General features: G+C 41.3%; 3 protein-coding genes across 3 annotated transcripts; all 3 read left to right on the top strand.

Moving 5' to 3' along the window:
- The first annotated feature begins 18,836 nt into the window (after window positions 1-18,836).
- Window positions 18,837-22,932, top strand: LOC147335298 (uncharacterized). The gene is made up of 7 exons (XM_086277732.1): window positions 18,837-18,980; window positions 19,946-20,499; window positions 20,681-20,869; window positions 21,000-21,095; window positions 21,293-21,446; window positions 21,596-21,778; window positions 21,910-22,932. The coding sequence occupies exons 2-7, from the start codon at window positions 19,948-19,950 to the stop codon at window positions 21,951-21,953; spliced, it is 1,218 nt and encodes a 405-aa protein (XP_086133858.1). The 5' UTR covers window positions 18,837-18,980; window positions 19,946-19,947; the 3' UTR covers window positions 21,954-22,932.
- A 4,463-nt stretch (window positions 22,933-27,395) lies between these two features.
- On the top strand, window positions 27,396-31,966 carry LOC147335297 (uncharacterized). Its single transcript, XM_086277719.1, has 7 exons — window positions 27,396-27,530; window positions 28,544-28,929; window positions 29,110-29,298; window positions 29,429-29,524; window positions 29,723-29,876; window positions 30,026-30,211; window positions 30,343-31,966. The coding sequence occupies exons 2-7, from the start codon at window positions 28,546-28,548 to the stop codon at window positions 30,384-30,386; spliced, it is 1,053 nt and encodes a 350-aa protein (XP_086133845.1). The 5' UTR covers window positions 27,396-27,530; window positions 28,544-28,545; the 3' UTR covers window positions 30,387-31,966.
- A 4,298-nt stretch (window positions 31,967-36,264) lies between these two features.
- Window positions 36,265-42,109, top strand: LOC147335296 (uncharacterized). The gene is made up of 9 exons (XM_086277708.1): window positions 36,265-36,284; window positions 36,390-36,526; window positions 36,774-37,068; window positions 38,184-38,335; window positions 38,423-38,714; window positions 39,692-39,837; window positions 40,105-40,360; window positions 41,502-41,680; window positions 41,760-42,109. Exons 1-9 carry the CDS (start codon window positions 36,280-36,282, stop codon window positions 41,819-41,821), a joined length of 1,524 nt encoding a protein of 507 aa, XP_086133834.1. The 5' UTR covers window positions 36,265-36,279; the 3' UTR covers window positions 41,822-42,109.
- Window positions 42,110-53,400: the final 11,291 nt, after the last annotated feature.

Here is a 53,400-nt window from a genome sequence, read left to right as displayed (position 1 = left end):
ACAAATCTGGAGTGAGCTATAGAGGTCTCTGAGATTTCTGAGGTGAAATTAAAAAAAAAGTTGTTAGCCCGCCAGTTAGTGGAGGTGGACAGTTTGAGTTTCATATTACTCGCATAATCCACCCCCGTGCCCCTTTCCTTACCTAAAAATATAGCACCAACATAACCCTTTGATTAGTCTTCCAGCCACTGACATTTTGTGACATCTATACCAAATACAGCCTGTTTGGTTATTTTAATTAGCCTTATTTGATTGCAGACAGGCAACAAAATGGAAAATCCAAGACTGGTAAAGTAGCAAAGCAGAAATATTGACCATGCAATGACCAACAGGCAGTAATTGTAACAGCTTCCATTGTACCGTACTGTGCAAAATTCTTGAGCATGTGTGTGTCGAAGTAGAGGCTAATGGTATTTAATTTGAGCTGATGTAATGAGGTGTAGAAGCGTAAGCCGCATCCCACAGAAAAGTAAAAATAACCTTGCTGTCAGAGTGTGTGCTCTTTTCGGAAAGTCCGACTAATCCTGGGGATAAAGCTGCTGACGTAGACTGGTCAATCTTACGCACACAGAGCATGACAGAAGAGCATAAAGAAGCCTGATAATTATAACGTTATCGGTAAAACTTACAGACAACATCACGGATAACTTAAGAATTAGAAAAGAGTTGCAGCTGCTTCTCAAACAGAGATTTTCATGTAATTTTCAGTTGCCATGACTAATGTTGTATGGTGTGTATTTTAAGGGCGTATGCTGCTTTCCGAGTATTATGTGCACTGTGTAAATTTGCACTCTCGTACTTTGTATGGCTGCCTCTGCCTCAATTTTATCCCACAACTTAGACATTCACATTACTCACACTCTCATTACACATACATATAGGATCTTGGGGGTGGGCACGATACACGGAATCCAAATTACCATCAGGGTGTACACCTCACCCCTGGCATCGTTGCCCACCTCTCAATTTTAAATACACGTAGACATTGAGGGCTAGCAGGAGGGACTCTGCGCTTACCTGCTGCTCTCTGGCAGGTAGCTCCAAGCCCTCCTGGGTTTTAAATGCACCTTAGAACACACATGCATCAACACTACAATGAGCGGGTAGAGGGAGGTTTGGATTCTTCTCTCACCCCCGTTCTCTGCGGCCTGCTGGAGCGGGGGGCTAGGAGGAGGAGTTGGCCGTCCGACTGCGGTCTGGAGTGTGGGGCCTCCCTGCTGCTGCGGAGTCGGGGCGGTCTGCCTCTCCCCACCGGAGGGAAAAGGGTAACACCACCTGGGTCTGGGTGCAGTTCCCCCCTCCAGGGGCAAGGGTACCTAGACCCGGTTTGTAGAGTACGCTTGGGGAGTGTGATTGTGTATACAGCGTCTCTTTATGTCTGTCTCCACGTTGGTTGAGTGTGGAGTAAGTGCATATGAGAGCATGAGGGTGGGAATGGATGTTTGTATCTGTGTGTGCCTGTATGTCTGTGTCTATATGTCAGGTTGGGTATCAGACGCCACCTCTCTGGGGACATCTCAGGCCCTCCAAGGTTTGGAGGCCTATCTCCCCCCACCACCACTTCCCCTGCCAGTGGCGGACTCCCTTAGACATCGGTGCGTTGGTGGTTCTTTGTGTCTGGGGATGGGCGTCCAGGTACACACCGGCTCACTCCTTGGCGGCCGCTTATCGGGGCCTGGAGCCTGGGGCTCGCTCGGGCCACTTCGGAGGTGGGGTGCCCCCGGCCTCTCGGCCTGGGGCTCGGTCACTCAGGCGCAGCTGGCTGCCGGCGGAGCTCACGGGCGCGTCACTGCAACTCCCCCTGGCTTCTGCTTCGCGGCTGCTGAGTGAGCCCTCATCTGGGACTCTCCTCAGCTCTTTCTGGGACAGTGGCGCAGCTGCCCCTCTGTTGGTCTTCCTTGGTCTGTTGTGTTCTGGGGGCCTCTGGATGTCTGGAGTTTTGATCTCCTCCATACCTACTTCATGCCCTGGAGGACGGGGCTGTGGCCCCCCCACACCCTCTAGCAGATCATTACATCCTACCTCAAAACACACTGTGTTCTGTCTATCTTGCGTGCTGCACAATAATGTTTAATATTTAGTATTTACTGTCATATTCCCATTTATCATTGTGATGTTGTTTATTCTATTACTCTTGTTCTCTTCTGCTTGTTTTCTTTTTTCTTTCTCGACAGGTGATCCAGGTGATCGATATATGCATTTTTTTCTCTGCATATTCTGTTGGTTTTTGTTTTTTGCCCTTCTCCCCCGTCCCTCTTCTCAGCTGCTTCTCTTTCCCTCTTTCTTTCTCCCCTTCTTTCCCCCAGTCAAGTCTGTCCCATATTCAGCAAGTGAAAATAAAATAAACAATAAAAGGTGAATCAAATGGACCATTACGGCAAGGCTGGGATGGTCAATTTGGTAAAGTAAATCCGTTGGGCATCTTTCTTTGCCTTTAGACAACAATTCTGATGGCAAAAGAGCCAAACGGGACAGGCAAAAAAACAAACAAAAAAACAAAACAAACATTTTTTACATTACATCTTTTGTTACATTGTAAAGTTCTGCAACGACCAGTAGTTAGCATCTAGAGTAGGAAGGTTTGCTCTTGCACCTGCCTCAAAGCAGACACTTAGGAATGGTCCTTTTCCTACTCTTTAAGTCACACACTCACGTTAATGCTTTAAAACCGGGCTTCTTGTCCAAATTGATGTTTAAAATTGAAGGAGAATTTCTTGTTAACTCCTTCTTTTGCACGAAAAATAATTACAAATTATAGCAAACCACATGACAACAATTCCTGCAATACACAGTGGTGTGAAAAAGTGTGTCCCTCTCTTCCCAATTTCCTGTTTTTTCTCTGTTTGTCACACTTATGTACATGGCCCTGTGTGAAACAGTGATTTTCTCTTAAAGCCATCTTTGCAGAGTTGCTGTAATTCAGCCTTGTGGGAGAGTTTTCGAGCACGCACCGCCTTTTTAAGATCATGCCACAGCATGTCAATCGGATTCAGTGGCCCAATCACATTAGTTTTAGATTTGTTTTTTGAACACTGTCACGGGTTTCCAGGGCAAGCCGTGTGTGAATGATTTAGGAACCAGGAAGCACAGAGGTAAAAAAACAAACAAACAAAACAAAACAGGAGTATCTGAAGGTCCCAAAACAAAACACAAGTCTAAAATAAAAAAAACAAAACACTGGAGCCCAAGAAAAACCAGTTCAAAGAGCCGACCAGGAGATCAGCACAGATGTCCAAAACAGACAGCTCAGGGAGCCGGCCCGGAGGCCGACAGCACAGGAGTCTGAACAGTTCAGGAGGGCAGCGACGCAGGCAAAGGAGACAACGGAGCTGGTCCGGAGGCCAATCGTGCAGAAGGCAACGGCGGCGACTCAGGCGAAGGGGGTCTGGAGGCCGGCCGCGCGGAAGGCAATGGCAACGACTCAGGCAAAGGGGGTCTGGAGGCCGGCCGCGCGGAAGGCAGCGGCGGCGATGACAGCACTGGTCTGGGGGGCGACCGCGCGGAAGGCAAAGGTGGCGACTCAGGTGAAGGGGGTCTGGAGGCCGCCCACGACGATGATGACGCCCGACCAGTAGCCTGGAAAGTGTGGACGAGGAAGTGGCAAGTTAACCGCAGAACCAGACGAGGCTGGACCAGGCGACGCTGAAGGCGAAGACATGGAGGTTGGACCAGGCGACGCTGGAGCTGAACCAGGCGACGCTGAAGGCGAAGACACGGAGGTTGGACCAGGTGAGGCAGAAGCTGATGATGTGGCTGAACCAGGCGAGGCAGAAGCTGATGATGAGGCTGGACCAGACGAGGCTGAAGACTCTGAGGCTGGATCAGACGAGGCTGAAGATTCTGAGGCTGGACCAGACGAGAATGGCGCTGCAGGCGATGGCGTGGAAGCCGGAGATGGTGGTGCTGCAGGCGACTGTGTGGAAGCCGGAGGTGGTGGCGCTACAGGGAATGGCGTGGGAGCCGCAGGTGGTGGCGCTGCAGGCTGGACGGATCCCTTGGACCCTCCAGCGGAGACATGAGACGAAGGCCGGACGGGCCCCTTGGACCCTCCAGCAGGCACGGAGTCCTCTGGCAGACACGAAGGCAATGGGTGCTGTGCTGAGCACTGGCTCTGCCCAGACAGCGCTGACACGGTATAGTTCTCTAGGGGCTGCTTAACCTTTGGGGATACAAAATTAGCTGGGGACTGAAACCTAGCTTGTGGGGAGACCCTGGAGTGCATAACTGTGCCCAAAGCAGCTAAAACGCGAGAAACATCCTGGGTGGAAATTAGATTTTCTCCCTGCATAGAAGAAACGAGTGAGACTGGGGACAGAACAAGTGACGGCGCTAGCGGGGACACTGGAGCCTGAGCTACGGGTAGCGGGGCTAGGGGGACTGGAAGCTGAACTATGGGAGACACTGGAGATACTGGAGACCGTGCTAGTGGAGACGGAGCTACAGGTAGCGAGGCTGGAGACTGAACTACAGGAGACACTAGAGGCACAGGGGACTGAACTGAAGGTGGCTGCTGGGCAGCTAACTGAGCTGAAGGTGGCTGCGCAGGTGAATAGCTGTTCACATTAGTATCTCCCACACCAAACACAGCCCCGGAATAAACAGTGCCATAGTCCAAAACAGAAAAAGAGTCCTCACTCACCACAGCCGGCGATTCAGAAGTCCCAATGTCCGGCTGTGGGGTGATGTGCCGGCGGCACGATCGTTGTTTCTTCCCCGTGGACGGCTCCGACGGGCCGGGCAAAACCACATCCAGTGGGTCGAGCAGCGAGGCAGTAGTGGCTGGGAGAAGGTGTGGTGTGTGCTGGAGAAAGGCCTGCATGGTCGGGGGAAGCGATTTCCATTACCATGGAAGGCTGGAAAAGAGCCGTTGTAGCTGGCTTTCAACGGCGCGGCGAAGCTCTTCCGGAGGGCCTTCCAACCACAGCCCGAGGAGAATCTCCACATTATAGGTAATGTCGTCCCGGAGCTCCTCAGACGGGTTTAATGCCGCTGGGTCCATGCTGACTCGTTCGTACTGTCACGGGTTGCGGGGCAAGCCGTGTGTGAATGATTTAGGACCCAGGAAGCGGCAGCTCTGCAAGTGAGTTTAATAAACAAAAGTACATACAAACAGAAATGGCGAGGGTGAACATGAAACTAAGAAAACCTAAACTGGGCAAAACTAACAAAACTAACCAGAAACCAAGATGCAGGGAGGCACGGGGAAATACACGGGATGACGACAGCCACAGACTTCAGACCATGACAAACACCTTCATTTAGAAACTGCATTTTGTTTGATTTCTATCTTCTTTGTCTGATATTTACATTTGTTTGATGCTCTGAAACGTGTGACAAACATATAAACAACAAAATTAGGAAATCAGGAAGGGGGCAAACATTTTTTCGCAGCACTGTATGTCATAAATACAGGAAACAGTACAGCTATGGTAAACACAAACGTGACCTTTAAAAGTATTCTTGTTTAAAGTACAATGCAGACCATTCTGGCCTTTTAGTTGACAAAAAAAGCTTTGTTGCTTCTATCTTTTTTATTAGTTATAGCGTATTCATAACATACCTTCATACCGTGTACATTGTAACGTACCCATAATAAACCCATATTCTGTACCCTCATACCTATAACAGACACATTTCTGTTATATATCTATATAGCTATATTATTGCTAATATATATTTTGTAATATATCTATATTACAGCTAAAGCACTTCTGGATGGATGCAAACTGCATTTCGTTGCCTTGTACTTGTGACATGTGCAATGACAATAAAGTTGAATTCTATTCTATTTTATTTTTTCATCAGTTAAGCACACGCTTCAAGGTAGTCAATAGCACCACACACTCCTAACAATAACCCTGAGCAAATGCAGTCTACAAGCATGAATTCTCAGAAATTCTTCTGGCGCCTCAATGCAGCTACTGGTCAAACTTGTTTGACGCTATAGCTGCCACCTGTTATTCAATCCATAGTTTCACTTGTATATTTACTTTTAGTTTCATGGACACATGAAATGAGATGATGAGATGAGATAGCCTTTATTTGTCAGTTGCAGGTCTTGCAGATATCAACACACCATAGCACAATAAACACAGACAGTAACATGGGAAAGAGTTCCAGTGTGTACATCTGATCTGGGACCGCTGCAATCTTTCGACTGCGCCTCCAACTGACCCGATGTCCACATCATGGGGGAGGTAAGCGTTGGAGGTGGCGTTGGATCTGGGGTAGGGAGGGTGATGCGTCAGTGAGTGCTTATCAGTATCAGTATATGTATGTGTGTGCGTTTCCATAGTTCAGCTGAGACAGTGTCCTTTGCCCTGCCAGGCTAAGTAAACAGTCTTCCAGCCAACCCAGGTGGCCTTGAATGGAATGGGAAAGAACAGACTCAACACAGTCGTTATCAGGGAGTTTTTGTTCGGCTCCAGCCTTGAGCCCACAGCTGGCGCCGAAGGGGTAGCCGCATTATGATGGTAATTTTTCTTTTGCGACAACTCATGAGAATTTCAAATCTGTTTTTAACACTCTGACACTGGTCTCTCAATCTCCCGTTGGAGAACCGCGAGCTTCCCGATGATGGTATCAAACTTGCTGGTGTTTTCATTCTTTTGCCCAAACAGCCGATTTTGAGAACTCACAACTGCAGTGAGCTGTTCTGCGATGCAATCCAACTTTCGCTCAAGGGGTTATTTTGAGCAGGCCTCTCCTTGATGTATCCCAATATACGTTCAGAGGTGTTATTCTGAGTATTTACGGCAGCTGTAAGCGTCTCCAAGGTCTTAACCATTCTGCTTTCGAGCCCGTTCTGAGAAGTCGTGCCTCGTCCCATCGTTTCAATCCCAGCGGGCAGCCTTGGGGGGGGGGGTTTGAACAGCCGGTTCCGCTCTCTTAATTCTCCGATAAGCCAGGGCCAAGCAAGCTCCGATCAGCAAGAACCCTGTTATCATGGTTCCGAATAGGTAGATATCTTCAGCGTCCTCGATGGAAAGGCACACGACCCTCCATTTCTGCCACCTGTCCATCGTGTATCCGGCAGGGAAAGTCCCTCCAGGGCTCCATAATTCTCTTTAGGTTTTAGAAACAGACTGTGAGAGAGTGTTCCAGGGAAAGTAATACAAAAAAAACGCGAGACTAGACAAGGACATAAGCAGGAAAGATAAGGGAGAAGAGAAAAAGTGTGTCTGCCTCCTCCGAGAGCCAAAGAGAAATGTAATGATAAGTCAAACTACTTTATGTTTTTGTACTAATTACTTATTACACAACATGAAGCATAACTTTAAACATGGCTGAAGATGCAGTCACTGGTGTTAAAGCCTAAATTCACAGACTTTAGAATACAAAACAGTTTTTCTTAAATATTCTCTGCCTTGACTTTGTGTCAGTTTTGACAGGGCCAATACTTCTGACCTACAAATCGAAGTGCAAAAACTGGCACGTACACACACACACACACTTACACACACACAATGATTTCATTTTTATTTTATATTAACACATCTTAGGAATAACTAACTAACATTAACCCTGCATTTTATCAATCCTTCACTATAGCTTTGGGGAAATTATCAATAAATAACTTCTGTTATCTTTAATGATGTACTGCGTAAAAAGTCATAGGCTATCTCTCACATCTTTACATTTAGCTTCCAAAGCACCAGACTTGACCCTTAGAAGTAATTCTCCAGACTTTCTGAAGGTCTGAAAAACGTTTTCTTTGGACATTGAATGATTTTTTTGTAAAACTTATTTTCAATCCATTTCTAGTACTTGACCATTTTCAGAAAAATGTTGAAATCTCTGAAAACAGAGATTTTTAAAAACTCCTGCCAAAAACTCTGTTTTTGCTTTTACGTATGGATGAGGAAAACTGAGATTTAGTCACGCAACGTCAAAGGTGTGCACTTTTTTTGATGAGACACTGTGCGCCGCGTTGTTGTTTACATGAGATGAATTTCTACAATGGTGGATATAGACAAAATATTGTTGCAGTTAATCTGACTATCTGCAGTTTTTACACGCTTACATATGCACACAAAGTTACTGTCCCTCCATTTAGAAAGACAAAGTCGTCAGAGTGAACTTCTGCATTCAACTATTCAAGATGCTCTCACAACCTAAATCCGTTGTCGTTTTGAATAAACTTAATTAAAAAAATAATAATAATAATGTATGCATGCTGTATGCTTTTTGTTCATTCTTAAGTTGTGAGTCTACACCAGGTAAAATACTGTTTTTGGTTATTAACATTTGAAATGATGAAGGCACTTGAAAATGTAACAAAACTGTACGTGTGGATGGGACTTTTTAAAAAATGAAAACGAAAAATCTCAGTTTTCAAAAATACCCATGTACGTGTGGATGTAGTCTTAATCAAGTAGAAAAAAGAGGAAAAACAAAAGAAAACTCTGGAAACTGTATTAAAAAATATTAACATGTGTCAGGGAGTAAATGTGTATTTACACTTTACACTGACAGAACAGGGAGTATCACTAGTCCAGCCAACAAATGGCAATGTAAAATGAGTTTGGCATCCCTGTTGTAGAGGTTTCTTCTAATCTGCACAGCAAATTCAAAAGTGTTAAATGTTTTGGTGTTAATAGTCTTCTTGCAAAAGTAAAGTTAATTTTACTCTAAGCAGAATCACATTCTTTTAATGTAACTCTGAAGTGTAAAATGATAGTAGTTAAAATCGAGTGTTAAAAATGAGTGTTTCTATGTCAAATCTGGAGGTGTTACAATGGAAACATTAACTCTTGACCTCTTAACTCTGAACTCCTACAGGGGCTATGACACCAATAGAGTAAATTCACAGACTCCGCCCCCAGCACGGCTCCAATTGAAGCTGAAGTGAAGCCGTTTCAGAACATTTTGCTCTACATATTTGAGTTGTTTGCCATGCTTGGTAAGTCATTTTTTCAAAGATTGTTTCAATTATTATGAGCTTTTACTTCTGTGGCTCTTTGGAGTTGAGACAAAGCTGTGTGAAAGGCATTAGCCATGTTGCTCGCTGATAGCATAATATTCTGTTTTAGCTAGCTGAAAGGTATTGTTTGCGGGCAAATACCACAGCCTTGAAAAAGCTTGCATGTGAATTTTCAGTCAAACTTTTGGTCAAATACACCTAAAACAATGTCTAGAATGTGAAATGTTGGTATAATGGTGCTACTTGAAGCCTGAAAACGATCGCCCATAAAAAAAAACGAGCAAACAGCAGTAGCAGACGTCCTGACTGGGTTCTACGTTAGCATCTAGATCCCTCCAGAGTTTTGTGCACACGGTTTAGGTAAAAATTAAAAAGGTTGAGGTTTTACATTTAGTTCAGTATTACCTGTTGCCTGTGTCTTTGTCTTTTGGGAAAATACTTTACACAAGTAATGGCTCAAAGAGGATTCCTTTTTTTTTTTTTTTTTTACTGTGCTGCAATTGTTTACTGGATTATTTGTGCCATTAATTAGTGTCAACTAATTTTTATTCAGTCTCCGCACAGGATATGCTTGTGAAGATGGAATATGGGGGAGAGCAGAAGTGTGTTGAAGTTCCACAAAGGGATGAATGAAGGACATGCATATTGTATTGAAGAAATAAGTGATGAGAATGCTGTTATTTGCATTTACCATGTCAGACCTTTTGATAAACAAAATTCTAATGAAGGTGAGAACATGTATACTGTTACATCTTTCAGAAAATGTTTTGAAATTGTGGTGCACAGTTCAGAATAAATGTTTTTCAAAAACCATTGCATCTTTTTAGTAAATGTTTATTTCCAAAAGAAATTTCTAGAAGGTCAGAACAGTAAAATTCCCGCTTTTTAGAATGAATTAGAAGATAACTCTTACGTAGTTAAACTAAAATACTCTTTGAGAGTTAATATATAAACTCTTAACACCAAGTGTTAAATTATCAACTCCAGACAGATTTGGTGTTTAACACTAAATCAGAGTTAACGTACCAACTCTCCAAAAAGAGTTAAATTAACACTCTCTGGTGTGGACCCATATAGACACTTTAATAGTGTTGAAATCAAATCCGACAGTGTTAATTTGGACATGCTGGATTTGCTGTGTGGCATGGCATATTTAGCCTTACTTTGCAATAGTTAATTTACTGTAACAGTTAATATATTTATGTAACATGCAGTGTCCACCTCCTGCATAAATATTATGTTGTAACCCTAACCCAGGAATGGTGAACTTTTTTTTTTTTTTTTTGTTCAAACAGGAAAAATGCCCATGTTTAAAGCTTTTACGGTAAAAGAAGCACTGGGAACACAGATATGGGGAAGTTTAGATATTCTATTTTAATTTCCCGTTGTCAATGCTGATTATCATGCATGATAATGCTTGATAATCTCAGCAAGAAGTTCAACAAAACCATCAGTGACAAATGGAAGAATCACAACTGTTACCAAGAAATGTAGAAAGAAACCTAAAGGTGCCATTACAGAAACTCTGAAGCCAGACTGCACATTAAAGACAATTTATTTTAAAGTATGCATACAGAGCCATCGAAAAACCCTGTGAATGGAGGAAATAAATAGAACAACACTATTCATTAATTTCATAATACAGAAGGGCTTTTGGAGCAGATGTTTTATTTTTGCTCGAGTGTGAACTGTTTTGTTTAGTCTTAATGACAAAGTCCTTCTCTCTCGCTCTCTGTTCAGAAAACTCGAATAATCGTGAAATTTATGTGTTATTTATGCTTCACTTTCTTTCTTTTTTAATGCTCCAATTTGAATGACGACAGCTCCGAAACCTTTCGTACGTCTTATGTTCCATAAACAAACACCGTCATTGTCAGCATGGATGTGGTGACGTGTTTTTTTTGTCTTCTCGCCAACTAACAGAATAGAGTAGAATAGCCCTGTATTGTCATTATACATTTACAACAAATGTAATGCTGAATAACATGTGACAAGAACTAATCCAAACTCAGGCTGTCTGAAGAAGAAATTCAGTCTACTTGTTTTTACTCTTCTGCGGGGTAGTCAGTGAAAACTAAAATAGTTCAAGAACAAGGTGTGTACTGTCTGGCAGGTTAGAAACGAAACTGGGGCAATTCATAAGCGGCTAAAGGTCTGTTTCACAGCTTACAACCCTTAAAACAAAGTAGTTCTACCAAGGATGAAGAAAGAATAAATCTGCAGGATTGACATTGAAAATAATTTGTCAGTAAATAGATAACCTTGTTCAGTACTTTAATTTAATATGCTTACATTTATTCTATTTTTTTAAAGATTTCTTTAGATTTCTAGATTTTCTCCTACCTAATACTTCATTCTCCCATCTGTAAACGAATTTCAGAAATGTGTTGTGAATGTTTTGTTGAACTAAAGGAAAACATACAACATTTTTGTGGTTTTGTTTTGCGTCAACAGCAGGTTTGCCCAGTTTTACAAAACACCAGCTTTGTTAGAATGTCCTCTGGTCTAACAAAAACAGGTAGATTACATTGGATAAAGGAAGATACATACAGGGTATGCCTGCGTGTTAAATGCAACCTACAAAGCATCTTGCACAGTTGCAATGAGTATGGTGAAGTGCTTTTCAAGATTTCCTTCAGTTTCCTTTGTGGCAGGTCAGGCACTAGATTCTATAAAGCTGTTTTATGATACTATATTTGCTGCTTGAAAGCTCAACACATGGTGCCATCAAGTGCCTTGAGGCAACTGTTGTTGTAATTTGCCTTTACAGGAGTAAGAATGAAAAATTAATTAAAGTATTATTGCAGTTGAACAAGTAGAAGAAGCGATAAACTGTTACAAACAAACCCTGTTTTCCCAGTCAGGCCACAATCCAGAGCCATGGCCACACAATAAAGTTGTTCAGTAAAGTTTTGATTGAGCAACATGCTCTTTGTAACTCTGAATAGTCTGCTGACAAGTTCAGAAATGCCGTATGTGTTAGACACATACTTAGACCAACCAAAACTAGATCATGAATGACTCTTTTTATTTTTCTGTTTCTGTGAAAGCAGAAAAATGAATTTACAACTGAAATGTCAATAATAAAGAAAGAAGCAAAAAAACATTAATCATTTACTGATCACCTCAACCGAAAAGCTCACTCTGAACGTCCACATGTTTCATATTAACTTTATGTTTATAGTATCGCCAAAGGTATTCCATTCAGTTCTACTGCCACATGTGTGTACAATCAAGCACTTAGGCCGGCAGACTGCCTGCACAAACATTTGTGAAAAAATGCATCGCTATCAGGAGTGCGACCACACTGCAATCAGTGAATTGCAGCGTGGTGGGATTCCCGCTGTGCAACAAAAACAATGCAAAATGTCGAAAGCAGTGGTGTATAGCACTTCGCCACTGGACTTTACAGGTAAACCTTGTAAGAGCTGGGCTGACATCATATAAAATAATTACCACTAGGATGTCACTCAAGTTCACATGCATGTGTATTGATTATTGCACTGTAGAGGCTGGTGAGAAACAGCAATTCATTTCAGCCTGGGTATTTCTTGAAATACCACATAAAATGACAATAAACTTCTTTTTGAACTCTTCTTGAACTTGAGCTCTTGACCTTGTGAAGGTAGATGAGTAAATACTTTGGACACTGTAGTATATTTTTATACAGACAGATCAAATGTTAAAAACAAACAAAACAAAAACCCAGTTACACAGGTTATGAAAGCAAACAGGTTACCCTGGGAAACATTCAATCTGTCACGCTGAAGGCTCAGAAGATGTTAATGTCAGCTAAGCTGTAATTTACACCTTGAAAACAGTAAGGTTGGAACATAAAACAAAAACCCTTAGACGGCTGCACATGTACAAAATGCCTCTACATGTGGCAAATTAGGGTGATCATTCACAAACAAAGAAACACAAAAACCAAAAAGCCTTGGTTAATAGCTACTTAGTTTGGGACTTTTTTAATTTTTACTGTTTTGAAAAACTGAAATTTTACTTTCAGATGTTAGTTAACGTCAGATATCAGGCAATGCTGCTGCTGCAAGTGGGGCTGTTAAAGCATAGCCAAACTAATTAAGTAAGAACAAACATAGCTCACTCAAAATTATCCATATTTCTCTCTCTACCAACATGCAACACCAATGTTTGCTTCAATTTGTCAAAACGTAGAAAAAGTTCTTTGAAATTCAAGACACACCTCTGCAGACTTGCTTGTTTAATTTCTTTATGCTATTTTAACTTAGTGTATACCTACTTCTGCATTGTAAAACCCTTTGTGAATTTTGTTCTTGTAAAGCGATATATAAATAAACATTATATGTGTGTGTGTGGCCACTACCAGCTCCACCACCATCATCAAGTTTGCTGACGACACCGTCGTGGTGGGCCTGATCTCTGATAACAACGAGACGGCCTACCTGAAGGAGATTAGGAATCTGGAGAACTGGTGCCAGAGGAACAACCTCCTTCTAAACGTCAGTAAGACAAAGGAGCTGATAGTGGACTTCAGCACTAAGCAGGAGAGGAACTACCAGACCCCCGTCATCAACGAGTGCCCAGTGGAGAGAGTGGACAGCTTCAAATACCTCGGAGTTCACATCACGCAGGACCTGTCATGGTCCTGTCACATCAACACCGTGGTGAAAAAGGCCCGACAGTGTCTCTACCACCTCAGACGCTTGAGAGACTTCCAACTGCCCTCCAAGGTGCTCAGGAACTTTTACTCGTGCACCATAGAGAGCATCCTGGCGGGAAACATCTTAACCTGGTTCGGGAACAGCACCATGCAGGACAGACGAGCTCTACAGAGGGTTGTGCGGTCAGCTGAGCGCACCATCCGCTCCGAGCTCCCTGACCTGCACTCAATCTACAGCAGGCGGTGCTGGACCAAGGCCAGGAAGATCGTGAAGGACCTCAGCCATCCCAACAACAGACTGTTCTCTCTGCTGAGGTCAGGAAAGCGATTCCGCTCCCCGAAGACCAACACAGAGAGACTGAGGAGGAGCTTCTTCCCGCAGGCGATACGGTCTCTCAATCACACCACCACACAGTACTGACCCACACATATGGTTCTTACACACACACTGGACTTTCTGGACTTTGGTTTTGCACAACACTGGTCACTATATTCTTCATTTCCGGTTAATACTTGTACAGCTGCTGTTATTGTGTATATATTTATTTAGATTTAGATTTCTTCATACATTCTTATATAGTTCTATATTGTGTATTTTGTTGTACAGTTATTTTATTTTCAACTTTAATTTATATATTTTATCTTATTCTTCCCAGTTAAATTTACCCTTCATTCTAATTTGTGTTGTACAGTTATTTCATTTTTAACCTTAATTTATATTTTATTCCTTCCTAGTTAAATTTACCTTTTTAATTTTTCATATTTATTTCCTATCTTATTCATAGCCTTTTCCTTTTTTGTTTTCTTTAGGTCACGAGCAGTTGTCCAAGCATTTCACTACATATCGTACTGTGTATGACTGTGTACGTGACAAATAAAATTTGAATTTGAATTTGAATTTGAATTACTTACTTACAAAAGTCAAGAGTAGATATTTGTGAGATCTTTGCACACAGTCTTAGAGCCAGAAATGTAAGTGAAGCATTACAGTTCGTCTGAGTGTAAGGAAAGTATACGAGCTGTGTCGGGAAACACATTACTGACATTTGTACATTTTTGTTTTGCCTGCCTCTGATCTCTGATGACTACCACATTGGATTTGATATAGAGCAATTACGATAGGATTGAAATGAAGATGTTAGTATAAACATAATTTTAAATATAGATCCCATAGTTATCCCCAGATGTTGTGTTTTCTCCTTAGCGATGCTCTGTCAGACCTTTACTGTAGCTGGTCTTCAGTTTGTTTCTGGGTCACTTTGTTTTCAGTTTATCTCTGTTGAGTTGAGACCAGGTGACTTACTTGGCCATTGAGAAATATTTTAATTTCCTTTCCTTGGGAAACTGTTAAGTTGCTTCTGCAATATTCTTTGAGATATTATCCTTATGTTCATTAAAGGTTTGTCAGATTAGTTATGCAGCATTTGATTTAATCAAGCAGAGAGTACAGCCACATAAACCTCACATTTCAATCTGCTGCTTCTATCAGCAGTCACATCATGAATAAACACTAGTGACCTGGTTCCACTGGTAGCCATAATGCCGTCTCCACCATGTCTGACAGATAACGTGATGTGCTTTAGCTCGTTAGCTTTTCTCACCTTCGTTATATTTATGGTAAAATTACTCTGGTACAAGTTAACCTTTGTTTATCTGCTTGATGAAATCTGTTTTTTATCTTCTCTTCAACAGCGTGAACTAATACTGCATGACGTGTGGCCAATGTCCACAGTCAGGCTGTTTGAACATCAAGGAAATTCCGTCTACGTATTTGTACTCTTCAAGGGAGTGGCCATGGAAAAGGAAAATACTTCTAAAACAAGGTGTGTATTGTTTTTACTGTTTGGTTGGAAAATGCAGTGATTGATAAGCAACCAAAGGTCTATGTCACAGGTAACAACCCTCAAAACAAAGTAGTTCTATCAAAAATGATTTTTGACTGGCCAAGTTAAAGACCTGACTTTTGTCTAAATAAACTAAAAGGACCTGAGGCAGGTAATAGGACTGGGCCATATCATACCGTTCACGATAATACCGGTATAATGTTGGGCAACGATAAGAAAATGAAATATCGCAATAGAATATGGATAAAACGCGCATGTGCAGTGCCTTTGTTTTCATACGCACATGGCGGTGACGGAGAATGAGAGAGGCGGAAGTGGATCGTTGAATGAAACAGATGAACCAGAATTGGTTTGTAAAAATGCTGCAACTTCAGTGGTGTGGAACTGGTTTAGCTTTTGTCCGTCAGACACACAGCAAAGCACTATTTTTGGTAGCGCATGCTAGCAGGCCGTCGTTATTACCGTGGTTTTTTGGAAAATACAGCACACTTAAAATCAATTCTTTGATTTTTCTGAAAATCGACAGTGCCCCTTATAATCCCGTGTGCCTTATGTGTGAACTCTGGTTGTGTTTACTGACCTCGAAACGATTTTATGTCGTACACGGCGCTCGAAAATCTGTCAAATGTTTTAGTACGACTTTGCTAAGCTATGAACCCGCACTGCTTGATGGATTGTCGGAGCATTACGGCTATCGTAGGCAGGAGCCTCGCGGAGTGATACGTACTGTGCTTCAACATAATATTACCGTATTGTGTGTGTATAACCTTTTTTAAGTTTTGTGGATATTATACATGGTTATGCTGAGGATATGTCGGCCAATTTCCTCTGAAAATGCCTTTTGGTTCAACTGTCAGCAAGGAATTTGCACTGTTACATTTTTATATAACTTTAATGCACATAAAAAACAGCTGCTTGCTTAAGTGAAAATACATTGATGTTTTTTTTGTTTGCACTAATAAAATTGTGGAGTTGTAAAGTATTTTGTCTAGTGTCAATTATATCATCAGTTATATCGTTATTGCAAATTTTCAAATGTATATCATGATAAATATTTTTAGTCATATCGCCCTGCAGGTGATATGACTAAGCACTTCTAGCAGGTAATTCAGGAAACACACCATCAGTGCATAGATTATTAAGTTCTGAAAAGTAGAAATTAGAAAATAACCACGATTGAAATGAGTCAGAAAGCAAGGTTATCAGAGATCACAAAATAAACATGGGTTTTATTTTATTAAGTTCAAACTACCAACAACTAGAACTCAAAACAATCTCCAACGTGAAGACGCATTCCTTCCTCGGAAAACTAAAAGGGAAGAATCTAGCTACTACCACCACATCGGTGCACACCATTTGCAAAACACATTAACTGGACACCCTCCCGACAAATCCTGCAGAGGAAGAGAACAGAGTTAACCACATACAGGAAGCACCACTGCTGTAGCATAAGTTTGTTTATTTAATTAGCTTGTTTTTTTCCTCTGCCTAATTATGGCCCCCTTCACTTGCATCCCGTTGGACCTCATATTAAGTTATCCAGTTAAAAACTATAAAATAAAGGTTAAAACCTGCAATGGACTCCAGGTGTGTGTGTTTTTCTTTATGGAATAACAAAGGAACAGACCTCTCCTGGCCAGGAAAATGCTTGTCAGTCAAATGCCCAAATACCTTTGGAAAATGTGTAGAAAAACAGCTGTAACTACTCAGTTATCACATTACTTTTTTACACCCTTTGATTTAAACCTCAAAGTCTGTACTTCAGTCTGATTGATCCGCTGATGTCATGTACAGGGTAACCAGGGTAATCTTTACTCCATTGCAATTTTTATGATGCACTGCACACCACAAGGGTATAACATATGTGATGTGATGGAGCTGGGATTGCAAGTTTGATTCCCACCTGGTATCCAGTAAGGATCCTGGCTAGACTCCCCATGGTAAAAACAAGCCCTGGAATGGCGCGGCTACGTCTGCAGCCTGTCTGCAGTTCAGGACACAAGCATTTCACTACATGTTCACTAAATGTTGTACTGTGTATGTGACAAATAAAATTTGTATTAAATTACATTTGTACTGTATTAATGTGACGTTGACAGTATTCAATTGTTTACAAAATTTACATTTCTGTTCCTTCACTCGGAACATTCTGTCGGATTCACTACAGATAAATCTGCACCCACCTGACCCCAAAAAACCCAGGGAAGCATATGACCAGTTTCATGTGCAGTAACTCAACCAGCACGACCAGTTTTGCATATTAAAGGCATGACGAAGAAATAACTTCACGCCACTGACCCTGATTAATGCCAACCATATATCCTGACTGACGTGTAAAAGGTCCACCCTCATTCTTTCTCGGAAATTCTGAAGTGGAAGTTAAGTAGCAACAATGAAGATTTGATTTGCAATTGCAAAAACCTTGAAGCACCGAATAAAACTTAAGTGAACACAGATATCAGAACTTTAGTGTCTGTGTACTTAAACACAATAAGGGAAAAGGAAACAGTGTATTTCGAAGAGCTGTGTTCATAATAAAGTAAAAAAAATTGACCAAGTCAGATTATTTATTAGTTAATAGTAAGAAAGTGCACGACAGAAGTGTTGCTGGATTTTAGTAGACATCCAAAAATTATTTTACAGTCAATACACTACACAATAAACAGAATGACATAAAGATCATATCCACAGGAAGCAACTACCCTGCTGAAAGAAAAATTAAAGGAACACTTTGAAAGCACACAGATCATATAGGCGATGGTGTCCTGATGGATCTCCTCCCAGATCTGGACCTTGATCTTAAGTCAAATCTTTTAAGTGGCCTTCTTCTCAGGAGGACACTTAAAACCCACTTTAGACAATGGAACATATTACGTTTACACAAATGGCCAAGAGGAACAAACCGAGCTTTGTGCCTTTGAGGCAGATCAATTTTCTTTCACTTTAAACGTTTCAGAATTGGTTTAAACAGTCAGTAACAATATTTTGATATTTGAAAAAAAAAAGCCCAACCAGTTCAGTCCAAGTATGTATAAACCAGAATGGCTCTGTGACCTGTTCAGTCATTCTTTCTTTCTTGTGCATTTTCAGAGTTAATAAAAATATTTGGTAATTAGTCTCATTGCTGTTCGATGGCAATATACACATTAAAGATTGAAGTAGATCCCCTGTTTTTACCTCAATATCCATGTAGGTTGCATGCATTGTCAAGGAAGTGGTGAATTTAGAAACAAAACTCTCTAAAACAAAGAGGTGGAAAGACAAAATTCAGGTTTGTTTCAACGCGACACACCCTTATTCCTCGCCCCACCCTGATCACTAGAGTGATGGCAGAGTTTCACATGTAATGCTCTTGTAATGCTTGCAATTTTCTCCCCTCCCCTCTGCTTATTTAACAGTGACAGAAAGTGAACAGGTGTCACTTGTTCATCTGGAAGCCACTGGATACATCAGAAGCTGTCCACCTCCAAGCCCTACCTGAGACTGAAACTACGTAGGCAAAATCTGAGGAACGATATATCTTTAATTCAATTTCTTTCACTATTTGCACTGGAAATAAGAAAACTTACAGGTAGGTAAAAACAATACATATGCAACATCATATCAGTTTTTAAATGAGTTTTTTTTTGTTCAATATCTGTTTAAGTTTGACATTCACTATCTAATAGTGTTTTGTGAAGAGTAGTAATTTATGATCGTAACAATGAATAAATTAGGATTGCAATTAGCTTTCAATAGTATTTCATTATATATATAACCTAAATAACTTTTTTGGAGTCTGGAGTACCTTTGTTGTAAACTGAAAGACTGTTAGGCTTACTTTCCAATTACAATATATTAGTCATTTGAAAACATGAACAAATTTATTACTTTCATTACTTTATTACTTTTTATTAATCTTAATGTTTCACTGCATTTATGGCACTCTTATGTCAGTTGCCAGTTTGGTTTGATTGTTTTTCTTATTTATTTGAGCAACTTTTCGTGTGATATTTGGTGGTGGGATTTATTAGCGTTTTATTTTGCGGTTTAATGTTTCACTTTTTTGTTAATTAACTCCATACTTATATCATCTGTAAAAACAAATTATGTGTTATCTTGCTGCACTTAATTCTAGAGCCTGTACTGTAAGTGCTACTGATTATTTTGTAAAAGTCCTCACCGTTGTTATATAAGCCAGTATTCCCTATGTTATGTTTGAATGGTATACACAGATGATGAGGTTGCTTTTTAATTCCAAACCAAACAACTCACCTTCTGCTTGTTTAGCTTTGATGTGTACACTTATGCTTGCACTGGCCTCAGTGCTAAAGATATTGTAAAATGTGAGGCAGAGTGCACTCTGGTGGACAAATATATGATGAAAAAACCACAGAGTGAGAGAGAGAGAGAGAGAGAGAGAGAGAGAGAGAGAGAGAGAGAGAGAGTAGCTGTAGTGACAGTAAATGTTATTAAATACAGTGCTGTAATAAACTTCACTTTACTTACAGTTAATAGTTAGAGTTTACTCAATCTCTGTTATTCCCTCTGTTTTAGGCATGGACAGCAGACTAGTCCTCACTCTCCTGTTTGTGATGCTGACTGGGTGTTTCATGGGCACTTGTGCTCAAAACATTACGGCAGCACCCAACAACACAATGAGTGTGACTCCAGCAACCAGCATAAATGCTACCAGCACAAACACCACCTCCAACACCAGCACCCCAATACCATCCAGCAACAACACCACTTCCAACGCCAGCACCCCAATACCATCCAGCAACAACACCACTTCCAACACCAGCACCCCAATACCATCCAACAGCAACACCACTTCCAACACCAGCTCCACAACACCATCCAGCAACAACACCACTTCCAACACCAGCTCCACAACACCATCCAGCAACAACACCACTTCCAACACCAGCTCCACAACACCATCCAGCAACAACACCACTTCCAACACCAGCTCCACAACACCATCCAGCAACAACACCACTTCCAACACCAGCTCTACAACACCATCCAGCAACAACACCACTTCCAACACGACTGCAGCTCCAACACCTGCCCCACTAGTGCCTGACAGCAATGTGACAATTGTTAATGTGAGTAATGTAGAAAAAATTTAAAATATATTAAAAAAAATATATTTTAAAAATAAATTAAATTATTTCTTAATTACTATAGCAGAAGACTGACAAAAACAAGTTGCAGTTGCATTGATCAGTACCTATTAATGTATACAACTAAACCACTCTCTAACATGGATCTTATTTATCCTTGCAGACCTCTTTTACTAGAGATAATTGTAGCAAGACACAGCTGTGCATTTCTCAGCCCTCTGGCTGCGACCCCTCCAGTGGGACATGTTTCTTCCTTGGTAGCCAAGCGCTGGGAGGTCAGAATTTTAAGTTTTCACTTTCAGGACAATCAGACGGCTACGCTGCTCTCACCCTGTCACGGAACACCACACAGGTATGTCAAATTTAATCCTTTTAGCACAGATGAAAATACAGTAAAGTTTAACAATGAGACAGTCTAGTATTTTGTTAGTCGTCATCTTTATAGAGAGGTAACATTTACAATTTCTGGTTCTTCACCACAGGGAGTCAATGACACAACCTACATCTGTGCAAATGACAACAATGTAGTCAAATACATAAGTGCTCTTCTCAACAATGGCAAGCTGAATCCCACAACGGTGAGTTCTACTAGCAGACTTTTGAAAAACAGTTTAGTAATACTTTTTTAGGGTTGGAGTGTGTGACAAATGCTCATTCTGCCTATCACTACTTATGCCCTTGTGTTGCCTTCACTTACATTGAAGTTTAATAATGAAGAAATTATTATCCTAATAAAAACTAAGCTCTTCTCTTTGTGATCTGTTTTCTTCCACAGCTTAAAGTCAACAATGTGAAGGGCAGAATCAATGGAAGGAACATCCAGTGTCAATTTGATGCCACAGTACCAGTCTCTACTAGAGCCCAAACTAAAGCAGCCGCAGACAGTACAAGTTTCTCAATGTCAGTCTCCACTGGAACTTATAATGCCAGTAAGCTAACACATCAACATCACATCAATTGCACCTTTAACAGACCTCTTTTAATGATGGTTACACAGACCATCACTGACAATATATCAATATGTTGTTATGTACTTTAAACACATCAGTGATCTTTTTTTCTCTGCTTGTTCTTTCAGCTTCAGGGGATCTGGGTAGCCCTGCTTTCCAAATAACAACTAATGTGGTAAACCTGAGTGATGTTAATGCCACCGTCACCAATTTGGTTAGTTCCAACTCCACCAACACCACCACCACCACCACCAAACCCACCACCACCTCTGCTGCTAATGCGATTACAATCCAGCAATCAATGATGCAAGGTAAAAGTACCAGATAAGTTTTCTTCTTTCTTTTGGTTTAATACTTACCTGAGAAAAGAATATGTGCTTCAAACATGAAACACGTAGAGTACTTAATACTTGTTCTTCTATTCTTCCTTCCTCGCCTCTAGCTTTGCTGATCACTGTGGGCATCCTGACTCTGAGGTGGCTATAAGGAAACTGAAACCTGCCCTACATAACAGATTAAAACTTCCCTATCCAACCATGCTACTATTTTTAAACTCACAGGTTTACTATCAACAGTATGTCCCAGACTCCTATGATTAATTTTGTGGGAAAAGGTCACATTACAAATCAGGACTGGTGGAGGGCAATCACTTTCGAGAAGCTTTTTTTATACTGCTTTTACATGCAGTTAGAGATTTGGTTGGAATCATTTGCAGAACTCTTTAAAACGGTGTGGTAAGATGGGGCACAACTGCATTATTAAGAGTAACCGAACACATAGTTTGAATTAAGTGAACCAGAATCACAGCTTTTACCAGTGTGTGCAATTTATGCAAATTTTGGGTAAAGGGTCTGGTACCCTTTAAAGCCCACATTTTTATTGCTAAGCAAAAACATTCGGTAAGTTTATGGTTACTTTGATTATTAAACTGCTAAACCGTGTAAACAGAAACTGCTAGTAAACCATTGTTTGCCTTTGTCTACCCTTAGAACACCAAAAGCAAAATTCATTTGCTGATGATGACAATGATGCCAGCAAATGGCAGAGGTGGATTTAAAAACAATTATGTTCTGATAGTATATTTCTATTATATGTTGTTTATATGAATGCTGTTTGTTCAGCAGTACCTTTACAATGACGCCTTCAGTGGCTGATGTTCACATGCGTTGCTTGCTTTTTAGCAGGTGTTCACAAATAATGCTATATGTGGTACTACTGAAGATGCTCGTGTAATGATTTTGTATTACATGTTTATAATTAAATATTTATCAAAAAAATATTTTGTGTGTTTTCTGATGGATGTTGCTAGATTTGAATTGGAACTTTTAACATTTAGTCAATTTTGGGTGTTCTCAAATGAAAATACTTAAAACTACAATATTTTCACTACATGCACTTTTCATGCGGTGCAGTTGTGTCTTGCCGTATATTAAAGAGTCAGCCAGATAAGTCACTGCCCAGAGCTTGTGACCATAAGGATACGAATGCTGATCAATATGAAGTGACACCTTCACTATCAAGATCAGATTTCTCTCCACCCAAACAGAGCAGCACAGCAGCCACATCAGTGTCAGGAGCCTGAGATCCTCAACATATCCTAGAAACTTGCTCCCAACCTGGAGCAGGTGAAAACCATGACATTGAACTTGAGGATGTTAATTCTTATCCCAACGCTCACCCGGGAAAACCCCCAGTGCGAGTTAGAGATCACGGTCTGATGAAGCCGGGAGAAAAACATCATCTGGAAAGTGCAGAAACGAGATCCTGAGACCACCACCTTGAATGCCACTAAAAATTCTGTCCATAAATATAATGAACAAAATCTGTGACAAAGGGCAGCTTTGTAGTCCAACAGCAAACAAGTGCAAACAAACATGTATGACATGTCAACTGATCCAACATCTCCATATTTTGATTACTTTCAGCTTGGGAAGATCCTCATCCAGATGATTATTACAGCAGTGGAGTCATTCTTCTTCAACGTGACCTAAAGAGCGTTCATTTCCACCTTGAATCCTATGTGATTTTTTTTAAATTTAAGACCCATGTCAAACATTTACTAAATAAATAATTCCATTTATTAAAACTGGGTGGAACTGGATGCTTTTGACTGGTGTTCACTGAAACCATAAAACATTTGTAAAGCACTAATGAAAGTACACACAGAAAAAATTATGTGACATCACCAGGAGCAAATTTACTGGAAAATGAAAAGAATAGCAAAAAAACACAAAACCAAACCCTGTGCGAGACCTGTTGGATCTGTTCAGGTGTTACACATGTCAGTGTGGAATTTTAAATTGTTGTGGGCAATATTGCTCAAGCACATTTCTTATTACTGAGTATATTTAATCAGAATCAGAATACTTTATTGATCCCTGTGGGAAATTATTTTTTGTTACAGTGCTCCATTATAAACTAACATTAAGACAAGACAGACAATACAATAACTAAGAATAGTACAATATATACATATATATACATACATACATAAGTCACTCATAAATAAATAGCTGGAAAAGAAACATGTGTAGTTGTAGCAGTAACCAGTGTGTTAAATGGATGCGTTGTACAGGGAGATGGCCACAGGCAGGAAAGATTTCCTGTGTCGTTCAGTGGTGCTTTTCGGTAATCTCAGTCTCTCACTGAACGTGCTCCTGTGACTGACCAGCATGTCATGGAGTGGGTGGGAGGTGTTATCCAACATTGTCTTTATCTTGGACAGCATCCGCCTCTCCGACACCACCTTGAGGGAGTCCAGCTCCATCCCCACAACATTACTGGCCTTACGGATCAGTTTATTGAGTCTGTTGGCATCTGCGACCCTCAGCCTGCTCCCCCAGCATGCAACAGCATAGAGGATCGCACTGGCCACAACAGACTCATAGAAAATCCTCAGCATTTTCTGGCATATGTTGAAGGACCTCAGTCACCTCAAAAAATAGAGACGACTCTGGCCCCTCCTGTAAAGTGCTGTGGTGTTTTTAGCCCAGTCCAGTTTATTGTCAATGTGTACTCCAAGGTACAGTGGGGCAAAAAAGTATTTAGTCAGCCACCGATTGTGCAAGTTCCCCCACTTAAAATGATGACAGAGGTCAGTAATTTGCACCAGAGGTACACTTCAACTGTGAGAGACAGAATGTGAAAAAAAAATCCATGAATTCACATGGTAGGATTTGTAAAGCATTTATTCGTAAATCAGGGTGGAAAATAAGTATTTGGTCACCTCAAACATGGAAAATCTCTGGCTCTCACAGACCTGTAACGTCTTCTGTAAGATGCTTTTCTGTCCCCCACTCGTTACCTGTATGAATGGCACCTGTTTGAACTCATCATCTGTATAAAAGACACCTGTCCACAGCCTCAAACAGTCAGACTCCAAACTCCGCCATGGCCAAGACCAAAGAGCTTTCGAAGGACACCAGGAAAAGTATTGTAGACCTGCACCAGACTGGGAAGAGTGAATCTACAATAGGCAAGCAGCTTGGTGTGAAGAAATCAACTGTGGGAGCAATCATCAGAAAATGGAAGACATACAAGACCACTGATAATCTCCCTCGATCTGGGGCTCCACGCAAGATCTCATCCCGTGGGGTCAAAATGATCATGAGAACGGTGAGCAAAGATCCCAGAACCACACGGGGGGACCTGGTGAATGACCTGCAGAGAGCTGGGACCAAAGTAACAAAGGTCACCATCAGTAACACACTACAACGGCAGGGAATCAAATCCCGCAGTGCCAGACGTGTTCCGCTGCTGAAGCCAGTGCATGTCCAGGCCCGTCTGAAGTTTGCCAGAGAGCACATGGATGATACAGCAGAGGATTGGGAGAATGTCATGTGGTCAGATGAAACCAAAGTAGAACTTTTTGGTATAAACTCAACTCGTCGTGTTTGGAGGACGAAGAATACCGAGTTGCATCCCAAGAACACCATACCTACTGTGAAGCATGGGGGTGGAAACATCATGCTATGGGGCTGTTTTTCTGCCAAGGGGACAGGACGACTGATCCGAGTTAAGGACAGAATGAATGGGGCCATGTATCGTGAGATTTTGAGCCAAAACCTCCTTCCATCAGTGAGAACTTTGAAGATGAAACGCGGCTGGGTCTTCCAACATGACAATGATCCAAAACACACCGCCCGGGCAACAAAGGAGTGGCTCCGTAAGAAGCATTTGAAAGTCCTGGAGTGGCCTAGCCAGTCTCCAGACCTCAACCCCATAGAAAATCTGTGGCGGGAGTTGAAAGTCCGTGTTGCTCGGCGACAGCCCCAAAACATCACTGCTCTCGAGAAGATCTGCATGGAGGAATGGGCCAAAATACCAGCTACTGTGTGTGCAAACCTGGTAAAGACCTATAGTAAACGTTTGACCTCTGTTATTGCCAACAAAGGTTATGTTACAAAGTATTGAGTTGTATTTTTGTTATTGACCAAATACTTATTTGCCACCCTGATTTACGAATAAATTCTTTACAAATCCTACCATGTGAATTCATGGATTTTTTTCTTCACATTCTGTCTCTCACAGTTGAAGTGTACCTCTGGTGCAAATTACTGACCTCTGTCATCATTTTGGGGGGGGGGAACTTGCACAATCGGTGGCTGACTAAATACTTTTTTGCCCCACTGTAAATCTGCACCCACCTGACCCCAAAAAACCCAGGGAAGCATATGACCAGTTTCATGTGCAGTAACTCAACCAGCACGACCAGTTTTGCATATTAAAGGCATGACGAAGAAATAACTTCACGCCACTGACCCTGATTAATGCCAACCATATATCCTGACTGACGTGTAAAAGGTCCACCCTCATTCTTTCTCGGAAATTCTGAAGTGGAAGTTAAGTAGCAACAATGAAGATTTGATCTGCAATTGCAAAAACCTTGAAGCACCGAATAAAACTTAAGTGAACACAGATATCAGAACTTTAGTGTCTGTGTACTTAAACACAATAAGGGAAAAGGAAACAGTGTATTTCGAAGAGCTGTGTTCATAATAAAGTTAAAAAAAATTGAACAAGTCAGATTATTTATTAGTTAATAGTAAGAAAGTGCACGACAGAAGTGTTGCTGGATTTTAGTAGACATCCAAAAATTATTTTACAGTCAATACACTACACAATAAACAGAATAACATAAAGATCATATCCACAGGAAGCAACTACCCTGCTGAAAGAAAAATGAAAGGAACACTTTGAAAGCACACAGATCATATAGGCGATGGTGTCCTGATGGATCTCCTCCCAGATCTGGACCTTGATCTTAAGTCAAATCTTTTAAGTGGCCTTCTTCTCAGGAGGACACTTAAAACCCACTTTAGACAATGGAACATATTACGTTTACACAAATGGCCAAGAGGAACAAACCGAGCTTTGTGCCTTGTGCCTTTGAGGCAGATCAATTTTATTTCACTTTAAAAGTTTCAGAATTGGTTTATACAGTCAGTAACAATATTTTGATATTTGAAAAAAAAAAAGCCCAACCAGTTCAGTCCAAGTATGTATAAACCAGAATGGCTCTGTGACCTGCTCAATCATTCTTTCTTTCTTGTACATTTTCAGAGTTAATAAAAATATTTGGTAATTAGTCTCATTGCTGTTCGATGGTAATATACACATTAAAGATTGAAGTAGATCCCCTGTTTTTACCTCAATATCCATGTAGGTTGCATGCATTGTCAGGGAAGTGGTGCATTTAGAAACAAAATTCTCTAAAACGAAGAGGTGGAAAGACAAAATTCAGGTTTCTTTCAACGCGACACACCCTTATTCCTCGCCCCACCCTGATCACTAGAGTGATGGCAGAGTTTCACATGTAATGCTAGAGTTTCACATGTAATGCTCTTGTAATGCTTGCAATTTTCTCCCCTCCCCTCTGCTTATTTAACAGTGACAGAAAGTGAACAGGTGTCACTTGTTCATCTGGAAGCCACTGGATACATCAGAAGCTGTCCACCTCCAAGCCTTACCTGAGACTGAAACTACGTAGGCAAAATCTGAGGAACGATATATCTTTAATTCAATTTCTTTCACTATTTGCACTGGAAATAAGAAAACTTACAGGTAGGTAAAAACAATACATATGCAACATCATATCAGTTTTTAAATGAGTTTTTTTTTGTTCAATATCTGTTTAAGTTTGACATTCACTATCTAATAGTGTTTTGTGAAGAGTAGTAATTTATAATTGTAACAATAAATAAATTAAGATTGCAATTAGTTTTCAATAGTATTTATATATATATATATATATATATATATATATATATATATATATATATATATATATATATATATATAACCTAAATAACTTTTTTGGAGTCTGGAGTACCTTTATTGTAAACTGAAAGACTGTTAGGCTTACTTTCCAATTACAATATATTAATCATTTAAAAACATAAACACATTTATTACTTTCATTACTTTATTACTTTTTATTAATCTTAATGTTTCACTGCATTTATGGCACTCTTATGCCAGTTGCCAGTTTGATTTGATTGTTTTTCTTATTTATTTGAGCAACTTTTCGTGTGATATTTGGTGGTGGGATTTATTAGCGTTTTATTTTGTGGTTTAATGTTTCACTTTTTTGTTATTTAACTCCATACTTATATCATCTGTAAAAACAAATTATGTGTTATCTTGCTGCACTTAATTCTAGAGCCTGTACTGTAAGTGCTACTGATTATTTTGTAAAAGTCCTCACCGTTGTTATATAAGCCAGTATTCCCTATGTTATGTTTGAATGGTATACACAGATGATGAGGTTGCTTTTTAATTCCAAACCGAACAACTCACCTTCTGCTTGTTGAGCTTTGATGTGTACACTTATGCTTGCACTGGCCTCAGTGCTAAAGATATTGTAAAATGTGAGTCAGAGTGCACTCTGGTGGACAAATATATGATGAAAAAACCACAGAGTGAGAGAGAGAGAGAGAGAGAGAGAGAGAGAGAGAGAGAGAGAGAGTAGCTGTAGCGACAGTAAATGTTATTAAATACAGTGCTGTAATAAACTTCACTTCACTTACAGTTAATAGTTAGAGTTTACTCAATCTCTGTTATTCCCTCTGTTTTAGGCATGGACAGCAGACTAGTCCTCACTCTCCTGTTTGTGATGCTGACTGGGTGTTTCATGGGCACTTATGCTCAAAACATTACGGCAGCACCCAACAACACAATGAGTGTGACTCCAGCAACCAGCATAAATGCTACCAGCACAAACACCACCTCCAACGCCAGCACCCCAATACCATCCAGCAACAACACCACTTCCAACGCCAGCACCCCAATACCATCCAGCAACAACACCACTTCCAACACCAGCTCCACAACACCATCCAGCAACAACACCACTTCCAACACCAGCTCCACAACACCATCCAGCAACAACACCACTTCCAACACGACTGCAGCTCCAACACCTGCCCCACTAGTGCCTGACAGCAATGTGACAATTCTTAATGTGAGTAATGTAGAAAAAATTAAAAATATATTAAAAAAATATATTTTAAAAATAAATTAAATTATTTGTTAATTACTATAGCAGAAGACTGACAAAAACAAGTTGCAGTTGCATTGATCAGTACCTATTAATGTATACAACTAAACCACTCTCTAACATGGATCTTATTTATCCTTGCAGACCTCTTTTACTAGAGATAATTGTAGCAAGACACAGCTGTGCATTTCTCAGCCCTCTGGCTGCGACCCCTCCAGTGGGACATGTTTCTTCCTTGGTAGCCAAGCGCTGGGAGGTCAGAATTTTAAGTTTTCACTTTCAGGACAATCAGACGGCTACGCTGCTCTCACCCTGTCACGGAACACCACACAGGTATGTCAAATTTAATCCTTTTAGCACAGATGAAAATACAGTAAAGTTTAACAATGAGACAGTCTAGTATTTTGTTAGTCGTCATCTTTATAGAGAGGTAACATTTACAATTTCTGGTTCTTCACCACAGGGAGTCAATGACACAACCTACATCTGTGCAAATGACAACAATGTAGTCAAATACATAAGTGCTCTTCTCAACAATGGCAAGCTGAATCCCACAAAGGTGAGTTCTACTAGCAGACTTTTGAAAAACACTTTAGTAATACTTTTTTTAGGGTTGGAGTGTGTGACAAATGCTCATTCTGCCTATCACTACTTATGCCCTTGTGTTGCCTTCACTTACATTGAAGTTTAATAATGAAGAAATTATTATCCTAATAAAAACTAAGCTCTTCTCTTTGTGATCTGTTTTCTTCCGCAGCTTAAAGTCAACAATGTGAAGGGCAGAATCAATGGAAGGAACATCCAGTGTCAATTTGATGCCACAGTACCAGTCTCTACTAGAGCCCAAACTAAAGCAGCCGCAGACAGTACAAGTTTCTCAATGTCAGTCTCCACTGGAACTTATAATGCCAGTAAGCTAACACATCAACATCACATCAATTGCACCTTTAACAGACCTCTTTTAATGATGGTTACACAGACCATCACTGACAATATATCAATATGTTGTTATGTACTTTAAACACATCAGTGATCTTTTTTTCTCTGCTTGTTCTTTCAGCTTCAGGGGATCTGGGTAGCCCTGCTTTCCAAATAACAACTAATGTGGTAAACCTGAGTGATGTTAATGCCACCGTCACCAATTTGGTTAGTTCCAACTCCACCAACACCACCACCACCACCACCACCAAACCCACCACCACCTCTGCTGCTAATGCAATTACAATCCAGCAATCAATGATGCAAGGTAAAAGTACCAGATAAGTTTTCTTCTTTCTTTTGGTTTAATACTTACCTGAGAAAAGAATATGTGCTTCAAACATGAAACACGTAGAGTACTTAATACTTGTTCTTCTATTCTTCCTTCCTCGCCTCTAGCTTTGCTGATCACTGTGGGCATCCTGACTCTGAGCTGGCTATAAGGAAACTGAAACCTGCCCTACATAACAGATTAAAACTTCCCTATCCAACCATGCTACTATTTTTAAACTCACAGGTTTACTATCAACAGTATGTCCCAGACTCCTATGATTAATTTTGTGGGAAAAGGTCACATTACAAATCAGGACTGGTGGAGGGCAATCACTTTCGAGAAGCTTTTTTTATACTGCTTTTACATGCAGTTAGAGATTTGGTTGGAATCATTTGCAGAACTCTTTAAAACGGTGTGGTAAGATGGGGCACAACTGCATTATTAAGAGTAACCGAACACATAGTTTGAATTAAGTGAACCAGAATCACGGCTTTTACCAGTGTGTGCAATTTATGCAAATTTTGGGTAAAGGGTCTGGTACCCTTTAAAGCCCACATTTTTATTGCTAAGCAAAAACATTCGGTAAGTTTATGGTTACTTTGATTATTAAACTGCTAAACCGTGTAAACAGAAACTGCTGGTAAACCATTGTTTGCCTTTGTCTACCCTTAGAACACCAAAAGCAAAATTCATTTGCTGATGATGACAATGATGCCAGCAAATGGCAGAGGTGGATTTAAAAACAATTATGTTCTGATAGTATATTTCTATTATATGTTGTTTATATGAATGCTGTTTGTTCAGCAGTACCTTTACAATGACGCCTTCAGTGGCTGATGTTCACATGCGTTGCTTGCTTTTTAGCAGGTGTTCACAAATAATGCTATATGTGGTACTACTGAAGATGCTCGTGTAATGATTTTGTATTACATGTTTATAATTAAATATTTATCAAAAAAATATTTTGTGTGTTTTCTGATGGATGTTGCTAGATTTGAATTGGAACTTTTAACGTTTAGTCAATTTTGGGTGTTCTCAAATGAAATTACTTAAACCTGCAATATTTTCACTACATGCACTTTTCATGCGGTGCAGTTGTGTCTTGCCATATATTAAAGAGTCAGCCAGATAAGTCACTGCCCAGAGCTTGTGACCATAAGGATACGAATGCTGATCAATATGAAGTGACACGTTCACTATCAAGCTCAGATCTCTCTCCACCCAAACAGAGCAGCACAGCAGCCACATCAGTGTCAGGAGCCTGAGATCCTCAACATATCCTAGAAACTTGCTCCCAACCTGGAGCAGGTGAAAACCATGACATTGAACTTGAGGATGTTAATTCTTATCCCAACACTCACCCAGGAAAACCCCCAGTGCGAGTTAGAGATCACGGTCTGATGAAGCCGGGAGAAAAGCATCATCTGGAAAGTGCAGAAACGAGATCCTGAGACCACCACCTTGAATGCAACTAAAAATTCTGTCCATAAATATAATGAACAAAATCTGTGACAAAGGGCAGCTTTGTAGTCCAACAGCAAACAAGTGCATACAAACATGTATGACATGTCAACTGATCCAACATCTCCATATTTTGATTACTTTCAGCTTGGGAAGATCCTCATCCAGATGATTATTACAGCAGTGGAGTCATTCTTCTTCAGCGTGACCTAAAGAGCGTTCATTTCCACCTTGAATCCTATGTGTGTGTTTTTTTTAATTTAAGACCCATGTCAAACATTTACTAAATAAATAATTCCATTTATTAAAACTGGGTGGAACTGGATGCTTTTGACTGGTGTTCACTGCAACCACAAAACATTTGTAAAGCACTAATGAAAGTACACACATATAAATGATGTGACATCACCAGGAGCAAATTTACTAGAAAGTGAAAAGAATAGCAAAAAAACACAAAACCAAACCCTGTGCGAGACCTGTGGCGTCTGTTCAGGTGTTACACATGTCAGTGTGGAATTTTAAATTGCTGTGGGCAATATTGCTCAAGCACATTTCTTATTACTGAGTATATTTAGAGTCCATAATGAGCTGTTTGACCAAGAGTTTTGGACACAAAGAAAAACTTGGTGTGTGGAACATAAATGTGTAATGAGAAAAGGGGAATGAAACAGAGAAAAGTCTATAACAACGATGTGGACAAAACATAAGAAAACTTATGAAAACTTCAGAAGCGAGATTTGTTTAGAAGAAGCAAATGTAATATGTGGGTGTGTTGTCCTTCATGCAAACAACACTGAATAAAAATTTACATGTTTGTTTGCACCAGAATAAATGAGGTAGAAAGGTTTGTGATTTGTTATGCTCTGAAGAAAACCACAGTGGCAGTAAAGTGACAATAGCTGGGATTATTTTCCAAAGCCATGAGTGGGAGAAATTATATTTGCATCTCCATTGGTAAGTCAATTTACAGTATCTTCAGTTACACTTGATTTAATTCATTTTAAACCTTGGAAAAAACTTGGAGCTGGCCCCAGGGAGGGGTTACCTGCCCCTCCCTTCCTTCCCTCCCCATCTCCAGCTGCCTCCCTCTTCCCGCTCCTCCACAACCACCCACACATGCAGGGCCTTGGAGTGGGGGTATGTCACCAGGGTGCAGAGGAGGCTACCCCCCCCCCCCCCCCCCCCTCTGTCCCCTTCTGGCTGCCTCTGCCTCAATTTTATCCCACAACTTAGACATTCACATTATTCACACTCTCATTACACATACATATAGGATCTTGGGGGTGGGCACAATCACGGAGTCCAAATCACCATCAGGGTGTATACCTCACCCCTGACGTCGTTGCCCACCTCTCAATTTTAAATACACTTAGTCATTGAGGGTTAGCAGGAGGGACTATGCGCTTACCTGCTGCTCCTTGGCAGGTAGCTCCATGCCCTCCTGGGTTTTAATTGCACCTTAGAACACATATGCATCAACACTACAATGAGCGGGTGGAGGGAGGTTTGGAGTCTTCTCCCACCCCCATTCTCTGCGGCCTGCTGGAGCGGGAGGGCTAGTAGGAGGAGTTGGCCGTCCGACTGCGGTCTGGGGTGTGGGGCCTCCCTGCTGCTGCGGAGTCGGGGTGGTCTGCCTCTCCCCACCGCAGGGAAAAGGGTAACACCACCTGGGTCTGGGTGCAGTTCCCCCCTCCAGGGGCAAGGGTACCTAGACCCGGTTTGTAGAGTACGCTTGGGGAGTGTGATTGTGTGTACAGCGTCTCTTTATGTCTGTCTCCACGTTGGTTGAGTGTGGAGTGAGTGCATATGAGAGCATGAGGGTGGGAATGGATGTTTGTGTCTGTGTGTGCCTGTATGTCTGTGTCTATATGTCAGGTTGGGTATCAGACGCCACCTCTCTGGGGACATCTCAGGCCCTCCAAGGTTTGGAGGCCTATCTCCACCCACCACCACTTCCCCTGCCGGTGGCGGACTCCCTCAGGTGTCGGTGTGTTGGTGGTTCTTTGTGTCTGGGGGTGGGCGTCCGGGTACACACCGGCTCACTCCTTGGCGGCCGCTTGTCGGGGCCTGGGGCCTGGGGCTCGCTCGGGCCCCTTTGGAGGTGGGGTGCCCCCGGCCTCTCGGCCTAGGGCTCGGTCACTCAGGCGCAGCTGGGGGCCGGAGGAGCTCGAGGGCGCGTCACTGCAACTCCCCCTGACTTCTGCTCCGCGGCTGCTGGGCGAGCCCTCATCTGGGACTCTCCTCAGCTCTTACTGGGACAGTGGCGCGGCTGCCCCTCTGTTGGTCTTCCATGGTCTCTTGTGTTCTGGGGGCCTCTGGATGTCTGGAGTTTTGATCTCCTCCATACCCGCTTCACACCCTGGAGGACGGGGCTGTGGCCCCCCCACACTCCCTAGCAGATCATTACATGGAGAAACCTTTGGAATGCAAGCATGCTGATCCACACAGGTATGCACACATGGGTATTCACAGACGCGGACTAAAGCTTTCTTGGCTGCTGCCTCAAAGCACACTGTGCGCTGTCTATCTTGCGTGCTGCACAATATCGTTTATTACTTAGTAAATATTGATATCTATGACTAGCTAGTTTATTGTGATGGTGCTTTGTTTTCTCTATTATTATGTTGCTCTTTGTTGTTTGCTGTCTCCTCTGTTTGTTTTTGTTTGTTTGTTTGTTTGTTTTTTTTTCTCCATACAGGTGACCCAGGAGTTTTTTTTTTTTGTCTCTCTTCCCCCCCCTTCTCACCGTCTCTTCTCCCCTTTGGTTTTCTTTCTTTCTCTCCCCCTCTCTCTCTCATTCATTCCCCCTGTCCTATTTATTAAAAAAAAAAAAAAAAAAAAAAAAAAAAAATGACAAAGGATGAACTGAAGCTCTGCCATCACGTAATGTCGCATACTGCTGTTTCTGATGTCATTTAGAAAAAAAAAAAAAAAAAAAAAAAAAAAATTTAAGACCCATGTCAAACATTTACTAAATAAATAATTCCATTTATTAAAACTGGGTGGAACTGGATGCTTTTGACTGGTGTTCACTGCAACCACAAAACATTTGTAAAGCACTAATGAAAGTACACACATATAAATGATGTGACATCACCAGGAGCAAATTTACTAGAAAGTGAAAAGAATAGCAAAAAAACACAAAACCAAACCCTGTGCGAGACCTGTGGCGTCTGTTCAGGTGTTACACATGTCAGTGTGGAATTTTAAATTGCTGTGGGCAATATTGCTCAAGCACATTTCTTATTACTGAGTATATTTAGAGTCCATAATGAGCTGTTTGACCAAGAGTTTTGGACACAAAGAAAAACTTGGTGTGTGGAACATAAATGTGTAATGAGAAAAGGGGAATGAAACAGAGAAAAGTCTATAACAACGATGTGGACAAAACATAAGAAAACTTATGAAAACTTCAGAAGTGAGATTTGTTTAGAAGAAGCAAATGTAATATGTGGGTGTGTTGTCCTTCATGCAAACAACACTGAATAAAAATTTACATGTTTGTTTGCACCAGAATAAATGAGGTAGAAAGGTTTGTGATTTGTTATGCTCTGAAGAAAACCACAGTGGCAGTAAAGTGACAATAGCTGTGATTATTTTCCAAAGCCATGAGTGGGAGAAATTATATTTGCATCTCCATTGGTAAGTCAATTTACAGTATCTTCAGTTACACTTGATTTAATTCATTTTAAACCTTGGAAAAAACCCTCAAAATCATTATCATATACAAAAATGATGATAATACTTTGAGTAGTAGCATAGTGCTCTTTTACTTAAATCTTGGTCTACGCAAAGTCTTGAGGCAACATTTTGGACAGAGGTGATATAAAAATATATACAAGTCTTAAAAACAACAGTGAGATACTTGAGAAATTGCTGTCAGATCTGGAATAATAGCTATTCAAGCGAGGATTAATCGGAATTATCAATCAGTGTAGCTTCAGGTGTCTTTCAAACACATTTAGACACAACATGTTTCTGGTTTTGATGATTCCTTGTTTTTATATCCACTCCGTTAATTTAATTAAGTTGTATTGCTTGTTACATCAACAGTCACTCAGCAGAGATGTTGTTGAGTATGCTGTTCCCTTTAAAATTCCCATTTTTACACAATTTCAAACACTACAGTTAAAAATGAATATGATATAAATTATACTTTACATTTTTTAAGTCAAACTCTTTACATTAACAGTGATTTCCTTCATGATGATATCTAGAGCGCTGACAGGTAAACTTTTTCCTCACTTCCCTCAAAACAATCTTTAAAAAAATAGAGAATAATTGATAATACTAACAAATTTTTTTTATATTAAGGTTATCTTTTCCATAACCTGGCACTGAACCAAAAGGCTAGCCAGTCCTCAGTTGGTGACAGCGTGGGTATTGCTGGCAAAGCAGTTGATGGGAGAAGAGAATCAAGATATCAGTTAGGGTCCTGTACACTCACCAAGTCAGAATCTGATCCCTGGTGGAGGGTAGACCTGGTAAATGTGTATACAATTGGTGCTGTAATAATAACCAATAGAGCAGAACTGGAAAACGGACTGGATGGTGCTGAAATCTGGATTGGAAAGTCCGCAGCGATCAATGACATTGAAAGCATGAGGTGAAACAGCTTGATGCAGACAGATAAAATACATGAGCAATCATTATTTCAGTAGCATATTGTCCCTTCTTATTTTTTTCTTCTTTTTGGCTTTCTCATACACAGATGTGCCGTCATCTCTCATATTCCCAGTGGACAGACATACTACTTTCCATGTAGCTCCATGGAGGGACGCTACGTCACTGTGTTTCTACCAGGAAGTGAAAATGTCCTTAGCATCTGCGAGGTTGAAGTTTACTATGGTAATCACATTTCAGCCTGATGCCGATACACAAGTCTGAGGCCTTGATTGTTCAAGTTGTTGTTAATTTTCCAAATGGCCCACCTCCCAACACAAATTAATCATTCTTGTTGTTTTGTATAGTTAAAGGTCTTTGAGCCAGAATGACAGCCAAGTGTGGTCTTCAAAATTACTGCACTCTGCGCCTTCTGCAACAAATAATTAACTATTCACAATGATCTAATGTCTCTTTGTGGTTTTCCTTCAAGGACACCCATTACCCAATGTGGCACTGAAAGGAGAAGCTACCCAGTCATCTACACTCTCCTTTGCCACTGCGTCCAAAGCCATCGATGGCAGACGGAACTCGTTCTATAGCAATGGGTTCTGTAGCCACACGGCTGAAGACGAGACCAACCCCTGGTGGAGGGTGGACCTGCAGCGAAGCTTTACAATCACTGCTGTAAAAGTCACCAACAGAGGAGACTGCTGTGCTGAAAGACTGGATGGAGCTGAGATCAGAATAGGAAACTCACTGGAGAACAATGGAAACAATAATCCCAGGTAATTACAAGTGTTTCAATGTAAAGTGAGTTTTTAAGTATAACTGGAACAGTGATAAGTCAAAAGTTTACAAGATTCATTTTGTCCACCACATGGTGAACTAACATATAATAAGTGGATTTCCCAACCTTTTAACTGCAGTGCAACAAATTTAGGATTTTTAAGATCTATATTATCATCACAATACAGTGAGCTGCAATGTCTTTAAATTGCTGTCTTTCTCTCCAATTGTTGGTATTTTGTCTTATGTCTTCCCTTTCTTCTTTCCTCACCCCCAAACTGGTCTGGCCCATCCCCGGGTCTGATTCTGCTGAAGTTTGCACCCCACTAAAAAAACATTTCCCCCCTCTTACCATTGCAAAGTGCTTGCTCACAGGGGGTTATTTGATTGTTAGAGTGATCACCCAAATACTATAGGGTGCTTTCCTTACAGTATATATAAATAAACCTGAATGAAATTAAACGTGTATATTTGCAGATTTAAAAATCTGACATTTTATATTTTATATTTGATACTTTAATTTCCTTTTAAAAAACAACACACATTCCCTAACATGTCTTATGTGTAGTTATTTGCTTGTTTGTGCTCTGTTGTTGTGTTTGCACTGTTCCAAATGTGCTGAAACCTTGCGTTACAATAGACTAGAATAGATGGAATACAGTAGCCCTTCATTGTCATTGTACATGTACAGCAGAATAAAATATAAATAGTAGACAGCAGAAATAAATAGCAAAGGGAGAAATATATACAGTCAAGAGGGATATATACAAAACTAGAGACCTATATACAAAAATAGGAGACACATTAGAGAACAGTTGCAAATTGTTTGGATTAATTAATCACTAATTATGCAATGTGTAACATTCACAATAAGGTTAAAGGGTATTTCTTCACACTTGTTCGTTACTCTTTAAATTTTCATGTATTGGTTCTTATAAATGCCATAGAGATGTAAATAGCTTACATCGGTCAAACTAGCAAAGGAACCAATAAAAGCTTCTGTGATTTTTTGGGAAAACCTATGAAAACTTTCAAAAGGCTGTGTTCTCAGTTACATTCTCTTCTTGAGAAAGTAATTATGTCAACTTAATATTTCCCCATCCATTGGTGTCAGGTGTGCTTCCATCTCACATATCAAAGTGGGTAAAACCTACACATACCGGTGTGATGGAGGCAGCATGGAGGGTCGCTTTGTGAACGTGTTTCTTCCTGGACAAAAGAAGACTCTCACCCTGTGTGAAGTGGAGGTGTATGCTGCCCCAGCAGGTAGAGCTTTAAGTGACTGGATCTGATCTATGGAAACACATCTGCCTGATACTGATTCATACTTGTTTGTTCCTTTCAACAATTTAGTGGAGCCGCTTCAAAATGTGGCCTTAAACAAACAAACAGTACAGTCATCAACAGGGTATGCAGGGATTCCCTTCAAAGGTGTCGATGGGTGCAGAACTGAATTCTGGGGTTATTCATGTTGTACCCACACTTGGACACAGCAGAATCCCTGGTGGAGAGTAGACTTATTGGCTGTCTATAAAGTCACTGCTGTCACCATCATCAACAGACAAGACTGTTGTTCTGAAAGACTTCTTGGGGCACAGATCCTGATTGGAGACTCACTGGAGCAGAATGGCAACACAAATTCCAGGTGAGACACGAGACTGATAGTAGAAAGGATTCAAAGGATCCAAACACACATGTAGAGGATGATGTTAACCAGAGCTTGGAGATAATAAATAAACAACATTAATAAGAATAGACATCTGACTATTTTACAGGATAGACAATATAAACATATTTAAAATTAAAGGAATTTGAAATGTACATTGTGCCTGGGTTTAGAGTGTCTGGAAGAGTCCTGACTCAGTCAATTATAGATGATGTGAGAGGGCGGGTGTGTGTGTTTAGGGCCCGGATGGCTTGGGGATAGAAGCTCCTCTTTAGTCTCTCTGTCCTTGCCCGGAAGATGCGGAACCTTCTACCAGATTGCAGAAGTTGGAACAGTTTGTTGCCAGGATGGGACGGGTCCTTCAGTATCTGCGCTGCTCTAGTCCGGCATCTCCTGGTGTAGGTGTCCTGAAGCGGGGGGAGAGCAATCCTGCAGCAGCGTTCTGCTGTACGGATCACTCTCTGGAGAGCTTTTTGGTCCTTCACACAGCTGTTCCCAAACCACGATGTCATGTTCTGTGTGAGGATGCTCTCCACAGCACCTGTATAGAAAATCCTGAGGATCTTTGGAGAGACCCTGAACTTCCTCAGTTGTTGTAGGTGATACAGGCGCTGCCTAGCCTTTTTGGTCTGGACCTGAATGTGGGCAGCCCATGTCAGGTCTGAGGAGATGTGGACACCAAGATACTTGAAGGACTGAACCAACAACTACAGGATATAAACTGAAAACACTCCCAATGTGCGACTTCTGTTATTTCCACCTGAAATATACATGTCATGCATATGACTGTAAAATAGCAAACCCCAAAAAGCACTAACTATTCAAAATACAAAACCAAAGAAAGTGGCTGCAAATGTAACTGCTGGCTCAGCAGCACCCAAAATCCTAGTGAAAAGGGTCTAGAGGGAAAAAATGATGATGATGATTTCACCTTGATGTTTGTGTAACACCATCAGGTGTGGCGTTCTGGAATCATTAGTGGGTACACCAACATACACATTCCAGTGTAATGAAATGAAAGGTCGCTACATCAGTGTGATCATACCAGGATCTCCGAAAATTCTGACGCTGTGTGAAGTGGAGGTGTTTGCTTCTCTGCCTGGTAAGGCCATAAGATTTCTTTCTAGCAGATCTGTTGTGGTCATGTGTGGATATATGACTGTTGGAAAATTACTTCCAAACGTAGAAACAGCTTTAACCTTTTAGTGTTTAGTGTTTTTTCATTTTCCACTACACAGTGGACAAATTGAACTTCTTTCTGGTTTTCAGTCTTCCCTTTTTAATTGGGTGCATAATGCAACGATACAGTTTAACCAGTTAAATTTTTTTAAAAAAGAGTCAAACATAGAACAAAACTATTTCTCTCCAGCACCAGAAGCCGTCATTCCTTCACCGACACCTCCACCTCCTTCCAGCCCTCCTCCCACTGTGAGCCTGCAGCTTGGTGGCAGGAACGTGACGGTGGTGGGAGAGAGGCTCTGCTGGTCTGATGCTCTGATGCACTGTAGACGTTATTACTGGGACCTGCTCAGCCTTCACAGCCAACAGGAGCAAAGCGAGTTGGAGCAGCTGCTGGGCCTCGTTCCTTTCTCCCTCACAGACCACGTCTGGCTGGGACTGCGCAGGTACTGATGAAATGAGATAATTAGTATTTTTAACAACCAAATTAATTAGCAAGAAATAATATAAATTAGCTGATTCTGTTTTGCTAACAACTGTCTTAATGTCAAGTAATAAGTAATCCACAGCTTATGTAGGATTGTCAGCTCAGAGCAAAATGACCACAAAAGAGCCACCACTAAAAAAACAAACAGTCATTAACAGAAATTATTGAACATCACCAAAAGAAAAAAACAGAATTACTCAAAATGAACAGACAATCAACAAAATAAGAAGCAACCAGGAGAACATGAAATTCAGAAGATGAAGAAATGGTAGGCAAAACCATACTTCAATCAGGCATAACATTAGGAACACTGACAGGTGTTCTTCATCATGGCACCTGTTAGTGGGTAGGATACCTTTTAAATATATTTTTTTAATATTTTGTCTTGTGTCCTAGCATCTCAGTGTTAAATACCACAACAAACCTTCAGTGAAGTAATCCAACAGCCACCAAAACTTTAACATTAAACAAGAACCAGAACCGAGATACAAGAACCACATCTCAACATAAAACGACAGTGATATCAAAACAGGAATTGAAAACACAAACAACTGCAAGCTCACTCACAGAAACACAGAATGCTTCGATCCAATCTGCTCTATTACTCAGATCTAAGCTTGCTGTGAAATATTTCAAGGATTCAAGGAGCTTTATTGTCAAAAACATGTTAACATGATTTGGAATGAAATTATGTACACACGGTCCTGGAGTGAAAAGAAACAAAATAATGAAGAAACAGATTTTTTTTGTAAGTAAAGCTCTAAATTTAAATAGTGTTCGGTGCTCCAATTAAATGTTTGTGTGTGTATTTTACGTTTTCTGTGAAATGCGCTTCACCTATTTTGTGTAACACTAGGAATATGCTAATGTATTTTCAAATGATGGATTTGTTTCAGAGTCAGGGCCATAATTCATGTTTAAGCTCGTGCAGAATAGCTAGAGGCCAGATGCTCAAACCTGTTCTCTTTTCATACGCCGTGACAATTTGAATTTTGCAAATTCAGACATTTTCAAAAGATGAGGTCATGACGTCTCAGGCTGTGCGTCCTTGTATTTGTTTGGATTGAAAAAAACATTTCAACGAATTTCTGATTCATCAGATCCCTCAGAGCAGACGAGTGGTTCTGGATGTCTGGATATTCCATGAATTTCTTAAATTGGCCACAGGATTTTGGTCCTGACAGCTACTCCAGCACCTGTGGAGGCGTGGCCAGCACGGACCACTTCCTCTGGCAGGACCAGCCCTGTGGAGAGAACCTCAACTTCATCTGCCAATCAGGTTTTACTTACACCACGTTAAAGCTTGTGCGCTATTATCGTACATTGCCTTAATTTAACTGTAACTCATGTTCTTTCAGGTGCTGACGATGCTGTGCAGAGAGTTCATTTCTACAGCACGAAGGATCCTATAAGTCCTTAGTAAAGGAGAACAATGTACTGTCTGATGGAATGGATACAAATACATATATCTGAAACCTTTTTGCACTCCTTTAGTTCTGTAAATTATACTACAGAAAAACTATAAGACGTTTCTGCACACAATACCATGTTTGCCTTTTTTTTTTACTTTATGATGCACTGCATGTAGCTACTATAGCACTGATTTCTATTTAAAATGCTGCTGGCTATTTCATAACTCATGCTCATAGCAAATGTACCTATGGAAAATGTGTGAGCTTATTACCCTGTAATGTACTCCTCCACATTTGCAGGGGTTGTGAATTCAGCCACATAAGTAACTCTACACTTTTGTGAAAGCCGTAGTGATGAAATACAGATGACACCTGAGAAATGTAAAACTACAAATGTCATCAAAGTAATAAAAATTCATTAAAGCAACAGATACAGTTGTATGTTATGAAATTGTCTGATAGAAATGTTTCCAAAATATGCAGATAGTCTCTGTTCAACCACCCTTACTGTTTTGTTTAATCCTAATTATACTTGCTAAAGTTCATTCTGTTCATCTGGACGTAGTGTTTCCAGTAGGAAACATTTCATCACTCATTCAAGTGACTTCTTCAGTCTCAGTTCTTCTGTGTTGTGTGGATGGCACATGACAGGAGAGCTAACTCGACAGGCCAGGACTCCACACCTACAGGCCAGTGGACACTCTTTCAATGATGAGGATGTATCCCGGACAGGGAGGAGGCTGGTTTGAGAAGGGATGCAAGGAGGCCATTTACGTAAAAAGGGAAAGACCATCTCTGAATCGAGGAGGGGGCTTAAGGGTGCATCTTTCACCATCATGCAATGCTGTGATTGCAGCCATTCTCCAACTCTCTCTGAATGGTACTCATGACCATTGAGCAATGGTCAATGATCAGCCATCAGTGCTTGCTGATGATTAGTCAGGAGAATTTTGATGATCAAGGAACTGACCTCCCAGCCAATTGTTCCTTCAGTGGGCTGGTTTCAGTCATTATGAAAATGTACTGTTTATAAGATTGGGGAAACCTGCAGTCAGCTGAGACTGAAGAAGTCACTTGGATGAGTGACGAAATGTTTCTCCCACTGAAAACACTACGTCCAGATGAACAGAATTAATAACCCGGGTGATTGCACATGCATCAAGACATATACTTGTTAACACAACAAAATATTTGTGTGACTTCCTTTAAGGGGGAAATTGTCCGATTCACAAGCTAAAAACAATCTGGGGATAAAGTTAATTTAAAAAGGAATAGAAAAAACAAACAAAAAACATGTTTTCAAATTGTTTGTGTATTAGTGTGAACACACATTTGTAAGTTCTCAACATTACAAGTACAATGATATATATACATCAAAATCTTAGTTTTCAATTGTGGATACAGCATACACCATGCCATTAATATATTACACTGAACAAAAATATAAACGCACCACATTTGTTTTTCCTGCCATTTTTCACGAGCTGAACTTTTTTCTACAGACACAAAGGACCCATTACTATCAAATATTGTTCACACATCTGTCTAAATCTGAGTTAGTGAGAACTTCTCCTTTGCCAAGATAATCCATCCCACCTCGCAGGTGTGGTATGTCAAGGTGCTGATTAGACAGCATGAATATTGCACAGATGTGCCTTAGGCTATGTTCACACTGCAGGTCTTAATGCTCAATTTTGATTTTTTGATCAAATACGATTTTTTTGTCTGCTTGTTCACACTATAAATAAAATGTGACAGCAAACGCGCTCTACTGTGAACCCGCAAAAGAAGACATCACACACAACGCGCTCTGTTTAGACCCAGACCAAACAGTATTGTTTGACTGTTTCAGACTTTATGTTTCCCAATTTTGCTTTAAGTTATAAAGTTATTTTGTTATTTGCATATGGCCTAATAATGATCCTTATTGCTGTTTTAGAGAGGAGCGGTGCTTCAAAGGATAGTTCCAGATTTCTGTCAGAATCTGCAGATTATACAGTACAAATAAAATGTTCACGTTTCTCCAACATTGTCTTCCCAACAGTTTCACTGACATCTACACTGGATGGCCAGGAAGTGTTCACAATGTCTTATCGGGCGCTTCTCCGGAGCTGATAATTGGCGTCTGTCTTGTGTCAGTGACATAAAAGATGGATTTCATGTGACATGACCATTCAAACAGCAGTCGCTTTCTAAAACATCAGATATGTATCGGATTCAGTACCACATACGAAAGTGACCCAGATCAGATTTGAAAATATCGGATTTGTGTTGTTCAAACTGTCATACCATGATCGGATATGGGTCGCATAGGGTCAAAAATGATGATGTGCTTTCACCTGCAGTGTGAACGTAGGCCACTCTGAAATATGCAGTTTGATCACACAGCACAATGCTACAGATGTCGCAAAACCAGTCAGTATCTGGTGTGGCCACCATTTGCCTCACACAGTGCAACACATCTAATGGAGATGTGTTGTACTGTGTGAGGCAAATGGTGTGCAATGGGCATAGAGTTGATCAGGTTGTTGCTTGTGGGCTGTGGAATATTGGTCCACTCCTCTTCAATACTTGTGCAAAGTTGCTGAATATTGGCAGGAACTGTACACGCTGTCATATACGCCGAGCCGAGCATCCCAAACATGCTCAATGGGTGACATGTCTGGTGAGTATGCTGGCAATGCAACAACTGGGATGTTTTCAGCTTCCAAGGAATTGTGTACAGATCCTTGCAATATGGGGCCGTGCATTATCATGCTGTAACATGAGGTTATGGTCATGGATAAATGACACAGCAATGGTCCTCAGGATCTCAACACGGTATCTCTGTGCATTCAAAATGGCAACAACAAAATGCACTCATGTTCATTGTCCATAACCCCACCGCCACCATGGGCCACTCAATCCACAATGTTGACGTCAGCAAACCGCTTACCTACACGATGCCACAAAAGCTGTCTGCCATCTGCCCTGAACAGTAAAAACATCTATCAACAGAGCACCTCTCCAACATGCCAGACACCATTGAATGTGAGCATTTGCCCACTCAAGTTGGTTACAGTGACGAACTGTAGTCAGGTCCAGACCCCGATGAGAATGACGAGCATGCAGATGAGCTTCCCTGAGACAGTTTCTGACAGTTTTTGCAGAAATTTTTTGGTTGTGCAAACCGTTTGTTGCTGCAGCTGTCTGGGTGGCTGGTCTCCACCTGGTCGACCTTCCTGGAGGTGAACATGCTGATGTGGAGGTCCTGGGCTGGTGTGGTTACATGTGGTCTGCGATTGTGAGGCCGGTTGGATGTACTGCCAAATTCTCTGAAACTCCTTTGAAGATGGCTTGTGGCAGAGAAACGAACATTCATTTCATGGGCAATAGTTCTGGTAGACATTCGTGCAGTCAGAATGCCAATAATAATAATAATAATAATGGAATGCATTTATATAGAGCTTTTCTAGGCACCCAAAGCGCTTTAAAATTCCACTATTCATTCACTCTCACATTCACACACAATTGCACACTCCCTCAAAAGCTGCGACATCTGTAGCATTGTGCTGTGTGATCAAACTGCATATTTCAGAGTGGCCTTTTATTGTGGGCTGTCTAAGGCACACCTGTGCAATATTCATGCTGTCTAATCAGCACCTTGATGTGCCACACCTGTGAGGTGGGACGGATTATCTCAGCAAACGAGAAGTTCTCACTAACACAGATTTAGACAGATTTGTGAACAGTATTTGATAGTAAATGGTCCTTTGTCGCTTGTGATACTACTTAATGTTCACATCACTAATGTCTATGTCATTTCTGAGAAAACAATAAAACCCTTTCACAGATTTTGCAGAAACCACAGATATACAGTGCAATTTTTTATAACTCTCTTAGTGGCAATATATAACTTTGTGTTATGTGTTTTGAATGCTAACTTATTATTAACAACAATGTTTCTTTTTTTTTTTTTTTTTTGGCCTGTCCCGTTTGGCTCTTTTGCCATCAGAATTGTTGTCTAAAGGCAAAGAAAGATGCCCAACGGATTTACTTTACCAAACTGACCATCCCAGCCTTGCCGTAATGGTCCATTTGATTCACCTTTTATTGTTTATTTTATTTTCACTTACTGAATACGGGACAGACTTGACTGGGGGAAAGAAGGGGAGAAAGAAAGAGGGAAAGAGAAACAGCTGAGAAGAGTACGGTGGCTGGGAAGTGCAAAGCGCAACAAATTAAAAAACGGCAACAAATTAAAAATCCGCAACAAATTAAAAAACGGCAACAAATTAAAAATCTACAACAAATTAAAAAACCGCAACAAATTAAAAATCCACAACAAATTAAAAAACCGCAACAAATTAAAAATCCACAACAAATTAAAAAAACGCAACAAATTAAAAATCCACAACAAATTAAAAAACCGCAACAAATTAAAAATCCACAACAAATTAAAAATCCACAACAAATTAAAAAACCACAACAAATTAAAAATCCGCAACAAATTGAAAAACCATAACAAATTAAAAAACCGCAACAAATTAAAAAACCGCAACAAATTAAAAATCCACAACAAATTAAAAAACCGCAACAAATTAAAAAACCGCAACAAATTAAAAATCCACAACAAATTAAAAATCCACAACAAATTAAAAATCCACAACAAATTAAAAAACCACAACAAATTAAAAATCCGCAACAAATTGAAAAACCATAACAAATTAAAAAACCGCAACAAATTAAAAAACCACAACAAATTAAAAATCCACAACAAATTAAAAAACCGCAACAAATTAAAAATCCTTGACGGAAAGGGATTGTCTGAAATACCGGAAGTCGAGAGTGATGTCACGAGAGGGGGCGTGGCCAGGATTTTTGGTTGAGGCGCCATGTTTCTGGGCCGAACAAAGCGCTAGCGAAAGAGGAGCGAAAGTACACGGATAACACCAGCTATGGTTCGTACTTGCTGTGCGGTCGGTTGTAAAGTTAGATCGCACGACCGGCAAGGGAATAAGGTTGAAAATGGTTTATCTTTTCATTCTTTCCCCACCTGGAAGCAACATGAGGCAGCTCATGTATCGGATGTTACCAAAAGAAGGCGTCTAGTCTGGATAGCAGCTGTGAGACCAGCTGATATCCAGTTCTCTTCCATCTCCAAATATCTTTTGGTGTGCTCCAGACATTTTCATTCCGGTAAGTTATAGATATGTTCATATCACTCTTTATCGGTCTTTTAAGTCTGACATCACTAGCCGTGTCTTGGCTCAAACTCCCAAGAGCACCTGCAGGTCCATAAATCACACGATCACTGTGGCATCACTGAGTGTTGAAAAACTATCTAAAGTCTTTCATCTGTAATAAAATGATCAGCGTTCTGCTCTACCATGTGTAACAATTGAGTTTATCATCCAGGCATCCAAGAAAACGAAATTAGCAGGAAGTTAGCTCGCTAGATTCCATCTAAATACAATATAGCATGTCCTAACTGAGGGATTTTGGAAACAAAGTCAAACGTACAGCTCTGCTATCACTTCCAACATAAATGAAGACAGAAAACTAAACAGCAGTGACGTTTGTAGGGTACTGACGTTTGGCTAGCTGGTGTAAAACGATGTGCTACGTGACCGTTAGCGACACAGCTATGTTAGCATAATATAAACACTAACTTTTTCCACTTGATAAAAGTTATCGTGAGGATTCTCGGTGGTCAGGAACAAATGTAATCGCATGGCAGGATGCTGTAAACGGACCAAACTTCAGCCAGGAGAACAACTGAGATAATCCATCCACAAGGATGAATAGGATTAGTCATTCATATACTGCTGCATGGGCTGGGCTGTAGCTACATCGTAAGGTTTTAAAAACTGAGCTTTCAAATGATTAGTGGTGATAGAAGCAGTGGGAGGCCAACAGTGGTCACTTACTGTTTTTAGGAGTTTTTTGAGATTAAATAGAAGACAATACAAAACATTAAACATGTTAACAACACAAAACCCATATTAAACGCAGACTACTTCAGGCCTGGAAGCAGGATTTGTCACGCCATCACTTAAAGACCAGATAGCCTATTAGTTTTCTTTTCAATGCACTCTGAGGTCATAGCAAATTAGAAAAAAAAAAACATCCTAATGAGTGATTTTGTAGAACTACGTGCTATTTATAGACTTGCTAATTATTTGGCATTATTGCAGCAGACCAGCCAATGAAATGGATGAAACATCGTGACTGGGTTCCAGCGCTACACAAGGGACCTGCTTCAAACATACCACCATGCCAATCAGATTACTTCTTCCATGTGAGGGTGAAGAGGTGACCCTTCTGGATAAGATGGTGAAGGTTTGCTGCCGTTTTGATGAACAGTGTGGTAGTAAAACCAGGGGAAAATGAAACTTGCTCCTGTTAAATATTCTTAAGTCTTGTGCTGTATAAATAGCGGTAATTTTTCAGAAGATAAATTGAAGTAATTGATAGTAAATTAAGTAGTGTTAGTAGTGGGTGATATCGTGTAAATGCTGTCATGATTTTGTGTAAACATTTTGTCTTTTTATAAACTATAAATGACATGGATTCTACATTGTAACTGATGTGATGTTCTATAATAAAAAAGAGGCAAAAATTAGTTTGTTTCTTTATTGAACATTTGAACAGTGGTACTCAGTCAGTACATATTCAGTAAATGCAAATTATTTACATGGCAGTGCACTTCAGGCATTAATCTAGACCCTTATATAAAACATTATGGGTCATTCCCACAACCCACAGCTTTACTGTGCTCCAGCAAAGTATCCAATAGCAGTGACAACTCCTCCACAGTAGCAGGTGGGATTTTTCTTTTTTGAGGACGACTCCTTTTACCTGTCAATACGGATGGTCTGTTTATGTTTTGATCCAGAGCCGTTTTTGGGCAGCTGAAGAGGAGAAGTCTATCTTATGGCCAACCTCTGGCTGTATCTTGGTCATATTACCCAGCAAAACCCAGTATGCAGGTTCATCTGTAACAGCCCTTGTGCCACAGATCCGCATTGTTGCTTCTACTTTAAAAAGAAGAACAGCGACATGGCTGCAGGTCTCCACGACTCCGGCCATACAGGTGCAGTGGGCGGCTTCAACCTTCCCTGTGATGCTCACAATGACCCATGGCTGCAATGCTGGTTCATTCAGTCTTTGAGAGTGCAGTACCTGAAACATACAAGTTACTAGTTAATTTAAAGACAAAGACTCTAATGAGCTAAGGCCAACATAAATGTGTTTTATCTACTTTCAAATCCATTTATCATAAATGTAACAAAGTGTTTAGAAAGTTAGCACATACATGTAATTTTCCATTTTTTTATGTATCCATCTATAGAACGCTGCATGTTATATTCCAAATCTGCCTGTTCTCTTTCAGAAACCTGACTTCAGAAAATGAAACTAAAGTATGTAATCACTTTATGGAGAAAGCATAAAGTTTGACTTTAGGTGACAATTATGGACACGTAATATGATAAGGAGATTCTGCAGGTCATTAATCAATGTATTATAGTAAAAAATGTATTTTTGTGACAAAAGACACAAACACGGAAGCAAGATATGTAATTAGGATTATTTCTAATAAATATGAATAAATAATTGCAATTTCTTTAACCACTGAGAATAACTAAATCCTTCAGGACAATGTCACATCAATGCACTGAACTCACTATGGCTACGTTCACACTGCAGGTCTTAATGCTCAATTCCGATTTTTTTGTCTGCTTGTTCACACTACAAATAAAATGTGACAGCAAACGCGCTCCTTTGTGAACCCTCAAAGTGGCCCACATATGCAAAAGCAGATGTCACACACAACACGCTCTGTTTAGACCCAGACCAAACAGTATTGTTTGACTGATGGCCCTTAAATATAAAGACTTGTTTCAGACTTTGCTTTAAGTTATTTTGTTATTTACATATGGCCTAATAATTATCCTTATTGCCATTTTAGAGAGGAGCGGTGCTTCAAAGGATATGCAGATTTCTGTCAGAATCTGCAGATTATACAGTATAAATAAAATGTTCATGTTGTCTTCCCAACAGTTTCACTAACATCTACACGGGATGGACACGAAGCGCCGTTGTTCCTGACCACCGAGAATCCTCACGATAACTTTTATCAAGTGGAAAAAGTTAGTGTTTATATTATGCTAACATAGCTGTGTCGCTAACGGTCACGTAGCACATCGTTTTACACCAGCTAGCCAAACTTCAGTACCCTACAAACGTCACTGCTGTTTAGTTTTCTGTCTTCATTTATGTTGGAAGTGATAGCAGAGCTGTACGTTTGACTTTGTTTCCAAAATCCCTCAGTTAGGACATGCTATATTGTATTTAGATGGAATCTAGCGAGCTAACTTCCTGCTAATTTCGTTTTCATGGATGCCTGGATGATAAACTCAATTGTTACACATGGTAGAGCAGAACGCTGATCATTTTATTACAGATGAAAGACTTTAGATAGTTTTTCAACACTCAGTGATGCCACAGTGATCGTGTGATTTATGGACCTGCAGGTGCTCTTGGGAGTTTGAGCCAAGACACGGCTAGTGATGTCAGACTTAAAAGACCGATAAAGAGTGATATGAACATATCTATAACTTACCGGAATGAAAATGTCTGGAGCACACCAACAGATATTTGGAGATGGAAGAGAACTGGATATCAGCTGGTCTCACAGCTGCTATCCAGACTAGACGCCTTCTTTTGGTAACATCCGATACATGAGCTGCCTCATGTTGCTTCCAGGTGGGGAAAGAATGAAAAGATAAACCATTTTCAACCTTATTCCCTTGCCGGTCGTGCGATCTAACTTTACAACCGACCGCACAGCAAGTACGAACCATAGCTGGTGTTATCCGTGTACTTTCGCTCCTCTTTCGCTAGCGCTTTGTTCGGCCCAGAAACATGGCGCCTCAACCAAAAATCCTGGCCACGCCCCCTCTCGTGACATCACTCTCGACTTCCGGTATTTCAGACAATCCCTTTCCGTCAAGGATTTTTAATTTGTTGTGGTTTTTTAATTTGTTGTGGTTTTTTAATTTGTTGTGGTTTTTTAATTTGTTGTAGATTTTTAATTTGTTGCGGTTTTTTAATTTGTTGTGGATTTTTAATTTGTTGCGTTTTTTAATTTGTTGTGGATTTTTAATTTGTTGCCGTTTTTTAATTTGTTGTGGATTTTTAATTTCTTGCCGTTTTTTTAATTTGTTGTGGATTTTTAATTTGTTGCCGTTTTTTAATTTGTTGCGCTTTGCACTTCCCAGCCACCGTAGAAGAGGGACGGGGGAGAAGGGCAAAAGACAAAAACCAACAGAACGGGCAGAGAAAAAAAAATGCATATATCAATCACCTGGATCACCTGCTGAGAAAGAAAAAAGAAAGCAAGCAGAAGAGAACAAGAGTAATAGAATAAACAACATCACAATGATATATGGGAATATGACAGTAAATACTAAATGTTAAACATTATTGTGCAGCACATAAGATCAACAGAACACAGTGTGCTTTGAGGTAGGAGCCAAAAAGGGTGTAGTTTGTGGGTGTAATCACCCGTGTGTACACCTGTGAGCATGGACGCGCTTGTTTTTTGTTTTTTAAAAGGTTCCTTCATGTAATAATCTGCTAGAGGGTGTGGGGGGGCCACAGCCCCGTCCTCCAGGGCGTGAAGCAGGTGTGGAGGAGATCAAAACTCCAGACATCCAGAGGCCCCCAGAACACAAGAGACCAAGGAAGACCAACAGAGGGGCAGCCGCGCCACTGTCCCGGAAAGAGCTGAGGAGAGTCCCAGATGAGGGCTCACTCAGCAGCCGCGGAGCAGAAGCCAGGGGGAGTTGCAGTGACGCACCGATGTCTGAGGGAGTCCGCCACTGGCAGGGGAAGTGGTGGTGGGGGGAGATAGGCCTCCAAACCTTGGAGGGCCTGAGATGTCCCCAGAGAGGTGGCGCCTTACACCCAACCTGACATATAGACACAGACATACAGGCACACACAGATACAAACATCCATTCCCACCCTCATGCTCTCATATGCACTTACTCCACACTCAACCAACGTGGAGACAGACATAAAGAGACGTTGTACACACGATCACACTCCCCAAGCGTACTCTACAAACCGGGTCTAGGTGCCCCCGCCCCTGGAGGGGGGAACTGCACCCAGACCCAGGTGGTGTTTCCCTTTTCCCTGCGGTGGGGGGAGGCAGACCGCCCCGACTCCGCAGCAGCAGGAAGGCTCCACACTCCAGACCGCAGTCGGACGGCCAACTCCTAGTCCTAGCCCCCCTGCTCCAGCAGGTCGCAGAGAATGGGGGTGAGAGAAGACTCCAAACCTCCCTCCACCCGCTCATTGTAATGTTGATGCATGTGTGTTCTAAGGTGCATTTAAAACCCAGGAGGGCTTGGAGCTACCTGCCAGAGAGCAGCAGGTAAGCGCATGGTCCCTCCTGCTAGCCCTCAATGTCTACGTGTATTTAAAATTGAGAGGTGGGCAACGATGCCAGGGGTGGGGTGTACACCCTGATGGTACTTTGGACTCCGTGTATCGTGCCCACCCCCAAGATCCTATATGTATGTGTAATGAGAGTGTGAGTAATGTGAATGTCTAAGTTGTGGGATAAAATTGAGGCAGAGGCAGCCAGAAGGGGACAGAGGGGGGGGGGGGGGGGGGGGGGGTAGCCTCCTCTGCACCCTGGTGACATACCCCTACTCCAAGGCCCTGCATGTGTGGGTGGTTGTGGTGGAGCGGGAAGAGGGAGGCAGCTGGAGATGGGGAGGGAAGGAAGGGAGGGGCAAGTGACCCCTCCCTGGGGCCAGCTCCCCCGCTGACCCCAGTAGGCACCCCCATACTCCGCGACCCGCCAGGGAAAGGGGGCCCAGGCCCATCCAGACCGGGCCCAGTGCAGCAGCGCCGCCCGGCCCCACAGAGCCCGGGACAGTCCACCCAACCCCACCACAGAGAAAACTGCACCCACCCCACCATCCACTCATCTTCCAGACTACATAAGACAATAAACACCCAGGCTGAGATCTTCCTCCACCTCTCCTGTATCTCCCCCTCCTGCAGAGGGAGCTCCTGAGGAGAGGAAAGCTCCTGCAAGATGTGACAATCTCCCCCACCAGTTGAAGAGCCCCCCAGGTGGCTCGATGCACTGGCGGCACCCTGCTCCAGGGCTGGGCCCCATGCACCCACCCGCCCACAACCCCGGCAACACACCAACCAGGACCCAAGCCCCCGAGGCCCGGTCCGGGTCCCAGCCCAGAGACGGAGCGCCCCCAGAACCTCACGCCCATCCCGGACCCACCCAGGGGCAGCCAGGCTACCAGGTCAGTAACCCACGTCCGTCAGCACAGACCCTCCCCTAGCCCCGCTGCACGCAGCCGCGAGGAAACAGTCACCTGAGAGCCAACAGAGCCCCTAACCGGACATGACCGCTACCCCGGGTTGAGCCCCCCAAGGAAGATGCCTGCGGGGAACCCCCCGACGCCCTAAGCCTGTCCCTACCCCCACACCAATCACAACAGTGAAGGCGGGACCAAACTATGACCCCCCACCCCCACTAGGTGATGGAGCTGATCAAAGGAGCCCAGAG

The sequence above is a fragment of the Aulonocara sp. 'chitande type north' Nkhata Bay genome, linkage group LG3, assembly GCF_057382095.1.
Source record: "Aulonocara sp. 'chitande type north' Nkhata Bay isolate Kocher_YH1m ecotype deep benthic linkage group LG3, A_spYH_male_GT1.1, whole genome shotgun sequence".
In the NCBI taxonomy this organism is placed as follows: Eukaryota; Metazoa; Chordata; class Actinopteri; order Cichliformes; family Cichlidae; genus Aulonocara; species Aulonocara sp. 'chitande type north' Nkhata Bay.
Note: the sequence above shows the minus strand (reverse complement) of the source record. Positions and strands in the feature narration are given on the sequence as shown.

Excerpts from the sequence above, each read along its gene's own strand:
- LOC147335298 (XM_086277732.1), top strand. The coding sequence starts at position 19,948 with ATGGACAGCAGACTAGTCCTCACTCTCCTGTTTGTGATGCTGACTGGG. Across the intron at positions 20,870-20,999 it reads TGTCACGGAACACCACACAG|GGAGTCAATGACACAACCTA; the intron begins GTATGTCAAATT and ends TCTTCACCACAG. Across the intron at positions 21,096-21,292 it reads GCAAGCTGAATCCCACAACG|CTTAAAGTCAACAATGTGAA; the intron begins GTGAGTTCTACT and ends TTTCTTCCACAG.
- LOC147335297 (XM_086277719.1), top strand. The coding sequence starts at position 28,546 with ATGGACAGCAGACTAGTCCTCACTCTCCTGTTTGTGATGCTGACTGGG. Across the intron at positions 29,299-29,428 it reads TGTCACGGAACACCACACAG|GGAGTCAATGACACAACCTA; the intron begins GTATGTCAAATT and ends TCTTCACCACAG. Across the intron at positions 29,877-30,025 it reads CACTGGAACTTATAATGCCA|CTTCAGGGGATCTGGGTAGC; the intron begins GTAAGCTAACAC and ends TTGTTCTTTCAG.
- LOC147335296 (XM_086277708.1), top strand. Across the intron at positions 38,715-39,691 it reads AATGGCAACACAAATTCCAG|GTGTGGCGTTCTGGAATCAT; the intron begins GTGAGACACGAG and ends TAACACCATCAG. Across the intron at positions 39,838-40,104 it reads GGTGTTTGCTTCTCTGCCTG|CACCAGAAGCCGTCATTCCT; the intron begins GTAAGGCCATAA and ends ATTTCTCTCCAG.